Here is a 64,945-nt window from a genome sequence, read left to right as displayed (position 1 = left end):
AAAGGTATCGATGAGAGGCCATGTAGGAGTACATGGTGGGTTGTTTCATTGAGGCTGTCCCTAAGAACTGAGATCTGTATGTGTGATTTAAGATTCATCTACTACCATGCATTGGGATCCTTAATTGACCCTCTCGGCTTCTTAACCACCCTAGTACTCTGTCCAGGAGTTGCAAATAGTTTCTGGTGCTTGTAGGTTATGTGTTGGCGGCCGTGCGTAGCGCTGACCCTCGGGGTGGGCTATGTTACGGTAGACACACCATGGCACGGTGTACCGAGTCACCCGTTTGGTGTCTCGGGAACCCTGTTCACATCGTTCAGGGCCGTATGTGAAAACCTCGGCCAGACTCCCTGCGGATGGAACCTGGATAGGCGATAAACCTGGACTAGAGGCTTAAGTGTTTAGGTAGGCCGTGGCCGACACCCTCGTTGGTCTTCCGCTTGAAGGTTGCCGAGTACATGTCGTGTAAACGGCGGTAAGTGGTGAAAGCGTGTATGACGAAGTACACCCCTGCAGGGTATAAAACTATTCGAATAGCCGCGTCCGCGGTAAAGGACTACTTGGTTGCCTATACAGTTCATAGACAAGTTAATGGATACTACTAAAAGACTCAAGATAAGTGTGAGTATCGAGGATGGCCCTCTCGTAGGATGACGAGGGAGGATCCACGGTGGTGTATTGTGTTGGTGAGTAGTGGACTCGTGTGCGAAAACTATTTTACTGGTGAAGTTCCGTAGGATAGCTTAGCCAAGAGTCAAAGCTGGCTTGCTGCATTAACCCCACCACCTTCTTGAGAATAAGCATGTTTAGTAGGTTCTGATGTAAGACTTGCTGAGTACCTTTGTACTCATGTTTGCTTAATTACTGTTTTCAGACGACAACACCGCCCCCTCCGATGGGTTTTATGTAGACCTTGACGTCGACGAGTGACTAGCCACCCAGGTGGTGATCCTGGCCATGGAGGGCCCTATGTAGATAGACAGGCTTCGAGAAGCCTTCTTTCTTTCTAGAGTCTGTACTCAGACTAGCTGCTTCCGCATGTGCTTGTGTGTTTGTATGACTTGAGTGTCGGGTCATGTGACCCCTATCTGTATGAACATGCTATGTATGGCTCCCTGGAGCCTTTAAATAAAGTACTTGAATTGTAGAGTTTTGTTGTGATGCCATGTTGTATGTACTCATATCGGGCATATTGTGTGTATGATTGAAATGCTTGGTATGAGTGGGATCCGACAATCTAGTTGTTTATCCTTGGCAGTCTTTCTTATGGGGAAATGTAGTCTAGTGCTCCTTGAGCCATAGTAGTCCGCTACAGCCCGGTTCACCGGAGTCCTGCTAGCCCAGCACTACTATTCAGGACACCTGACTGGCGGCATGTGTTTCACTTTTTTCCTATGTCTGTCCCTTCGAGGAAATGTCACGCGGTGATTTCCGGAGTCCTGCCTAGCCTGCTACAGCCCGGGTTCCCCAGAGTCCTGTTAGCCCAGTGCTACATCCCGGAATCACTCGCTGATGAGCGACATGCTCGATGTGATTCATGTATGCCTGTCTCCATAGGTCTGTGCCGCTTTGGGTTCACGACTAGCCATGTTGGCCCGGGTTCTCTGTCATATGGATGCTAGTGACACTATCATATACGTGAGCCAAACGGCGCAAACGGTCCCGGGCCATGGTAAGGCGACACCCGCGGGGTACCGTGCGTGAGGCCGCAAAGTGATATGAGGTGTTACCGGCTAGATCGATGTGACTTGGAATCGGGGTCCTGACAGCATTGGCATCAAAGCCGGACTGCCTGTAGGTTCGTTGAGCCAAACTGGTCGATGTTGAGTCCAGAAATGCTTAGTTATATGTAGGGGAATTGATTGTGGGAGGGAACGTAAGGTTCTTTTACTCCTTTACCTATGCCTCTGATCTGAGTCATTCTCTCCTCATTCAACGTGGGTTAAGGACTAGGCTCTCTTCCTCTATCAGGTTCACGTGTTACTAATCCGTAGTAGCTTATAGGATTGTTGTTACAAGTCCAAGTTCAGTTTCTACTATTCTTAGTATGTTGCTAATTGAATCAGAACCTTGATATGATGTTGTTGAGTGGTATTCCGAAATGTTGTGGATGTCTCAAATCTTTTTCTGAGCATTTACAGTTATGCTGTCCAATTTTCCCTAGGAATTCTGATGTCTTTGCATTGTGGCTGTGCTTTCAGATGGCCAACCATGCTCAAAACCAAGTGGTTCGCCTGACCAGGTGCCTCGACGTGCCCGGTCATACTGCTATGTTAGTCCGGGTCATGATCGAGACGGGCTACCGTTGGTACCCCGAATACACCGTCGAAGAGCAGTTCCGCGATTTTAATCAAAGCCAATATCTCTGCACCGTCAGGATATTTCCTTCTTATCCTGGGTCTACCGAGCCCCTTCACTGTTCCTATGGACTCGGGGTTACTGTTGAGATGGCTGTGCAGGATGCTGCCTATTCCATGATGACCATTTTGCGAGTCCGGACTGGCCTACTACGGAACACCGACTTCCGTTACATGCCAGCTTCACTTCCGGGAGCGCAAGGGTATCTTCAGGCAATCTATGCTGACTCCACTCAGGAGGACTCATTAACTCATACCACTGCCGAGTTGCTCGAAGATAAGGATCGAGAGAATCGGGCCTTGAGGCTGGAGCTTTTCAATACCCGTGCTGATCATTGGGCCACATTGACTCGGTTTGCACCTGCGGTGCAAGCTGGATCTATGGATACAAGGGATCTGTATCCTGTGAGATCAGCTCTGCCAGACATTGTGGATTGGCGCGATGTGGGAGGCATCACCCCACCCCGTGGTCCCCGCAGGCCACCGTTCGTTGGTCCAAGACCTCATCCTAGCCCCTTTGGTCCACAGGATCCTCAGGACTGTCTGTTCCCGGATGGTCATGTTGAACTTCCAGGCTACGGAGGTGACTTCTATGAGAACTACTACGGAGCTGTCTGAGTTAGTAGTAGTACCACTAGTACTGTAGTAGTTGTATCTCCACTGTCCTGCGTGATTTGTGGAATACGACTTAGTGTGTAGTCAATTCCGGAGGTGTAGACAAATAATGTATAGGAGCTTGGAATGCCTCCGATGAGATGTAATGTCTTTCATCATAGTTGTACTGTAGCCTGGGCTTGTACTGAACTATGTATGATGTGTATGACCGTTGGTATATATATGGCAGTTTTATATTACCATGACATACGGATGAACATCTCTGCATTCTGTGTTATCCATTACATTCTGCACTTCCTTGCTAAGTTTGAGCCATCCTTGTCTAAACCGTTGTCTTGTTTTCTCCTAGGATGGTCAACACCCGCAGCAACCCTGCTGCCCCGGAGCAGGGGGAAGCCAGTGCAGCTAGGGGTGAAAATCTGCCTCACCCGCCTTCTCTGGCCGAAGTGATGCTAGAGGCGGAAAGAAACAAGCATGAGACTAACCGCCTGCTGGAGCGGATTGAGCAGAACACCGCACGCCACCCGCGAAATGACTTGGTGTCAATCAATGACTTTATCAAGCTGTACCCACCAAAGTTCAACCATTCCGTCGAGCCCCTCGACGCGGATGACTGGCTTCGCAGCATCACCCACAAGCTACGTTCTGCCAACGTAGCCGAAGCCGACAAGGTTACTTATGCTGCCTATCACCTCGAAGGCCCTGCTAGCCTTTGGTGGGAAAACATCGAAGCTATGCGCCCGGTCGGCCAAATCACTACTTGGGCTGAATTCAGTGAAGCTTTCCGTGAGCATCACATTCCGGAAGGTCTCATGGATCGCAAGAGGGAGGAGTTCTGCAACTTCACCCAAGGAAGACTGACCGTGGATGCTTACAGTCGTGAATTTGGAAATCTGGCACGCTATGCTCCCGAAGAGGTATCTACTGACACTAAGAAGCAAGCAAGGTTCCGCAAGGGACTTAGCCCTGAGCTTCGCCGCGATCTCCGTCTGCACGAGTGCACATCTTTTCAAAAGTTGGTCAACAAAGCCATCAGTGCTGAGACGGGTAAGACTGATTATGACGCTTCACGCAAGCACTCCCGTGATTTTGGCTCTTCATCCGGCTCTGGAACTCAGAAGCGCCGGGTGTGGATTCCGAGCACGGCACTGCTACCCAGGTTCATCCCGAGGCCATCCTTTGAGGTGCCTCGTCCCAACCAACAATTTGCACCGCCCAAGCCCTACGGTGGCCCCGCTGCTAATGCTGCTCCACGCCCCAATGTGGTGACATGCTTCAAGTGTGGAGAGCCGGGTCACTATAGCCGAGAGTGTCCCCAGAACAACAACCCCAATCAAACTGGAAAGTCCGTTGGCCGTGGTAAGCCAGCGGGGAAGACTTTCTACGCCAAGCCGGCCACCACTGCACATGGCCATGGCAACTATGTTTCAGCCGAGGAGGCTCATGAGGATCCCAACGACGTCCTTGGTACGCTCCTTGTTAACTGCCATCCGGCATCTGTTCTTTTCGATACTGGAGCATCTCATTCATTCATATCCGAGAACTATGCTCGATTACATAACACGACATTCTGCGACATGCCCACTTCCATGGTAATTCAAACTCCGGGTTCCAAATGGAAACTTCTAGAGTAAGCCATGGGAACGAAATTCTTGTCGATAGACTTGTCTTCCTTGCATCCTTAATAGCTCTCAAGTCCTCCGACATAAATATCATCTTGGGTATGGACTGGATGTCAGCTCATTATGCTAGGATCGATTGTGCCACTAGAACTGTTCAACTTACTCACCCCTCGGGCAAGACAGTTAATGTCTTAACTCGAGTGGCCAAGCGCCAACTTTACTCCCTAAATGCCAACCCCCTTCTAGACCTTGAGGATGTCCCGGTAGTCCGAGACTTTCCGGATGTCTTTCCAGAAGAACTGCCAGGTGTTCCACCTGATAGGGATGTTGAGTTTGTGATAGACCTTGTTCCAGGAACCGTTCCAATTTCTAGAAGACCCTACAAGATGGCACCCTTAGAACTAGCTGAGCTTAAGAACCAACTCGATGAGTCCTTGAAAAAGGGTTTCATCCGTCCTAGTTCCTCTCCTTGGGCTTGCCCCGTCCTCTTCGTTAAGAAGAAGGATGGAGCGGATCAAATGGTTGTGGACTACCGACCTGTCAATTTGGTCACCATCAAGAACAAATACCCGCTTCCCAGGATTAACGATATGTATGATCAGCTCGCTGGATCCTCAGTCTTCTCCAAGATGGATTTGAGGTTGGGTTACCATTAAATCAAAATCAGAAACGGGGACATACCCAAAACGGCCTTTGTTACTCGTTATGGCCAATACGAGTACACCGTCATGTCCTTTGGTTTAACCAATGCCCCGGCTACCTTCTCTCGGTTAATGAACTCGGTCTTCATGGAGTACTTGGATAAATTCGTCGTAGTATACCTCGATGACATACTCATCTACTCCAAGAATGAAGAGGAACATGCCGAACATCTAAGGCTAGTATTGATGAAACTTCAGAGCATCGCCTTTATGCCAAATTCTCCAAGTGTGAATTTTGGTTGCCAGAAGTGACCTATCTAGGCCATGTAATCTCTGGCAAGGGTATTGCTGTCAATCCCGAGCGAGTTCAAACCGTCCTTGATTGGACTCCACCTGAGACAGTTAAGCAAGTTCGGAGCTTCCTTGGCTTAGCGAGCTATTGCCGCCGCTTCGTCGAAAATTTCTCCAAGGTTGCTAAACCTCTAACTGAACTCCTCAAGAAAGATAAAAAGTTCGAATGGACTCCACAGTGCGAGGTCAGTTTTCAAGAAATGAAAAGACGCCTGACATCTGCCCCCGTACTGGTACCACCAGACTTCTCCAAGGACTTTATTATCTATTGCGACGCCTCGCGACAAGGACTAGGTTGCATACTCATGCAAGATCGTCAGGTAATTGCCTATGCTTCACGGCAATTACACCCACACGAGGAAAATTATCCTACACATGATCTAGAGCTTGCAGCTGTAGTCCATGCACTTAAAACTTGGCGACATTACCTTCTCGGTAATCGTTGCGAGATCTTCACCGACCACCAAAAGTTTGAAATATATCTTCACCCAACCAGATTTGAATCTCAGGCAAAGACGTTGGGTTGAGTTGATCTCGGACTATGACTTAGGAATAACTTACACCCCGGGCAAAGCCAATGTCATGGCTGATGCGCTAAGCCGTAAGTCCTATTGTAACAACCTGATGTTACCACAAAGTCAACCACTTCTCCATGAGGAATTTCGTAAGCTAAATCTTCACATTGTTCCTCAAGGATTCCTATCCACCCTGGTGGCGAAACCTACCCTTACGGATCAAATCATAACCGCCCAGCGGTATGATAAGGGCATATCCCGGATTAAGGAAAACATCGCTAGCGGAGTTGCTAAATGTTTCTCCATGGATGAGCGAGGTGTTGTTTTCTTTGAGAACCGTTTGGTGGTTCCCAAGAAACAACATCTGCGTCAGTTGATCCTTAAGGAAGCTCATGAATCCCCTCTCACCATTCATCCCGGTAGTACTAAAATGTATCAAGACCTACGCCAGAGGTTTTGGTGGACTAGGATGAAGAGAGAAATCGCTCAATACATTGCTAATTGCGACGTATGTCGTCGTGTTAAAGCAGAGCATCAACGGCCTGCTGGCACTCTTCAACCTTTGGCTATTCCCGAATGGAAATGGGATAAAATCAGTATGGATTTCATCACTGGGTTTCCCAGGACCAAGAGAGGTAATAATGCCATCTTTGTCGTGATCGACCGACTTTCCAAAGTAGCCCACTTTCTACCTGTTCGTGAGAGTATCACCGCTAGCCAGCTAGCCGATTTATACATCTCCCGAATAGTGTCTCTTCATGGTGTTCCATTGGAAATTAATTCAGACCGTGGAAGTCTCTTCACCTCTCGATTTTGGGAAAGTTTCCAAAATGCTATGGGAACTCATCTCTCCTTTAGCACGGCCTTCCATCCCCAATCAAGTGGTCAAGTAGAACGAGTCAATCAAATTCTGGAAGATATGCTCCGAGCTTCTGTCATCTCGTTCGGAATGAGTTGGGAGAAATGCCTTCCATTCGCGGAGTTTGCTTATAACAATAGTTATCAAGCCAGCTTAGGCAAGGCTCCTTTCGAAGTTCTCTATGGACGAAAATGTCGAACGCCTCTTAACTGGTCAGAAACCGGGGAAAGACAACTCTTTGGCCCGGATATGATTCAGGAAGCAGAAGAGCAGGTTCGCATTATTCGTGAGAAATTGAAAACCGCCCAATATCGTCAAAAGAGCCAATATGATCATAAACATAAGCCTATGACTTATGAAGTCGACGAGAAGGCTTACCTTCGGGTTACTCCGTTAAAGGGAACCCATCGTTTCGGTATCAAAGGCAAATTGGCTCCTCGTTACATTGGACCCTTTCGCATTCTTGCCAAACGAGGAGAAGTTGCCTACCAATTGGAACTACCTCCGCATCTTTCCAGAGTTCATGATGTCTTCCATGTTTCACAACTCAAGCGTTGCTTCGCGGATCCTGTCCATGGAGTGGACCACGAAACGCTTGATCTACAAGATAACCTCTCTTATCGGGAATATCCCGTTCGTATCCTTGGTCAAGCCGAGCGTACCACACGACGTCGTAATATCAAGTTTCTCAAGGTTCAATGGTCACACCATTCTGAGGAAGAAGCCACTTGGGAAAGGGAGGATCGTCTTCGACTTGAGTACCCCACCTTCTTTCCAGAGGATCCTAAATCTCGGGACGAGATTCTTTTGAGTGGGGGTGAGTTGTCACACCCTAGCTAGTCCAAGCATTAGAATGTACATCATGTTTAAATTCTTATTAAATTTGAATCGGGGAAGACAGAACACCCAACACCCCCCCTGGAAACAACTAGGGTTTACTAAAAATATTTTCAATGAACCTGAAATGCCCTTCTAAAAAGTTCACCCTCTTTGTCTTAGGTTAGAACCTCTGGCAAAATTGGTGCACAATTTTCTAGGTCAACAGAAGGTCATTGAATTAAATCATAAGTATTTGAATTTGGGCATTTAAATGCTATAAAATAATCTAAATGCTCAAATAATTCTGGGAATAAATGTTTCCTGTTGGAAATAATCTAAACAGAGGCCACATTTATTTTCAGGATTTTTGGAAATGTTTTAGTATTTTAAATAAAGCTAAACAGTTGCAGTTTAATACAAAACAGAAACTAAATCAAAAAAAAGAGGAGAAAGAAGCCCACCTGGGCCTTACCTGGCTCGGCCCAGCCTACTGGCTCGGCCAGTCACCCCCTACCTCGCGCCAGGAGGCAGGGGCGCGTGCTCGCCGCGCGCCGGCCACGCGTCGGCCACCTCCTGCTTCTGCCGACGCCGGGAGACGCCCAGAGGACGCCACGCGACCCCCACGTCTCCCTCTCATCCTCTCGCACTCTCCCCCAGGTCATTGAATTAAATCATAAGTATTTGAATTTGGGCATTTAAATGCTATAAAATAATCTAAATGCTCAAATAATTCTGGGAATAAATGTTTCCTGTTGGAAATAATCTAAACAGAGGCCACATTTATTTTCAGGATTTTTGGAAATGTTTTAGTATTTTAATAAAGCTAAACAGTTGCAGGTTAAATAGAAAACAGAAACTAAATCAAAAAAGAGGAGAAAGAAGCCCACCTGGGCCTTCCTACCTGGCTCGGCCCAGCCTACTGGCTCGGCCAGTCACCCCCTACCTCGCGCCAGGAGGCAGGGGCGCGTGCTCGCCGCGCGCCGGCCACGCGCCGGCCACCTCCTGCTTCTGCCGACGCCGGGAGACGCCCAGAGGACGCCACGCGACCCCCACGTCTCCCTCTCATCCTCTCGCACTCTCCCCCTCGTCTCTCTCACTCTCCCCCGCGACGGCCGAGCACGTCCCTCGCCGCCGATCGCCGTAGTTGCCACTACAGCCACTCCCTCGCCCCTCCGACGAGCCCATTAGCTCCGCCACGACTCCCTCGTCCTCCGAGCCACGCTGACGCCCCACGCTTCGCCGGAAGCCCTGCTCGCCGCCTTCGCCCTCGTCTTCAACCTCGGGCACCCGAGCCACCGTCCCGGTCGATTCGCCGCCGCCAGGACCTCCCCGAGCTCGCTGACCCCCTCTCCGACTCCGCTGTGAGCTCCTCTTCCTTTCCCCCTAGCCCCCGTGCTCTTTTGGCCCCTGTAGCCGCCGTTTCCACCGCACCCGAGAGCTCCTCGCCGCCGGCCATGTCGCCGTCGTGGCTACGGCCGTGCAAGCACGCGTCCGAGCGCCTCACCGTGCTCAGCGCAGCACCAGGAACCCGTAGCCACCACCAGCTTCTTCCTCCCGTGCACCGTAGCCTCGAAACCGTCCTCACCCGACTCCGGCGACCGCCAAGCTCGTCGCCGGCGACGTTTCCGAACTACCACCACCAAACGCTGCGGCTCATTCCCAGCTATCCGTAGATAGTCTCCCCCGTCGATTTGGTCGCCTGAGGGCGTTTTCCGAAGCCCTCCCCCGTCCCGGCCTCGCCGGCGACTCAACGCCGGCGGGATTAGCCCTGTTGACCGACGGATTTGACCACTGACGTGGACTGGGTGGGCCCAGTTGACTCCCCTGAGTTAATGACAAGTGGACCCCCCTATGCTAATTATCCACATTAGTTTCTAACTAAAAATTAGTTAGTTTAATTAGTATAGTCACTGACTAGTGGGCCCTGCCCAGTAATTAGGCTAACTAAACGTAGTTAGTGCACTGAGAGGCTGACAGCAGGGGCCCACCAGTCAGGTTTGACCTGGGCTGGCACCTTTGACCTGCTGAGGTCAGCATGACGCAATGTTGACGCAGTAATGCATTTTCTGGAATTATTTTTATACAGGAAATTCCAGAAAATGTTTAAAACTTCTAAAAATCATAGAAATTCAACCGTAACTCCAAATGAAATAATTTATATATGAAAAATTATCAAAAAAATTCAATCTATCCATCTGTAATGGTTTCATGCATGACAAAACAAGTTCACCTTTCTGTTTAAGCAGAATAAGGAAATGCACTATTAAGGCCATGTTTAATGAGCTAATATTTGAATCTTTGATTCAAATGAGTTCATCCCTTTCTATTTTAGCTTGCATTAGGCCAAGACACAATCATATTGCCATGTCATAGCATGCATCATATTGCTGCATATCGTCATGTGTTGATTGTGTTCCGATGTGTTCTCCGTGGTAGGTTCTGCCTCTGAGGATATTCACGAGTATCCAACTGAAGGGCAGTATCCCGCTACCACTCCATCAGGCAAGCAACCATTGATCATTCCGATACAAACCCATGTTCTCGCTTCTGCTCTTGTGTACTGCATTAAGACAACGCGATTCAAACTGCTGTGTGCTACGGTAGTTGAACCCTTATCCTCTGCATGACCTGTCATTGCCACAGTAACTAGATGAAACCCACTAGCATGTGTAGGAGTTGATTGAGCCATGTATGTGATTCCTACCTTGCTATGCCTGCTATGCTTAGAGTTGTGTCAGGTCTGGTTCATCTGGGTGATGGGATAGAGTGAAATGCTTATGTCGGTAATGTGAGGGATGCGTGGAACATGTTTTGGTAAAGGTATCGATGAGAGGCCATGTAGGAGTACATGGTGGGTGTTTCATTGAGGCCGTCTCTAAGAACTAAGATCTGTATGTGTGATTTAAGATTCAGCTACTACCATGCATTGGGATCCTTAATTGACCCTCTCGGCTTCTTAACCACCCTAGTAACTCTGTCCAGGAGTTGCAAATAGTTTCTGGTGTTTGTAGGTTATGTGTTGGCGGCCGTGCGTAGCGCTGACCCTAGGGGTGGGCTATTGCGGTAGATACACCGTGGCACGGTGTACCGGGTCACCCGTTTGGTGTCTCGGGAACCCTGTTCACATCGTTCGGGGCCGTATGTGGAAACCTCGGCCGGACTCCCTGCGGATGGAACCTGGATAGGCGATAAACCTGGACTAGAGACTTGAGTGTTTAGGTAGGCCGTGCGACACCCTCGTTGGGCTTCCGCTTGAAGGTTGCCGAGTACATGTCGTGTAAACGGCGGTAAGTGGTGAAAGCGTGTATGACGAAGTACACCCCTGCAGGGTATAAAACTATTCGAATAGCCGCGTCCGCGGTAAAGGACTACTTGGTTGCCTATACAGTTCATAGACAAGTTAATGGATACTACTAAAAGACTCAAGATAAGTGTGAGTACCGAGGATGGCCCTCTCGTAGGATGACGAGGGAGGATCCACGGTGGAGTATTGTGTTGGTGAGTAGTGGACTCGTGTGCGAAAACTATTTTACTGGTGAAGTTCCGTAGGATAGCTTAGCCAAGAGTCAAAGCTGGCTTGCTGCATTAACCCCACCACCTTCTTGAGAATAAGCATGTTAGTAGGTTCTGATGTAAGACTTGCTGAGTACCTTTGTACTCATGTTTGCTTAATTACTGTTTTCAGACGACAACACCGCCCCCTCCGATGGGTTTTATGTAGACCTTGACGTCGACGAGTGACTAGCCACCCAGGTGGTGATCCTGGCCATGGAGGGCCCTATGTAGATAGACAGGCTTCGAGAAGCCTTCTTTCTTTCTAGAGTCTGTACTCAGACTAGCTGCTTCCGCATGTGCTTGTGTGTTTGTATGACTTGAGTGTCGGGTCATGTGACCCCTATCTGTATGAACATGCTATGTATGGCTCCCTGGAGCCTTTAAATAAAGTACTTGAATTGTAGAGTTTTGTTGTGATGCCATGTTGTATGTACTCATATCGGGCATATTGTGTGTATGATTGAAATGCTTGGTATGTTGGGATCCGACAATCTAGTTGTTTATCCTTGGCAGCCTCTCTTATGGGGAAATGTAGTCTAGTGCTCCATGAGCCATAGTAGTCCGCTACAGCCCGGTTCACCGGAGTCCTGCTAGCCCAGCACTACTGCTCAGGACACTTGACTTGCCGGCATGTGTTTCACTTCGTTCCTATGTCTGTCCCTTCGGGGAAATGTCACGCGGTGATCCGGAGTCCTGCCTAGCCTGCTACAGCCCGGGTTCCCCGGAGTCCTGTTAGCCCAGTGCTACAGCCCGGAATCACTCGCTGATGACCGACATGCTCGATGTGATTCATGTATGCCTGTCTCCATAGGTCTGTGCCGCTTTGGGTTCACGACTAGCCATGTCGGCCCGGGTTCTCTGTCATATGGATGCTAGCGACACTATCATATACGTGAGCCAAAAGGCACAAACGGTCCCGGGCCATGGTAAGCGACACCCATGGGAATACCGTGCGTGAGGCCGCAAAGTGATATGAGGTGTTACCGTCCAGATCGATGTGACTTGGAATCGGGTTCCTGACAAGCTCCGAATCATGTCTCGTTGTTTTGAACAAACGGGCAGCACAACGCAATCGCTGGTTGGTGTTTACCTAAATAATGACAGCATGCACTTTGTACAGTTGTATTAAGATACGTCGCATCAAACTATCACAAAGGTCACGAAAGTCTTGTAAGACCCCGCAGCGGCACATCATCTCATACTGCACAACGCTCCTCATCTAATCTATTTTATTCTCGTAGGAAGTAAGCAATCGTGTCATCCAGTCTGAAAACTGACTTACCCTACGTACTTTGCTACAAGTTACCACATGAGGCAGTATGCAGGTGCTGCTCTACTTGGCTCACTTTTTGCTTGTGAATCATGGAAGGATTGCCACCATTCTCTCCCAGCTTGAGTGCAGTCATGCGCATACTCACGAGACTGTTCATCTTGCGGGTGAACCCACGATGAGTCGCAACTTCAAAGGTACAAAATTTTATCCATGTCACATGGTTGTGTGCCTACATATTTTGGTTACAACCACAAGCCCTCCAAGTTCAGTCTTCATCTTCGTGCAAGGCAGTTTGCTTCCACCATAATCTCGTCGCGTTCCGGGACTGCTGGACCATCACCCCCTTTTTCTGGTTTGTCTCTCCTAGACTTGTGACACCTCATCCCTGATCGGTTGTACTCTCCAGTTTTCTTAAGCATTCTCCGATGATCCGTGTATATAGCAAAGCCATGGTATTTTGCATAACGCTGATAGTACTCCCTTGCATCTTCAAATGTAGCAAATTTCATCCGCTCATATGGTTCTGGCAGCGGCGCCATTGTAGACTGCATCTCGTCCTCAAGCGGCTCTTGTTGATCTTCACCATCAGGTTCGTCCCCTCTCTCTGCATCAGAGTTTCCATCATCAGATCCTGGGTTGCCTACTTCAGTCTCAACAGTGTCATATCCAGTCGTACTTGACGTGCCTGCCATGCTGATAACAAGCGGTCCCTGTTTGCTTGACTGATAGGTATGTTGTTCGTGTGAATGTGAAGTAGTCCTGGCAGTCGCCACCCCTTGGTGCGAAGTACAAGGCCCTGCAATTTACAAGTACACAATTCACATTTCTCATTATTCTTATATTTATGCCCATGACAAGTCGTACGTCCAACACATGGCAACTTCCATTAATGTACTTCATTATATTCTCTTTTTTGGGGAAATGCACTGTAATATAGCTTCTTTTTTTCCACAAAGATGTCAAGTGCATCCACATTCCTATGGCAAGTTAGGTATGTTGTAGACCGTTCACCTACGTACGATGATGCAGGCGTTGCTGTCACCATTGTCCTCCCCACGACATCATCCTCTGTTCCTGCATTTTTCTTAAAACCGTAAGTTTTCTTGCCTACGAACCTACTTTTTTCTTACTTACAACATGCATTGTTATTTAAAATTCCAAGCTCACTACACGGTGCCATTGGGAACTACTGTTGTTGTATTGCTTGTGTGCTTCCACTAGGCATTGCTTGTACGTTTGTCCCGTACCCCATGGTAGATGTGGATGCGTACAAACCACCTGCATTTTATTTATAGCGAATCAGATTTTCGTCCGTGCGGAAGGTCTTTTTCTAAACTCTTTTCTTAATGCATTTTTATGCATATCAAGTACCTTTGTCCATGTACTGTTGTAGCAGTGGTAGCAAAGGTCCATTTGAGTTTAGATCCTCATAATCCTGCACACCCCATGGTGTCATTTGCAGTGAGCCATAGAACCAGGGGTTCCCTCCATTTGTTTTGTCCATCCTCCTATTGAATGCCTTTTTGTTTCTCCCCCTTCAAATATATGCGAAAACATATCGTTAAAACATTTTTCTATATTTTCAGTACAACATGGCAATATTAGCAGCACACACATGGCAACGTGACTAGTTTTACGCATGGCAGTGTCAGTTGTCCACACATGGCAACATTCACTAGATCATGGCAGTGTTAGCAGCACACACATGGCAACGTCAGTAGTCCACACATGGCAACATTCACTTTATCATGGCAATATTAGCAGCACACACATGGCAACGTCAGTAGTCCACACATGGCAACAATCACTTTATCATGGCAATATTAGCACCACACAATATTAGCATCACAAGCATGGCAATGTCCATCAGTGCACACCTGGTTTCAACTGAAACTTTTGCTTCCCCTAACAAGTTCTTCTATCATCATTTATATGCTAACAATCATCATCATACACATGTCCAAAATTTATAATCAGTTTCCTCTGTAGCAACCACAATCATTTGCATGGCAACAATACAGTAAGGCTACTACTTTTTTCTACTATGTGTAGTACATTCTACCTTTTTACTAAACAATTAAGAAGATGACAAGAACACCAAAACAGAATTGGCAACAATTTTGTGTAGCAGTACGAACTTGCTTTTTCATTGTATTCATCATGCATGCTCTTTTTTTTGCAAACAAGGGTAAGTAGTTGATGGCACAAACAGAAGCTCTATGGATGAGTAACATGGCAAGATTTGTATGGTACTAACGGGAGATGGGGCAGATTAGGAGTGAGGGGGCAAGGGAAGGCGCGTCGGCGGCCACAACTAACCTGCAATTACCTTAGATCTGGCCTACTTCTCGTCAGATGTTGCCATGGCAACTTGCACTAGGTAGGGGCAGGGCAACAATGGAGGGGGCGGGGGGAAGGGGATCGATGGAGTGGCAGGCAGGGGAAATAGATCCTTGGATCGAGAGAGGTAGGGGACGGCCAGTTGGATCCAGCGTTTGCCACTTATCGACGTCCTAAATTTATGATCAAATTTGGCACAAAATATGAATATGTTCAATAAACCAGGACGACGGTAGTAAGAGTCAACGTGGTGCCACCATCATCACTCGCTTGTTGGTGGTCGAGGGGTACCAGGGCATGGAAAAGCCTAGGACGGTGAAGGCGGCATTGTAAGCGGCCCCCACCGATGGGTCAGTGGGTAGCTTGAGCAGCAGGACGACAACCAACGGGATGGTTGACGTTATGCTCACCAGCGCCACCTTGACCATACCGTCATTGGGGAATCTCCACGACATGGGATCTCTGCCGCAGGTTAAGGTTGGTGATGATGTTAGTCCCCTAGTGCGTGAACCCCATGAGCTCCAACCAGATGGCGGTGAAAGTGAGCGTCGTCCATGACATTTATGATTGAAGATGAATAGATCGAAAGTATTTCGCAAAACAAAACGAAAAAGTGCAAAATTATGGCGTGGATAACGGACGACGACACCGAGACCATGACACTAGTGGGGGTTAAGTAGAATCGAATTTGAAACGGTAATTATCATATTGTATCATATCTCATTTTTTTATTCGGAAGCGGGATGGATGTGGTGAGGATGCAAACTCAAACATTGGATTATCTCGGATTCAGATGTGGTGTGGTGTAACAGACCCGTTTTCTTTGTATAGTAATTAAAAATTGATTGTGCATCATGATGTTCAATTAACCTTAATTTTGAAATAAGGATAATTCAACCCTCAAGTTCAGAAGTCCAATTTTAAGTACAAAAAACATAGATCTTTGATCTATTTTATAAATTGCGGGATTCTTGGTGATATCCATTGAAAACCTATATCTAGCCATCCATCAATATTAGTAAACTACCAAAATTATTATCCTTGGACTTGAAACAAGCTTCATTCTCGACGACAACCTATGGGTTCTTCAAGATGAACATGGCTATCAAGGCTACATGGAGGTGCTCGGGCTCGAGCTGGTTCATAGCCCTGCGGTGCTCCTTCTCGTCGGTGCAGGAGACAAATCTAACAGGAGGCTCGATGAAGCCGGGGGAGTGGGTTCCCAAGGGGAAGTTAACCTTAGCTTGATTGCCGAAGTAGCGGGCCGCCATCACATAGTATGCATGCGTCGTCACCTCCGCGGTGGTAAATGCGCTGAGACATCTCTTCTCCGCTTGTCCAGGTTTCGGATCTTTGCCGCCCAAGTGCCCGACGGACGCTGCCACTCGCCGCGGTACTTCGGCGGTTGCAGCCATAGCTGCCACATGGACCATGATGGCACAGTGGCGACCCAAATCAAAGGTCTGGAGGCGGTGCAGGTGGTCAGGGTGGCTACACAGACTCGTTATAGAGAAAAAGCGGCTTCGCCGTGGCTCTCCTCGTCGATGAGCTCGCGGCGGCTAGATGCATCGATTCAGGCGACAACTATGGGCGGCGAGCGAATCAAAGTGGGGCAAGGGTTGCGGGTGTCGGCGGGCGTGTATGGTAGCCGTCAAAGGCATGGAGGTGGTGCCGACGCGTGGAGGCGGCCGAGCAGGGCGATGGAATCTTTTGCTAAGAAGTGATTTCGGCTGCTCAAAATTAAGAGGCGGCCGATATTTTTTTCGCGAATACGCAAGATGCGTATCTTTTCATTGATAGAAGGAGAGTACAAGCATGAGGTTACAACGCTTACAAAGCAATGTACGCTCTAGGCATGGTGTACAAGCATGGGAGCAGATTAGAACAGGAGGTATGCTCAGCCCCAATACAGAAATAGGAAACTACGCGCCAGGGATGATGTTTTGTAACCCAATGACGCCCGCCTTGGCCCAGAGGCGCGCCTCGTCCTTGATGGTATTGGAGATGAGGGTGATCGATGGCCTACCTCCGTCAAAGATGCATGCGTTGCAGTGCTTCCAGAGCCACCATGCTGTCAGGATAATGAGGGAGGACAGGCCCTTTCGCATGGAGGCCGGCGCATGGTCAAGGGAGGAGCTCCACCAGGTCTAAAATGGTGTGTCGGGGTTGCGGAGGCTGATCATTGCATGAGCCCAACCGAGGATCTCGTGCCAAACCTGGCAAGAGAATGGGCAGCCTGCGAGGAGGTGATGCATGGTCTCCTCCTCTTGATCACATAGTGCACAAGCGTCCTCGTGTGGTAGGCCGCGGCGTGCTAGCCGCTCCGCGGTCCAACAAAGGTCTTGCATGGCCAGCAATAGGAAGAACTTGACGCGAAGGGGTGCCCAAGGTCGCCACGTGAGGCGCCAATGTGGGTCTTCACAAGCACCGATGAATAGTGCCTTATAGCAGGAGCTTGCCAAGTATGTGGCAGAGGAAGTCCATCGCCATCTAAGCACGTCTGTCTCGGAGGAGAGGTGGGTGTAGCGCACTCTACGCCAGAGCTCGATCGACATATTGCACCATGGCTGCCGGCCCAAGTGCACCACGGATGTCCTGGACCCAAGAATGCAGGTATAGACCGTCGCGCACGTTGCGCTCTTTCCGCAGGCGTCGCGGGACGAGCGCATAGACGAGCGGGGCAATCTCGGCCGCTGATCATCCGTCGATCCAGTGGTCTGTCCAAAACCGGCAGGCGTGTCCTACACCAATCTGCCAAGTCGTGGAGGCTCTGAAGAGGCGGCCGATATTTCTTCTCAAATATTTGAGCAGCTAAGTCTTTTGAGAGTTCCCCATGCAGGATGCAGCCTGACAATCCGAAGGAAAAACAAATGAGAAAAGTATACTTTTCATCCCTCAATTCTTGACGAAGTCTAGATTTGGTCCCTCAACTTTAAAACCGAAACCGGCCAATATTCATCCCCGGTCACGGTTTTGACTGGTTTTGGTGCCGTCCCAACCCGGTTTTGACCGTGCCGACTCAAATTTGCGTACCTTTTCCAAGCCCGCTTAATGTTTTCAAATTCAGGTACTTTTTTCAAATACGTGAACTTTTTAAGAATTTGTGTACTTTTTCCAAATCTGCGTACTTTTTTCAAGTTCACGTACTTTTTTTAAAATCTGGGTACTTCTTTAAAGTTCATGTTGTTTTCTTCAAATTCATGTAATCTTTAAAAATTGACATAATTATTCATATTCATGTATATTTTTTGGATTTGAAAATTTTATGTGAACTTGAAAACATATGCGGAATTGAATATCTTTTACGCGAATTAGAAAACAAATGTGTGGATTTGAAAAATTATGTCAACTTGAAACGAGTATGTAAATTTCATACAAAGTTTATGTATTGAAAAAAGAACACGGATTTGAAAAAAAAATACACGAGCTTTAAAAAGTACATGGATTTGAAAAAAAAGAACGCGGGTTTGAAACAAGTACGTGAATTTCAAAAACAGTTCATGGATTTGAAAAAAGATACCTGGATTCGATAAAATTACACGAACTTGAATACACTGATTTGAGAAAATTACGCAAATTAAAAAAAATCATAGATTTGAATAAAGTACACAAATTTTAAAATAGTTCACGGATTTGAAAAAGGTATGTTTATTTTTGAAAAATTGCACGACCTTGAAAAAACTATGTGGATTTGAAAAGAGTATGTGCATTTCAAAAAGTTCACGGATATGAAAAAATTACGCGAATTTTAGTAAGCACGGGTCAAAACCGGGGTCAGTCAGCACCAAAACCGGTCAAAATCGAGACCAGGGACAAACCTTGTCCGGTTTCGTTAGTTGGGGGTGCAAGTTGTCTGGTTTCAGAGTTAAGAGACCAAATTTAGACTTCACCAAAAGTTGAGGGATGAAAAGTATACTTTTCTCAAAACAAATTGCTGGGAACGGCGAAGCAGCTGCTGGAACGTACGTGGCATCGTTCGAAAGCAAGAGGTAGCTGCTCGATCGAAAATCAATCGGTGGCCTCGTCGCTGAACCCGTAAGTAGGGCTTGAGTTAACTGAATTTCAGTCAGGTGTCGAAATGTTAATGAATGCAGTTCAGGGCCTGACTGACCGGCGAAAACATCCAGTCTGACTGTCCGAGTACTATGGATATGGAATCGCCCTTACGCTCAGCATATACCCTAGTTGGTGTGGCAGCCGGAGATCCTTGATCCTATTCTCCAGCCTCCTTCGCAGCGTTTTGCCAATTGACCTCTTGGTGTGACAGCCGCGGGCGTGGAGCAGCCGGAGTCGTGGCCAGTGGTCGACGAGAGCGGCCAACGAGGCTGGCTCGATCAGGCCACCGGAAAGCACCAGCTGCTCCAGCAGAGGGAGCCTTTTCGCTACCATCGAGATGAAGCTCTCGCTGCGCATGTCGTACCGGCACGTCACGTGGAGGGTCCGCAGCGATGGCGCCCTGCAGTTATCAAGATACGCAGGTCAGGGGAGGTGTACGTGTGACCAGATGGACCGATCGACGCGTCGGATGCATACCACTCGGCGAGGTAGAGCAGGAAATTGCCGTCGACGGGGCCGCGGAAGGACTCGCAGCGGCCGGCGCTGCGCCGCACGGCGGCACATGCCATCGCCTTCCGCCCTGCTGATGGGTCTGAGTCTGAGTCTGAGTCCGCGTCGGAGTCCGAGGCCTCGTCAGCAGCGAGGTCTGCGCAGTCGACGGCCAGCCGCCGCCACGAGGCGCACGCGCCGCGCCGCGGAGGATGCTGCGGGACAGGCTCAGGATGAACCACAGGACGTCGCGGGGCAGCTCCGCCCAGTCCCTCCACTCCGACTCCCAAGGAAGACCATGCACATGCTGCACGTCCTTCCTGCGGCGGCGGGACGGCGGATCGGTCGCTGGGGCTCTGGCTCTCCTCTTCGACCTTACTCCCATCTTCTTTCGTTAGGTTTTGTTCCTGCGTCCAGGACGAGCCGCCAAATAATATAAGGAGCAAAGAAAAGAAATATGGACATCTCACTAGCCCTCAACCCTGACCCTCGATGCTAAACCCGACGGACACGAGTCATAGTTAGAACAGATTTTCTATTCCTCACATCTAAATCCCTTGTCGTTGGATTATTGTCTTTAGAATTCGTGCGCTGTATGATGTCAACACGTCAGCTCTTCCTCTATCTCATTGCAATAAAGTATAGGTCCCACTTGATCCCAATAGCGTTTTTATTTTTCTCTAAAATTATTCGCTTGCTTACTCTTGACAAGTGGGGTCCATACTTATCATTGTGAGTTAGAGAGAATTAGGATGTGGGTATAGGGAAATTTTCGTTATATAACATGGTCAACGAGTTTGATCTGACAGTAACAATGTCTAATGGCATTTCTGAGCAAATATCTAATAAAACGATGACATTTTTTAGATATCTAATGGCATTTTTGAGCAAGCATCTCACGGAACAATGGCATTATTGAGTAGTTGTAATATTTAATGGCAAAACTGAGTAGTGAGACACAATTAGTGGCATAAATGATAAAAATCCTAGATAGAAAAGAGAGTACACAGTAAATTTTGCATCATACAAATGAATTTGTGTAGTTCAGTTATGACCTCGAATTTTTTTGTTTTTAATTTTGTTTTGAGTGTCTTTGTGTTTTCTATACATTTTAATGTGTTTTTGTTTCTAAATAGTATTTGCAACGTATTTTGTTCTTTGTAGTGTTCTTTCTTTTCTCCATTTTTTCTATTGAATTTTTCTTTTGGTGCTTGTTTTTTATTTCTTTCTTCCTCTTTCATTTTGTCCATTATTAATTTTCTTTTCTTTCAAATTCATGAATACAACTTTTTAAATATTTTGTAATTTTTGTAAAAAAATAAAGTTTATGAACACCTTTTGAATTCATGAATAGATTTTTAAAGAAACTATGTCTCATCTATGTTTGTCGCCGTTTGATTAATTTTTTGTAATTTTTGTGCAAGCACTCGATTTCCACCTCACTATTTGTATTTTGTCATGCATCCTTATTGTTGGCATGATTGGCTTCATTGTTGTCGACCCATTATCGTGGCGTGTTGTCGGCCCATATCGCTGCGTTGTTTCTAGATGTAATAGATTTACTATTTTCACATCTAGACGTGAAAGGGTTACCTCATATCTAAATTTCTAACCACATGATTTAAGCATCAAGATTTACATTCTTTGGTCCTTTTTTGTCGTTTGGTTTTGTTCATGTACACGCCGCTAGCTCGCGCGAGGGGGGCCCGTCATGGCATTTAGGCTGTTATTTCTTTTTCCATAACCCTTGTGCGCCGCCTCAACGCGGGCTGCGGCCAAAAGTAAATTTTTTTATTTTATTTTGTTTCTTTTTCCCTTTTCTTCCTTTTTCATTTATTTGCTTGAAATTTGTAAAGTTTCTAAATTCATCAACTTTTTTATTTTACTTTTATCTTTTTTTTATTTCATTAAAAAAATTCCATCGCTATTAGTTGGCTATCCATCACTAAACATGGGCTATCTTTTCAATTGCAATTCCACTCTCAACTTGTAACTAGGGTCTGATCTTCTTTTGTCCCAGTCACAATCTCACCCTTTACTCGCATCTAAGCCCCGACATTTTCTTGTCAGTTGCAAGTCCATCCTTGACTCGCAACTAGGGTCTAATTTTTTTTGTTCTAGCTGCAAGTCCACCCTTGATTCAGAACTGAGGCCCAAATTTTATTTTGTCCCAGTTACAAGTTCACCCTTGACTTGCAACTGGACCCAACCTTTTTTGTCGTTGCAAGTTCACTCTTTACTCCCAACCCTAGCTCGATAATTTTTAGTCCCAATTGCAAGCCCACCCTTGAATAGCAACTGGGGCCGATTTTTTTTGTTCCAATTGCAAGTCCATCATCGACTGCTAACTAGGACCCGACTTTTTCCCTCCAGATAATAGTCCAATATCGACTCACAACTAGGGTCATCATTTTTTTCCTAGTTACAAGTCTACCACGGACTCGCAATTGGGTTCAACCTTTTTTGACCCACTTGCAAGTCCACCATTGACTCGTAACTAAGGCCGAAACTTTTTTTGCCTCAATTACGAGTCCACCCTCGACTCGCAACTTGGGTCCATCACTTTTTTTGTCCTAATTGCAAGTCTATCCTCGACTCGCAACTAGGCGCAACATTTTTTGTCCCAGTTGCAAATCCACCCTTAACTCACAACTGGGCCTTGACCTTTTTTTGTCCTAGTTACAAGTCCACCCTTGACTCGGAACTAGGACCCGACCTTTTCCCTCCAGATAATAGTCCAATCTCGACTCACAACTAGGGTCGACATTTTTGTCCTAGTTGCAAGTCTACCATCGACTCGCAAATGAGTCCAACCTTTTTTGTCCCACTTGCAAGTCCACCCTTGACTCGCAACTAATGCCGAAACTTTTTTTGCCTCAATTGCGAGTCCACCCTCGACTCACAACTCGGACCCAACACTTTTGTTGTCCTAATTGCAAGTCTACCCTCGACTCGCAACTAGGCGCACCATTTTTTTGTTCCAGTTGCAAGTCCACCCTTAACTCACAACTGGGCCTCGCCCTTTTTTGTCCTAGTTACAAGTCCACCCTCGACTCGGAACTAGGACCCGACCTTTTTTCTAGTTGCAAGTCCACACTCGACTCGCAACTCGGGCCCAACACTTTTTTGTCCTACTTGCAAGTCCACCCTCGACTCGCAACTGGGCGCAACTTTTTTTTGCCCGAGTTGCAAATCCGCCCTTAACTCGCAACTGGGCCTCGATATTTTTTGTCCCAGTTGCAAGTCCACCCTCGACTCGCAACAGGGGCCTGACCTTTGTTCCAGTTGCAAGTCCACACTCGACTGCAACCGGGGCCCAATCATTTTTTTGTCTCAGTTCCAAACCCCCTCCCCCCCCCGACTCGCAACTGGGGTTGGACCTTCTTTTTGTCCCGGTTGCAAGTCCATTTTCAACTCGCAACTGGGTCCTGACTTTTTTGTCCCAATTGCAAGTCCAACCACGACTCGTAACTAGGATCCGACCTTTTTGTCCCAGTTGGAATCCTACCCTCAACTCACAACTGCAGCCCGACGTTTTATTATCCCAGTTGCAAGTCCATACTCAACTCGCAACTGGGCCCGTACTTGTCCTTATTCGAGTTGCAAGTTCCCCATCAGCTTGCAACTGGGCTTGTACTTGTCCTTGTCCCAGTTGCTAGTTCCACTCGACTCACAATTGGGCCCATAGTAAGTATTTTCTCACTTGCAAGTCCATCCCTCGACTCGCAATTGGGCCCATAGATGTTGTTGTCTTCCCAGTTGCAAGCACACGCCTCGACTCACAACTTCCCATGTACTCCTTTCCAATCCCATTACAAGACCATCAACTCGCAAATGGGCCCATAGATGTTGTTGTCGTCTCGGTTGCAAGCCCACCCCTCGAATCTCCTATTCTCCACTCATTACGGCAAAATGATGTTGTTTCTCACAAGACGAGAAGCAAGCAAATTGCAGATGGGTCAGCCCAAGTAGCTAGGATCCGTTTTTGTTTTTTCTTCTTTGATTTTCCTTGTTTTTTGCTTTTTTGCTTTTTATTCACTAGCTTTCCTTTCCTTTTTTTCCTTTTTTGTTTTTTCAAAATATTATTATTATTTTGTTTCAAAAAGTGTTTGGAGTTTTAAAAAGTCTACGTTTTCCAAAAATTGTTTGGGGTTTTCAAAAAATGTTCAAAATTAACAAATTAGGTTCACATTTTTCAAAAAATGCTCGATGGTTTATAGAAATGTTTGTGTTTTTTCAAAAATACGCAAATGTTTGAAACAATTTTCCCTTTTTTAAAGTTGTTGACAAATGCTAATCTCTACTCCTAATGTCTGAGTTGGTAGTCTCCGTTCCGGGTTTATTTTCGTCCCACCTCTCCTGGTTTTTTCGTCCTCCCTCCCACCTCCTAATTTCGTTGGTTTTTTTCATCAGTTTTTTACTCGCCCCCCTCCCACCTCCCAATTTCGTTTGGTTTTTCTTCGTCCCACCTCCCACCACCCCCTCGTACTTGTTCTTTTTCTCTCCACTCTTTCCTTGCAAACCAGTAATTTCCTAACATACAAAAGATCACGAATCTATCTTTCCTTACCCGAATCAATCGCTCCCTACATCAGTGCATTTCTTTATTAAGAAAACTAACACATAAATCTTAACGCATTGTAAACAAATCCCGTTATGGACCTAATTAATTTATTATGGAATCTGTACGTGGTCGCATTGGTTCTTTTTCTCTCAACTCTTTCCTTGCAAACCAGTAATTTCCTAACGTACAAAAGATCACGAATCTATCTTTCCTTACCCGAATCAATCGATCTCTACATCCGTGCATTTCTTTATTAAGAAAACTAACACGTAAATCTTAACGCATTGTAAACAAATCCCGTTATGAACCTAATTAATTTATTATGGAATCTGTACGCGGTTGCATCTCTCCCCTTGTGAAAAACTCGCACGCATCTCCCGTTAAAAAGGAAAAGAGAACATGAATGACCAATCCCACACCCTGCATCTCAGTAGCAAAAAATCGCCCCCGCCTCTACTACTGCGCCTCGCTGTGTGCCCGTCTCGACCCATGCCTCGCCTGCATGGCTGGACACCGCTGTCTCCACCGCCACGTACAAGAAAACGGTAGGCAGAACCATCCATTCAAATCGCACTCCCCCACCCTCCTCTGTAATCCCTAGCCCAGCATCATCGCTTTCTCGCCTCTCTTTCCCCTCGATGTAGATGGTGCCGAGCGGCGGCCTCGAGCACCGGCAGCGCCGCCCTCTCTATCTTCGCCGCGTCGAGAGATGGGCCGAGGCTATCATCGGTTCGCCGCCCAAGATTGGGCCGCCTCTGGTTGTCGCGCACCACCGGCTCCGCCTAACATGCCCGACCCTCTCCGCTTTCGACCTTCCGGCGACCACATCCCTCCGCGCCTCCATCCATCATCCACAAGGCCACTCCCTGCACCCACCCTCCTAAATTCTCCATACCGGAGGACAATCATCGAAGATCCAAGTTGGCCCGATATCAATTTTCTTACGTGCTTTCTTTATCAGTTGGTGATGGGAATGGGTTCCAATTTCTCTATTTGACTGTGGATTCGCAGGCAAGAAGCGCTTCTACATGCATCCTCCTATCGGTCCCTAAAGTACCAAGGTAAATGGTTGATACTGCGTTTGTCTAGGATGATATATGTTGGCTCTGTTCCGGTTCATCTAGCAGTTTGGTGACTAATTTATTGATAATTTAATTATATAAATTAAATGAGTCGAGTGTATCGTCGTGCATTTATCTTGCCAGTAATGTTCTGTGATGCTCTGATGCACTTTGGGAATTGTTTATCTTGTCTTCAGTGCAGAACATTTGTTTATTAATGCATTAGAAGAATCCTTGTTACTACCTTGAACCTGTTTTATTACTGAAGTAAGTAACCAACCTCTAAATTGCTACATTACCTTGTAGATTGTATACGCTCATTCTCTTATGATTTTGTGGTTGTATATATAGTGTTTTGAAAACTTTATTTGCTAACATTATGAAATGCCTGCTTTTTGCAAGATATTAACCTGCATTTCGTGAGATTGATAGTGGATGCATCCGGAAATCAATTGACAACCCGATGCATGTTATTTTTACGATTGAGAGATATTAACTTCAAATTTATGAGATTTGAAAGTGCTAGTGATCGACTAGAGGGGGGGGGGTGAATAGGCGATTTTTATGAAAGTCTTCAAAACATGTGAGTTTCGAAGACAAATGATAGAAACAAACCTATTATCATGCAGCGGAAGGTAGACTACACTAGGAAAACCATAGTCATGTATTTAATGAAGTGAAAGCACAATGACAAATAGCAGCTAGGCAGTAAGGATCAGGTAGGAAGATGTTGAGAAGCCAATCAGTACATGTAATCACTTAGTGAAGTCGAATGGTGATGCTATCGTACAATTACTTCACAAGAACCAACAGTAAGTAAAGGGAAGGGAAGGATGAAACCAGTGACTCGTTGAAGACAATGATTTGTTGGACAGTTCCAGTTGCTGTGACAACTGTACGTCTGGTTAGGGAGGCTGAGATTCAACTCAGAAGACCTCGTCTTCACCTTATTCCCTTGAGCTAAGGACACCCAGTCCTCGCCCAATCACTCTGGTAAGTCTTCAAGGTAGACTTCCAAACCTTCACAGACTTCGTTCACCGGCGATCCACAATGACTCTTGGATGCTCAGAACGCGACGCCTAACCGGCTGGAGGATTCACAGTCCTCAGTGTAATAAGTCTTCAGATCACACAGACAAGAAGACTTAAGTGATGCCTAACACTCTTTGGCTCTGGGTGGTTAGGGCTTTATCCTCTCAAGGAATTCTCTCTCAAAGGCTTCGAGGTGGGTTGCTCTCAAACGACAAAAGCCGACTTTAACTCTGAGCAGCCAACCTTTATGGTTGTAGGGGGTGGGCTATTTATAGCCACTAGGCAACCCGACCTGATTTGTCCGAAATGACCCTGGGTCACTAAGGAACTGACACGTGTTCCAACGGTCAGATTTCAAACACACAGGCAACTTTACTTGGGCTACAAGCAAAGCTGACTTGTCCAACTCTGAAAGATTCGCTCTCATAGTCTTCACTCGAAGACATAGGATTTTGGTTAAGCATCACTTCATCATTCTGACTGGTTTCTCTTGGACCCCACTTAACAGTACGGTGGTTCCTATGACTCAACAAAGAAGAAAGAACTACGAAAGATCTAAGTCTTCGAGCTCATCTTCATGCGATGTCTTCTCTTGTCATAGTCTTCAGTGAAATGTCTTCATACCACCTTTGACTTCAATGTCTTCATACATTTTTAGGGGTCATCTCTGGTAGGAAAACCGAATCAATGAGGGACTTCTACCTGTGTTATCCTGCAATTCTCACAAACACATTAGTCCCTCAACTAGGTTTGTCGTCAATACTCCAAAACCAACTAGGGGTGGCACTAGATGCACTTACAATCTCCCCCTTTTTGGTGATTGATGACAAACTAGTTGAAGTTTTCAACGGGGAATATAATATGTGAAATTGTAAAGGATAAGGAATTGTCTTCATAAGTTGCAAGGGCTCCCCCTGAAGATGTGCATATAAGTAATTTGCTTTTGGAATGCAAATGCACATGGCAGGTTGTACTTGTGGAGATCCTCTTCAACTTATGATGACAATTCATCATGCATGAAAAGGTATGTGAAGATAATGACATGCATAATGAAAAATGGACGTCTGCAAAATGATCTAAGTGCGGAATTTATCGTCGCACATGCGGAATTTATCATCGCATCAAAATAGCAAATAAGTAGCAGACGACCATCGAGTTTAAGTGTTACAACTCAAAGAACCAAATGTATCAAAACGAGAGTTGTAAACACTAGGCAAAACATAAAGTAACCGCCCATATGGACCCGCTTGAAGACTATCAAACTCATATGCTTCTCCCCCTTTTGTCAGTGAGGACCAAAAAGGTTTGAAGACATAGAGCATCTACTCGTTCCCATGAAGAGTAGGTGAAGCAGCAAGGTCGTCGGTGGTGTTTGGCGGTGCAGAAGAACTTGGAGCAGTGTCGAGGCGTGCAGAAGTAGGGGACGGTGAAGTGGAATAATCTTCATCCTCGATCACTCTGGCATTCACAGTTGCCGCAGAGGAAGAGAACTCAGAGTCTTCAAGAGATGGAGTTCGTCGCAGCACAGTCCTTCGGGGAGGTGTGGAGTCAAACTTGAAACGTTCAGAGAAGCCATCCTCTTGCAGATCATCCTCAGAACACATAAGCGTCAGCCCTTTCCATGTATGCCGACAGGTTTCATGGGCAACAAAGGCATTCTTGGTGGCAAGATTGCGAATGCGGTTGACATCCACCAAGAGGCTGTGCATTTGGCGCTTCGGCCAGTCATGATGCCTATCCTGTTTCTGATGAAGAGCAACCAGAAGCTCTCGGTCATTGAGAACACAAGATCGCTTCTTGGGTCGTTGGGCAATAGTGCTCTCAGTGGCTTCAGTAAGGGCACGATGAGGTGCACGTGTAGTACCAGCCAGAGGATAAACACGAGTGACTGCTTTAACTCCTTCAATGTTCTGAGTGAAACTTTGATGCTCCGCATTCTGAAGACTAAGAGGTTCCTTGGCAGGCTCTGGATAAATGGCTTCAACGGACATATCCACATCAGGCAGAAAGATCCGATGATTGCGAGCAGATGGCTGATATGAGAGAGCTGAGTGGAGTTTAATCAGCCGCATTATCCATGGAGCGTAGAACTTCAAGACAAAAAGATCAGATCCGGATGCAGCAAGTTGGCGGATGAAGAAGTCTTGTGCATTGAAGCATTTTCCATGAAGAATATAGAAGACCAAAGTCTCCATTGCACCTTCCAGCTTTGCATGTGGAGAATGTCCTTTGATGGCCAGAGAGTTCGCCGTATAATGTGATAGAAAGTCCTTGGCAGCTACTTCAGGTCTTCAACAAAGAACTCCTTAGGATATGCAGCGTCTTGTGGCAAAGGCTTCATCATACTGAGGATCTGACTCATGTTTGGTTCAGGCTTCTGAAAGATGCTCTCCATAGCTTCACTGTGAAGCTGACAGCCAGGTTCATAGAGATCTCCAGGAGTGGGCAGACCAGTGAGCTCAATGATATCAAAGGCTTTGGCTTCGTGATGAACATTTCCTGTCATCCACTCAAGGACCCAAGTCTTCGGATCTCTGTTGTAACCATGTATGTGAAGTGTGGCATAAAATTGGAGAAGCAACTCTTCGTTCCAGTGCTCTTGGTCGGTGACGAAAGGCAACAATCCAACCACTTTGAAGCAATCCAGAGCTTCTTCCAAACAGGGCAGACCAGCTATTGCTTCGGTGTCAAGACACATATGTGGGAAGATGCGACCTTGATTGTACAGAATGCAGGAGTAATAGTTTCGCTGCGGATAGCTCCAGAACCGATCAGAAGATATTCCTTCCCTTGAGTAGGGGTTCTTGGAGCTATTGACGAAGGTGTTGTCTACTTTGAAGCCGTTGACATTGAAGGATCCAGGTGCTGATGCAGGACCTGGAAACCTGGGCAACCTTGGCATTGGCTTCTGTACCTGAGGCCTATGCTCAATATGATAGTCAAACTGAGGACAAGCAGCAGGCGCAGGAACAGAAGCAGTAGCATCATTGGCTTCGCTGACTTCTGGCTCTTGGGTTGGTGTAGGCTCCACATTTGCTTCAGCCATGACAGCGTCAGTGGCTTCATTGGTGTTGGTGGTGGCAGCCTCAAGATTTTCTACCTCCACTTGATGAGCTGGAGGGTCGGGCACAGACACTTTCTCCTCGAGAACAGCTTCTTCAGTAGTTGGAGGAGTAGGGACATGTTCTTCTTCTTGGGTGTCATCGGCTGATGCAGCCGAAATGTCTTCAGCAGTTTTAGCCTCGGACTCGGTGACTTGAGACCTTGGTCCTTTGCGAAGCCTGCGTAACGCTGGCGACGCCTTTGGAGATGGAGTTGGCTGGGTCTCAAAGTCATCTTCTTCTTCTTCTTGCCGAGGTGGTGTGACTCGTTGTTGTGGGTGATCAGCCCATGATGCATCCTGAGCAATTGGCGTCAGAGGACGACCAATGCTGATGAGTTCGCTGTGCGTAAGCACATGCGATGATACATGTTGGTGCTCGATCTAAGGAAGAACTACATCATCTTCAACATGGTCATGGTGACCAATGTCTTCAGCTGTGGTGGGATCAGCTGCTGGAATGTCTTCAGCTTCATGAGCCTCTGTGAAAGCAGGCTCATGGACAGTCAGTTGGCGCTCTTGATGTTCAGCGGCAGGGCGAACCATGGAGATAGGTTCAACAATTAAGGGCTCTGTGGGAGCAGCCCGATCCTTCTTGGTCTTGCGCTTCTTCTTAGAGGGAGCAGCAGCAGAGGCTTCAGGATGTTTCCTCTTTCTGGCTTCAGCCTCAGCAGTCCTCGTCTTCTTCAGTTCTGAAGCGATAGACCTGGCTTTTGGCTTCAAGCCAGTCATGCTGGTTGGGAAGACAATGTGGGATGTGCTTCCTGCCTTGGTGCGTTGGGTTCGGCCATAGCGGGCTTCTTCTTCTTCTTCTTCTTTGCAGCCATCCTGGGGTCGATGCCAGGACGCCCAAGGGCCTTGCGCTTCTCGGCCTCATTGTAGGCTTGCACACACTTGTCAGCCAGGCTCTTCATGCGCTCACGAGAACCTTGAGCTTCTTCACTCTTCTTGAGAAAGGCTTCTTTAAGCTCGTGCAGCATGATCTTGAAGTTCTTAACCTCTTGCACGCTGAGCTTGGCCATATGCTTCTTGAACTGAGCTTTCTCAAAGTCAATCTTTTGCTTTAGTTCGACGATGCGCTGAGCTAGAGCTAGCTCTGAAGCAATGTCGCCATGGAAGGCGACACTGAGGCCAATGGGAAGTTGCAGATCTTCAAAGCTGAGGTTGGGCGTGTCAAACCACTCATCGATGAAGTCGTGGATGATTGCCACGTCAAAGGGAGCCAAATTGTTGAAGATTTCTGCTTCTTCTATGCTCTTGATCAGTTGCTCAAGAGCGTCATCTGCAAGATCTTCATCGCTGGATAGATCAATGGTATCGTTGCGCAGAATAGCAGCAGTAGTCAGTTCTTGGCTGGTGTGTGGCAGAGGCATCTTGACTCTCGGGGGCTTGGAGATACATGACGGATCTTCAGACTGCACACTGTCTTCAGGAGGTGCAGTAGCCAGTGGCTTCGCCCGTGAGATTTTTGGTGCTGAGGCAGGCTTTGAAGCTTTAGGCTGCTTTGGCTTCTACGGCTTTGGAGTAGGAGCTGGGGCTTCATCAGTATCAGCATCATCATCAGAATGGTCCACTTTGGCACCTTGAACTGAGATGTGAGTGATGAGGCCATCCAGGTTGTAGAAGGGCCCAACAAGATTGGGTTCAGCTTTGTGGGTGCCATCGGCACGGGGAGCAGAGGGACCAGGGTTGAAGTCTAGTCCCAATCACTTCTTATTCTGCTTCGCCGAATTCTGGGCAAACTGGAAGTTGCGCTTGAACAGATTGTCGTCACGACACCATAGCAGTGACGATGTGTCAGCATCCGCAGGCTGTGGTCCACGGACCATGCAGGGATAGAAGCCTTGTTCAATGGCTTCATCTCTGGACTTGGGTTGAAGATTTCTGTATAGGATGTCTCCCCATGGTCGCTTGATGGCATTCTTCTCAGCATATTCCTTTGTCACAAACCTGTACTTGAACCACTGTTCTGCCCAATATCGTCGAATCCATTGGATTTGTGTCTTGCGCTGATTGTAATCCTCTTCTGGATCTGGCTTGTACAGTTCTGAGAGGTCATCGGGCAGATCTCTTGATGTTTCACCTCGACGCTTTCTGCCACCCTTCCTTGCTGATTTCTCTGCAGCCATGAACTTTAAACTGAATGGCTTCAATACGTTCAAAGGCTTCATGGGCTTTCGCTTGCTGGACAAATAGGAACTGGCTTCGGGAGAATTTATATGATGCTGTAAGAATTCTTCAAATGAATGCAGACTATGAGAACCAAGGGATTCTCCCACGGACATGTACCTGTGACAGCATTAAGGTGTGAGGGAAGGGGAAGAGGTCATATGCATTCTCAGAAGATTTTGAAGATAAATCAGTTTAGAAGACATTGACCTCATTGTGCGAAGACATTCACTCATAGATAAGGAGTTGGTTCCAGATTTGTACGAATCCACAGATCAGTACAAGTGAGGAATCTTACTACTTTGTGAAGCATAAGTGAACATACTAGGCATAATATGAGATGCAGTATGAAGTGGATCCAACTTGTGTGAACAGAAACTGCTTGTGGTAGAAAGTGACGAATCTATAGGATCAAAGGGCCGTAAAAAGCAAGTTTTATTTACCACACAAGGAACTGCTAGACGGAGTGGAAGAGGAGGCCGAGCAGTTCGATCGTCCGTTCCCTAACTTGGCGACGGAGGACACCTACGGCGATGGCGGAGAAGACGATGTCCGCGGCCAGCGTGAAGACGGCATCGGAGAGGTCGCGGCAGCTAAGCGCTTCGTCACCGGCATCGTCGAGGGCTAGCGGTGGCGCTAGGGTTCGTGCGAGAGTGGAAGAAAGGATAATGACTGTGGTGAGGTGTGTATTTATAAGGACAAGGACGGCACAGCGTTATTCCACAGGTGCCCCTGGCGATTCACATCTGAAGAACACGTGGCCATCATGCAACATATCGGAGGTTGTTCCACATTCCCACGCACGCCTGGATTGTCGGGTGGTCGTTCCCACTTCTCCGGGTTTCAGGTGAAGGAATTAGCATTGAAAATGGACTTAATGTTTGTCTCTGTATCTTCTGCTAACAAGGACACAGATAACACATTCGACAGTTTCAATACAATGCATATGATTTGGAGAGATAGAGTTTGAGATAGAAAGCATAGAGAGGTTAGGGTCCGATCACATTCACTTAGTTCAAAAGATTCAACAAGAAGACATAGCTATAAGTGAATGCTGTAGAGGACAGAACACTAGTATATATATACGATCAACATAATGAAGATAATCATGAAGACATGTTGAGATTGAAGCCAAACCAAATGTGAAGACACAGCAAATGTAACACCATGGGTAAAACACTTCAAACAGACGAATTTTGTGGTGGCGTTACCCACCGTATAGGAAGTATTAGACCCAGACACGGGCGCACAATTATCGTGGCGCTCCGAAGTCAAATTCCACATTAATGTATTCACACTTAGAATGTATGTCTTCATTGATTGAAGATATACTTTACTTCGTGTGTTGCACATTAAGTCATCAAATGCATAAGTGTTAGGATGTGTGCCTGATCACAGGACATTTGAGGATTCCAAGATATTTAGCTCACACCGTAACTTGCAAAATCTCTTCTCATCCAAGGGCTTGGTGAAGATATCTGCAATTGCTCTTCAGTGTTGACGTGTATGATATCAATATCTTCCTTCACAACATGATCTCTGAAGTGATGACGAATTTCAATGTGCTTTGTCTTCGAGTGCTGAACTGGGTTGTTGGCAATCTTGATGGCGCTTTCGTTTTCGCGTAGAGTGGCACTTGCTTCAATGAATGCCATAGTCTTTGAGTGTTGCTTCATCCACAGAAGCTGAGCGCAGCAAGATCCAGCAGCAATGTATTCAGATTCAGCAGTGGAGAGAGATACACAGTTCTGCTTCTTTGAAGACCAACATACAAGTGATCCTCCCAGAAAATGACATGTGCCTGATGTAGACTTGCGATCCACCTTGTCACCAGCATAATCAGCATCCGAGAATCAACCAGATCAAACTCTGAGCCCTTTGGATACCATAATCCTAGAGTTGGGGTGTAAGCCAAATATCGAAGAATTCGCTTCACAGCTAAGTGATGCGATTCCTTTGGTGCCGCTTGGAATCGAGCACACATGCAAACACTAAGCATAATATCTGGCCTAGATGCACATAGATAAAGTAAAGAACCAATCATGGAGCGGTATACCTTTTGATCGAACTCTTTACCATTGTCGTCGGGACCCAGATGATGTTTGGCTGGCATTGGCGTCGTGAAGCCTTTGCAGTCTTGCATACCAAACTTCTTCAGGCAATCTTTGAGATACTTCTCTTGAGATATAAAGATGTCGTTGCGTTGCTGACGTATTTGAAGACCAAGGAAGAACTTCAGCTCACCCATCATGGACATCTGATATTGCTCTTGCATCATATATCCAAACTCTTCACTGTATTTCTGATTGGTGCAGCCGAAGATAATGTCATCCACATATATTTGGCACACAAACAGTTCACCATCATATGTCTTCGTGAAGAGAGTGGGGTCGAGGGAACCAGATTTGAAGCCTTTGCTCTTCAGGAAGTCTTTGAGTGTGTCATACCAAGCCGAGGGGCTTGTTTGAGGCATACAGTGCTGGTTGAGCTTGTACCCATGTCAGGAATGTTTGGATTCAAAGCCAGGCGGTTGCAACATACACTTCTTCTTCAATCCTTCCATTGAGGAAGTTCTTCACATCCATTGATGATAGTATGTTGTGATGATTTGCATAGGCCAGCAGTATGCGTATGCTTCAAGTCTAGCCACAGGAGAAAATGTTTCATCGAAGTCAATTCCTTCAACTTGAGTTGTATCTTGAGCAACGAGACGAGCTTTGTTTCTGACAATTGACCATGCTCATCTTGCTTGTTGCGATATATCCATTTGGTGCCTATTATATTGTGCTTCCGAGGATCAGGACACTTAACCAGTTCCCATACATTATTCAACTCAAACTGTTGAAGCTCTTCTTGCATAGCTTGAATCCATTCAGGTTCCATGAAGGCTTCTTCAACTTTCTTGGGTTCTGTTATTGAGACGAATACGAAGTGCCCACAGAAATTTGCTAGCTGAGTTGCCCTTGAACGAGTGAGTGGACCTGGTGCATTGATGCTATCGATTATTCTCTCAATCTGCACTTCATTTGCAACACGAGGATGTACAGGACGAAGATTTTGCTCTTGCTGATCATTGTCATTGTTAGAGGGATTGTCTTCAGGCTGAGCATTATCTTCAGGTTGATCAGGTGCGGAGATGATAAGTTCTTCTTCGGGTTGAGCTTTAGAAGGTATGATTTCTCCAGTTCCCATAAGTTTGATTGATTCACTGGATGGAACTTCATCTAGCACATTTGGCAAGTGCTCTCTTTGTGCCCGTTAGTTTCATCGAACCGCACATCCACTGTTTCAACCACTTTGTAATGAAAGAGATTGAAGACTCTGTAGGAGTGCGAATCCTTTCCATATCCAAGCATAAAACCCTCATGTGCTTTTGGTGCAAATTTTGAAGTGTGATGTGGATCCTTGATCCAGCACTTGGCGCCAAATACTCTGAAGTAACTGACATTTGGCTTCTTGCCAGTAAGGAGCTCATAGGATGTCTTGTTCAGAAGCTTGTGAAGATAAACACGGTTGATGATATGGCATGCAGTGTCAATGGCTTCAGGCCAGAATTTTCTTGGAGTCTTGTATTCATCAAGCATCGTCCGAGCCATCTTAATAAGTGTTCTGTTCTTGCGTTCGACGACGCCATTCTGCTGTGGCGTGTACGGAGCTGAGAATTCGTGTGTGATGCCCAAGGTATCAAGATATGTATCAAGGCTAGTGTTCTTGAATTCAGTGCCATTGTCACTTCTGATGTGCTTTATCTTGGCGCCATAGTTGTTCATTGCTCGATTGGCGAAGCGTCTGAAGACATCCTGCACTTCAGCCTTGTAAAGGATTATATGCACCCAAGTATATCTTGAATAATCATCAACAATGACAAAGCCATAGAGACAAGCAGTAGTAGTAAGAGTTGAGTAATGAGTGGGACCGAAAAGATCCATGTGTAGCAGTTCGAAGGGTTGAGTTGTTGTCATAATTGTCTTCGAGGGATGCTTGGCCCTCGTCATCTTTCCTGCTTCACAAGCACCGCATAAGTGATCCTTCTTGAACTTGACGCCCTCGATGCCTATGACATGCTTCTTCCTTGCAAGGGTGTGGAGGTTCCTCATGCCAGCATGCCCTAGCCTTTGATGCTAGAGCCAGCATTCATAAGCTTTTGCTAGAAGACATACTGCAAGTTGTGGCCCTGCTGAGAAATCTACAACATACAAATCATCTTTTCGATACCCTTCAAACACTAGAGACTTGTCAGATTCCATTAGTACAAGGCAACGATATTTTCCAAACATCACAATCATGTTTAAGTCACAAAGCATTGAGACAGACATTAAGTTGAAACCAAGGGATTCAACAAGCATGACTTTATCCATGTGTTCACTACTAGGGAAAAGGCTAGCAGCAGTGCGGGTTTTAGACCTATCAGTAGCGCGGGGTGGTGCGCTACTGATAAGGCGCTACAGCTAACGAATAGCAGTAGCGTGCCTCCACCCACGCTATGGCTAAATCGACTTAGTAGCAGCGAGTTCCAGGAGGAGCGCTGCTGGTAATTAGTATAGCGCTTCTCTCTGCCAGCGCTGCTACTATTATTTCGTATTTTATTTCTTTTTTATTTCATGTTGTATTCGTACACCTTTACACAAATTTTCATACAACAGGAATTTACAAATTGTTTTTACATCATAATGAGTTATTACATCACGGGGTGAAAGAACCGTGTGGACTAGTTTCAAGTGGACGGACATCCACTTGAAACTAATCCGCGGTTCTCTCACCCAATGATATAATAAATATCATCATCATCATCATCATCATATCATTAACAACTTATCATCATCATCATCATCATCATCATCATCATATCATTGGTCACTAGTCATAATCACAAGTACTCCTGACATCTTCAACTCTAACACATTGTATCACATAATAAACATATTGTACCTCATAGGACCTACTACATTCTCTTAGGACCTACTATATTCTCTAAGGTAAAATAGCAAAAAACAAGATAGCCCCTCGCTCTCCATTATGGAGAATGCAGATTATCCTGTCTCCAATTCTTGCCTTTCGCTTAATGTTGCTTCCAAGAACCTCCTTACGAATGTCCAAACATTTTTTCCACTCTTTGATTAGCATGTGTTCACCGGTTTCAGAAATTCGATATGCACAGGTGAGATCCGTAGGATGACCTGGCTGTAGGTTCAGAACTTCAAGGCGACCATTGTAATACATCAGATGAGGCACACAATCCATCGGGATTTTCTGTTGAAAAACATAGTAATAACTTCGTAGTTAGCAATGATGTACTAGTTTTAGAAGTATGCAAAAGATGCACGGATGTCGTAATAGTAAAATATCTTACCAGGGTATCTCCATAGAAGTTATCGTGGTTCAACACGTGCACTAGTGGCACGTATTCACCATAATTTGGAGGAGTTCGATAATAGGTATTGTAATTCTCAAAAAAGTACAATAAGCAATCAGATGATTTTTCACCTTATAAGTTAATTCGGAGCCATCAGTGTAGTGGGTTTTTTCTACCATCTTCTGCACATTCTTTGAAGATTCAAAATAAGCTGTCAATGGAAATAAGCTGTCAACTATTTTGAAATAAACAATATAAATTAGTTAATAACTATTTTTGAGAAACTTAGATTGCGGTAGAATTGGAAGCGTATCAACAAGGACCCAAATGTCCACATTGTCTTGCTCGATGTCAGGATGACCAAGATCCATGGTGACAATCATACCCTCATAAAAACCATACATTTTGCAAAGTGCTTCCCAATTTTGACAACCAAAATGGGTTATGCTCTAAGAATTATACAGATTTACTTCAAAATCGATATCATGATGGGTCCTTAGGTGTATTTTCTTTGTTTGAAAATTTTCATGGTCTTCAAAACCCATCCTCTCCAAGACATAGCGTCTTGCATGGCATGGGATAAGCTAGTCGAATTGTAAAAGATGAAAATTAGACGTTGAAATAGTTGAAGTCATGCTTAATTATGAAAAAAAACACTTGTCGTTGTTGCGTACCATTTCAACATCGAAGGTCTCCTCGAGCTTAATGCTGAAGCGCCGATCTTCGTCCAGCTCAACGAACCTGTCACACATACCTCGATCGCCGTGGCACCAGCTGCACTACCCCAGGAGACTGTCATCGTCCGAGTACGACATTTCCTACGTTCATAATTCAAAGATTAAACTTGTACAATTAAATATATGTACTAAAAAACCTAAATTAGATCATTATTTTTCAAAGAAAATCCAGGCCACTCGATATTTCCCACATATTCTAGCACAAGTCATGCCAGAATTCACGGAAAAATCCGGCATGACCTTTGCTAAAAAAGGACATATCGAGCGCCTGAAATTTGCCGGAACGGAAATTAATCAACACTTCGGCAAAACATAGGCCACTCGGAGGTGTAACCAAAACATGAAATAATTGCTTAAACTAAAAAATAACACCAAATATGGCATGTTCAACTAGTTCTATTAATTCAACTAGTTCTTACTAAATATAAACTTAGTATAAAAAGAAAAAAAAACTAGTTCTTTCTAAAAATGAAGTAGTTCAACTAGTTATTAATTTACTTACTATACTAGTTCAACTAAAACTAAACTAGTTCTATTAATTCAACTAGTTCTATGAACCCTAAATTAACATCTACTACTACTAAAATCATCTACTAAGTAAGCAAAGAGAGAGGGGGTTGGGGAGGGGTGGGGGGCTTACCGAGGGAGAGACGGTGGCGGGGAGGTGCTCGGCGACGGAGGGGCGGCAGGGGCGGGCTTGGGATCGGGAGGGCGGCGGTCCTGGGCGGCGGGCTCGGTCGAGGGCGGCGGCGGTGAGGTCGAGGGTGGCGACAGTGTGGTCGAGAGCGGCGGCGGTGAGGTTGAGGGCGGGCGGCTGCGGCGACGGTGAGGGCGCAGGCGCGCTCGGGCTCGGGCGACGACGACAGGGAGTAGGGGAACAGGCCAGTGGGGGGGGAGGAGGACTTAGCGAAATTTTGATGCGGGGGCTGGTTAACTCGAACTAGCAGTAGCGCACGTACAGAAAACGCGCTATAGCTAACTTATCTACAACGCGTTTTGGGAAAAACTGCTACTGCTAATGGAAGCAGTTATTTCTTTTGTTTAGTAAAAACATCAAAAATATACATTGGTCATCATTGATCTTTTTGTGTATAATCTAAATAGTCAACATGAATCCTCACTGTACCTGTATAGGTACAGGCGAGGATTCATATTGCAACCACAAATCATACACATATAGTTCAATGAAGACCAAGTGCTCGAGATAGGTTGAGAAGCAACATATTTAAGGTGGTAAACACCTTGTTCGCTTAGCAGTATGGGACTATACTTAATTAGTTGCTGCTACTATGTTCTTTAGCAGTAGCGCGTCCACGGGAAGGGCGCTACTACTATATCTATCCTGGAGGCAACACCGTGGCAATTATAGTAGTAGCGCTTTTTTCACCTAGAGCGCTACTGCTACTCAGTCATTAGCAGCGCTCTTTTCTAAAGCTCGTTGCTGCTAATTAGCAGTAGCGTCTGTTTTTATACCGCGCTGCTGCTAAGACTCTATGTATAAGGTTTTCCCTAGTAGTGGTTGATCCTTTGAGATTGCCACTCTACCTAGACCCAATACCTTGCCCACTCAGATTTTGTTGCTTCCGCTGACTTGTCTATGATCGAGCTCTTGTATTCGAGCCCTCGAGGCCCCTGGCTTGTAATATGATGCTTGTATGACTTATTTTTATTTGTAGAGTTGTGTTGTGATATCTTCCCGTGAGTCCCTGATCTTGATCGTACATGTTTGCGTGTATGATTAGTGTACGGTCAAATCGGGGGCGTCACATTCTTACTAAATATAAACTTAGTATAAAAAGAAAAAAAACTAGTTCTTTCTAAAAATGAAGTAGTTCAACTAGTTATTAATTTACTTACTATACTAGTTCAACTAAAACTAAACTAGTTCTATTAATTCAACTAGTTCTATGAACCCTAAATTAACATCTACTACTACTAAAATCATCTACTAAGTAAGCAAAGAGAGAGGGGGTTGGGGAGGGGTGGGGGGCTTACCGAGGGAGAGACGGTGGCGGGGAGGTGCCGCGACGGAGGGGCGGCGGGGGCGGGCTCGGGATCGGGATTGTGATGCCCGGTTAATCAAGCTACAGTAACCCTCTGGTAATGATGCCATGTCACCACAATTACTGTTTCTAATCTCGTGTTAGTTCAGATCCGAGCCAAATTCAAATTTCAATTAAAGTCAAACATTAAAAGTTTCCAATAGTCAAATCAAAAATATTCAAATTGTAGCAAATAAATCATAATCAATTATGGTGGAGGAACCACACTTTTATGAAATGATTAAATACTCTAAAGTGAATAAAACCATAGCAAAACAATTATTCAAATGATTTTAAATAATAAACAAATGTTAAACTAGTTTAATTGACCACCAAACTTTTTATGGTAGAGGGATGTTCTGAAACCTTATTTTAGGAGCTATGGTCATATTTTATAAAAACTAAAATAAAGTGTGACTAAACTAAAACAGAAAAGAATAAATAAAAAGAAAAGACAAAAGGTAAAACAAAAAAAAGAGAGGGAGAGAACCCCCTGGCCATCTAGGCCTCGGCCCAGGAAGCCGACGGGCCGCCAGGCCAGCCCACCCCGCCCCTGCCTTATCCCCCCACCCCCAGGCAAACCCTAACCCACCCGATCCCCACTCCCCCCCCACTCGCCCCACCCCGCTGCCCCCCCTCGCTCCCTCCCCCGATCTGGATCGGGGCGAACCCCCCGATCCCATCGGCCCGACGCCGCCGTCGATCCCCGTCGCCCCGCCGCCGTTCACCATCGCCACCGCCGCCCAGCTCCCTCCTCCTCAACCCTCCTTCCCAGCGCCCCCCCCCGCTCGGCTGGATCTGGATCGGGGAGGGGCCCGACCCCGTCGCCCCGGATCCCGTCGGCCGGAACGCCGCCTCGCCGCCCTCCTCCTCGACGGACCTCCTTCGCCGGCCTGCCTCCCCGTCGAACCGTCGTCTCCGTCCTCCTCCCCAAGCCCAGTTGCCTAGACCCCACCATCCCGCGGTGAGCTCCTGTGCCGAGCGCACCATCCCTCCGTCCCGTGTCCGCCACGCCCGACCCCCCTGGTCACCGCACCTCGCCGCGGCCGCGCCCCCCCTCGCTGGTCATGGCTCGGGTCCGTCCCGCTCGGCCTCCGCCCCCTTTGCACGCGCCCGGCTACCACTTCGCCCGCGCGTGCGCGGCCTCGCCTCACCGGCGATGCAGCCCCGCCGCCCGCGCCCGCTGCCGCACGGCCATGCCCTTGGCCGCGGCTTCCACCCCGCGCGCGCTCCGGCCCCGCGCTCACCGCTGCCGCGCCGCGCCTTGGCCGCGCACCGGCGCCCGTGCCCCGGCCTCCTGACGCTGGCCGCGGCCCCCTTCCCCTCTGCGCCCGCCGTGGCCGTGACCCGGCTCCCTCCGCATCCCTACCATTGCCGGCCCCGCCCCAAGCTGCCGTGCCTGCCACTGCCATGCTGGCCGCCTCCGCCGGGGCCCCCTTAATGGCTGCCGCGCCGCGGTCGTCCGCCGGTGGCACCCGGTGGCCTCGCCCCGTTTTTCCCCTGTCGGGCTCGCCCCCCCCCCCACTCGGGCCATCGCCCGTTCGGGTGAAGCCCGTAACCCGCACGCCCGCATAGACCCCAGTGGCCCTATGACAATGGGGCCCCACGACCAGAACGTTTTAATTAAAAAAAAGAGAATTTTAAAAAAATAAATAAATAAAATAAATAATATAAAATAATAATAATAATAAAAATAATTAATTAATTAATTAATTAAGGAATTGATTAAGTTAATTAATTATAATTAGATTAACCTAATCACTAATTAACCTAATTAACTGTTAGTTAATTAAAATAGAGTATGACGATCGGGACCCACATGTCAGTTGACTGCTGACGTCATGCTGACGTCATGCTGATGTCAGCGGGCACTATTCTGGATAATGTTGGTTAAATTAAATAAATAAATCCAAAAAAAAATGATTTAAATCTTTTAAAATTAATATAAAATAAACCGTAGCTCGGATGGAAAAACTTTGTACATGAAAGTTGCTCAGAACGACGAGACGAATTCGGATACGCAGCCCGTTTATCCGCCACGCATCCATAGCAGAGCGAACACGCAACTTTCCCCCTCTATTACACCGGTCCGAAAACGCGAAACACCGGGGATATTTTCCCGGATGTTATCCCCCTTCACCGGTATCACCTACTACCGTGTTGGGGCACCTCTAACGCCGTAACTTGACATGTCATGCATCGCTATGCATCTGTTTGCTTAAATATTTATTGTTTCTTCCCCCTCTTCTCTCCGGTAGACCACGAGACCGACGTCGCTGCTGGGGCCCCGACCGACTACGCTGTTGTCGACCCCTCTCTCTTGCCAGAGCAACCAGGCAAGCCACCCCTTTGATCACCAGATATCGCCTACTCTTCTCTATACTGCTTGCATTAGAGTAGTGTAGCATGTTACTGCTTTCCGTTATTCCTATCCTGATGCATAGCCTGTCCTTGCTACAACTGTTGTTACCTTTACCTGAAATCCTAATGCTTAGTATAGGATGCTAGTATTTCCATCAATGGCCCTACATCCTTGTCCGTCTGCCATGCTATACTATCGGGCCGTGATCACTCGGGAGTTGATCACGGGTATATACTATATACTTTATACATGATACATGTGGTTACTAAAGACGGGTCGGCTTGAGGAGCACCCGCGAGTGGAGTTTTGAGGCGGAGCGGCAGGGCAGGTTCCGACCACCTAGGAGAGAGGTGGGCCTGGTCCTGGTCGGCGTTCGCGGATACTTAACACGCTTAACGAGATCTGGGTATTTGATCTAAGTCTGGCCATTTGGTCTATACGCACTAACCATCTACGCGGGAGTAGTTATGGGTATCCCGGCGTCGTGGTATCAGCCGAAGCCTTCGTGACGTCAGCGACTGAGTGGCGCGCGCCGGATTGGACTGGAAGGCCACTAGGCTAGGTCTGCTTTCGGCCGCGTTCGCAACGTGCAGGTGTGCTAAGGGCGATGGGCCCAGACCCCTGGGCGCTTAGGTTTAGACCGGCGTGCTGACCTCTCTGTTGGTCTAGGTGGGGCTGTGACGTGTTGATCTTCCGAGGCCGGGCATGACCCAGGAAAGTGTGTCCGGCCAAATGGGATCGAGCGTGTTGGGGTATGTGGTGCACCCCTGCAGGGAAGTTAATCTATTCGAATAGCCGTGATCTTCGGTAACAGGACGATTTGGAGTTGTACCTTGACCTTATGACAACTAGAACCGGATACTTAATAAAACACACCCTTCCAAGTGCCAGATACAACCGGTGATCGCTCTCTCACAGGGCGACGAGGGGAGGATCATCGGTTAGGGTTATGCTATGCGATGCTACTTGGAGGACTTCAGTCTACTCTCTTCTACATGCTGCAAGACGGAGGCTGCCAGAAGCGTAGTCATCGAAAGGACTAGATATCCCCCTCTTATTCCGGCATTCTGCAGTTCAGTCCACCTATGATAGCCTTATTCCAGTTGATACCAATGCATACATATGTAGTGTGGCTCCTTGCTTGCGAGTACTTTGGATGAGTACTCACGGTTGCTTTCTCCCTCCTTTCCCCCTTTCCTTCTTCCTGGTTGTCGCAACCAGATGTTGGAGCCCAGGATCCAGATGCCACCGTCGACGACGACTCCTACTACACCGGAGGTGCCTACTACTACGTGGTGCCCGCTGACGACGACCAGGAGTAGTTAGTAGGATCCCAGGCAGGAGGCCTGCGCCTCTTTCGATCTGTATCCCAGTTTGTGCTAGCCTTCTTAAGGCAAACTTGTTTAACTTATGTCTGTACTCAGATTTTGTTGCTTCCGCTGACTCGTCTATGATCAAGCTCTTGTATTCGAGCCCTCGAGGCCCCTGGCTTGTAATATGATGCTTGTATGACTTATTTTTATTTGTAGAGTTGTGTTGTGATATCTTCCCATGAGTCCCTGATCTTGATCGTACACATTTGCGTGTATGATTAGTGTACGGTCAAATCGGGGGCGTCACAAGCGGAGTCCCGCTCGGGTACGGCCCATATATAGTAGGTTTCGTTTTTTTAATAATTCCGCTCGGAAGAAAAATAAAAAGAAATACTAAACGGTTTCTAAAAATCACGAAATAAATTTTCCGGGTTTCTAAAATCAAGCCCGATAAAGTGAACATTTATCTGGGCCCAAACTACAACTTTGAAAAACGCGCATTTTTCCTAAATTCAAATAAAAATACCAAAAACTCCAAAATAAATCTTATTTGATATTTTTATTAAATCCTCAATATTTCTATATTTTGGGAAAGTCATTTTATTCCCCCTCTCATATTTTTGGTAATAGAAATAATTGATGATAAAATAAATAAAATCAAATGATCCTGTTTGCATAATTTGAGAAAACTCAAATACATAAATAACGAAATCCCCAACTCTCTCTGTGGGTCCTTGAGTTGCTTAGGATTTTTCTAGGATCAAAACCAAAGGCAAAATAAAATATTATATGCATGATGACTAATGTGTTACAAGTAGCATGTCTTCACCACTAGTTTGTGTAAGCGTGATCAGAAGCTCCATAAAAGGGCAGTAAACTCTGTTGGTCTAGGTTTAGCATGGTGACTCCCACCTCCACCCCCACGCCCCATGACGACTCCCACCTCCACCCCGTCGCCTCCACTATCGGTGCACTTCCATGGAAACACCTTCATCACAATTATGCACGCACTGCTTAGTGGTGGCAACAAGTCAACATCTATGACTCATCACATAATGCGGTAGCAATATGAACATATGACTTGCCGAAATATGGGCAAGCTGCCTGAAAAGTGATGTATGCAATTCCATACGGAGATGGCAAAGCTAGTCATAATCTCTTGTCATGGGGCATTTGCGCCAGTCAGGCTCAAGTGGAAGGATACAGAGGACTTGCCAGAACAAATTACAGAGCTTGCGCCAGCGCTTCTACGAACAATGGATCATCGAGTGAAGACACTCCTAATGTCTAGAAACAGTAGACATTATGCTCCGGGAAACCCGAGAGTGAAGCATCTACACATTTACATTGTAGATTAAATATTTTCTATACACTCAATCTGAGAGCTTATCCGATGGTCACTTTCTCCATCCTTTTTAGCTAACAGAGATATCGAGCTTTGAGAGAGCTCGGTAGACTTAGGTAGGTTGCAGTCTGCACAGAATAGTAGGAGCTGGATCTGAACAGACGTGACAGTTCCGCGAAAGTGTCAGGATTGACGAGGATGGAGCGCGTATGGTAATAGGGCTAAGGGCTATTGAGGAGCGATAGGATAAGATCTCATCTGTTTTGGAGTAGAGGGAGAGAGCTGGAGCTCACCGGTTTGCGATAATAGATTATAAGTCAAAGATTGAGGTCTTCACTGAACTGATCAGATAAAGATTCTATATCGCGGACTTAGTTATGAGCAATTTCGACCTCTGAGAGAGCTAAAATAAAGTCATATCGAGGTGGTGATCGGAGCTGTGTAATTCGCGCATACCGCACCTCCCAGATGAGTATATCGGCTGGAGGAGCGAGCGAGGTGCACTGCATATAGTATCTGACGATGTGAGGCAGAGAGGTGGATCGTGGAGATTGACAGCAAAGTCTCGTAGTCGATGTGCGAATGCTCGATACTCGACGAGGAAAGCTTAAGCGTTAGCGAGAGAGAGAGTATGATCTAGATCTGTGCGTGAGCGCGACGTGATCGCGTCGGAGCTAACGCTAGAGACTCTCGCGCCAGTCGCCGTGGCCAACCAGGCCACGCGCGAGCACGCGGCGTTGGGTCACAGATAGGAGAGCGCTCGTGCGAGGAGCAACAAAGCTATACGAGCGTGCGAAAGAAGCGCGTCCTCCACTGACGAAGATGTTGGTGAGCACCGAGAGAGCGGGACCGAGCGGTCGTAGCCACGATGACGCCGCGTCAGTCACCGAGGGCGGCGGCGGCGGGTCGCGCGCTGCGCAAGGACTCCGAGGCACGGGCTCCGGGAGGAGCCGTCTCGGGGCCTCGAGTCACGGTACCCACAAAATACGAGTAGGTCGCTCGTAATGGCAACCAACGCTGCTTAGGGGTTGTCAATCCCTTCACGGTCACTTACGAAAGTGAGATCTGATACAGATGATAAATAATATTTTTTGGTATTTTTGGTATACAGATGCAAAGTAAATAAAGTAAAATCAAAGTAAAGAAAAGCCATAATAAAGTGATGGAGATTGATATGATGAGAAAGAGACCCGGGGGCCATAGGTTTCACTAGTGGCTTCTCTCAAGAGCATAAGTATTCTACGGTGGGTGAACAAATTACTGTTGAGCAATTGACAGAATTGAGCATAGTTATGAGAATATCTAGGTATGATCATGTATATAGGCATCACTTTCGAGACAAGTAGACCGAAACGATTCTGCATCTACTACTATCACTCCACTCATCGACCGCTATCCAGCATGCATCTAGAGTATTAAGTTAAAAACAGAGTAACGCCTTAAGCAAGATGACATGATGTAGAGGGATAGTTTCATGCAATATGATAAAAACCCCATCTTGTTATCCTCGATGGCAACGATACAATACGTGCCTTGCTGCCCCTTCTGTCACTAGGAAAGGACACCGCAAGATCGAACCCAAAGCTAAGCACTTCTCCCATGGCAAGAACAACCAATCTAGTAGGCGAAACCAAACTGATAATTCGAAGAGACTTGCAAAGATAACCAATCATACATAAAAGAATTCAGAGAAGATTCAAATATTATTCATAGATAGACTTGATCATAAACCCACAATTCATCGGTCTCAACAAACACACCGCAAAAAGAAGATTACATCGAATAGATCTCCACGAGAGAGGGGGAGAACATTGTATTGAGATCCAAAAAGAGAGAAGAAGCCATCTAGCTACTAGCTATGGATCCGTAGGTCTGAAGTAAACTACTCACACTTCATCGGAGGGGCTTGGATGATGATGTAGAAGCCCTCCGTGATCGATGCCTCCTCCGGCGGAGCTTCGGAACAGGCCCCAAGATGGGATCTCGTGGATATAGAAAGTTGCGGCGGTGGAATTAGGTTTTTGGCTCCGTCCCCGATCGTTTGCAGGTACGTGGATATATATAGGAGGAAGAAGTACGTCGGTGGAGCTTCGAGGGGCCCACGAGGCAGGGGGCGCGCCCTAGGGGGGGGGCGCCCCCTACCCTCGTGACCACCTCGTGGCTTTCTTAACGGAGGGTCCAAGTCTCCTGGATCTTATCTGATGGGAAAATCACGTTTCCAAAGGTTTCATTCCGTTTGAACTCCGTTTGATATTCCTTTTCTTCGAAACCCTAAATCAGGCAAAAAACAACAATTCTGGGCTGGGCCTCCGGTTAATAGGTTAGTCGCAAAAATAATATAAAAGTGGATAATAAAGCCCAATAATGTCTAAAACAGTAGATTATATAGCATGGAACAATCAAAAATTATAGATACATTGGAGACGTATCAAGCATCCCCAAGCTTAATTCCTGCTCGTCCTCGAGTAGGTAAATGATAAAAACAGAATTTTTGATGCGGAGTGCTACTTGGAATAATTTCAATGTAAATCTTCTTAATTGTGGTCTGAATATTCATATTCAAAAGATTCAAGACAAAAGTTCATATTGATATAAAAATAATAATACTTCAAGCATACTAACAACGCAACTATGTCTTCTCAAAATATCATGGCCAAAGAAAGCAATCCCTACATAATCATATAGTCTGGCTATGCTCTTTTTTCACCACACAAAGTATTTAAATCATGCACAACCCCGATGACAAGCCAAGCAATTGTTTCATACTTTTGACATTTTCAAAACTTTTTCGATCTTCACGCAATACATTAGCGTGAGCCATGGATATAGCACTATAGGTGGAATAGAATGGTGGTTGTGGAGAAGACAAAAAGGGAGAAGATAGTCTCACATCAACTAGGCGTATTAACGGGGTATGGAGATGCCCATCAATAGATATCAATGTGAGTGAGTAGGGATTGCCATGCAACGGATGCACTAGAGCTATAAGTATATGAAAGCTCAAAAGAAACTAAGTGGGTGTGCATCAAACTCGCTTGCTCACGAAGGCCTAGGGCATTTTGAGGAAGCCCATCATTGGAATATCCAAGCCAAGTTCTATAATGAAAAATTCCCACTAGTATATGAAAGTGACATAATGAGAGACTCTCTATCATGAAGATCATGGTGCTACTTTGAAGCACAACTGTGGTAAAAGGATAGTAACATTGTCCCTTCTCTCTTTTTCTCTCATATTTTTTTATTTGGTCCTTTCTCTTTTTTTATGGCCTCTTTTTTTCGTCCGGAGTCTCATCCCGACTTGTGGGGGAATCATAGTCTCCATCATCCTTTCCTCACTGGGACAATGCTCTAATAATGATGATCATCACACTTTTATTTACTTACAACTCATGATTTACAACTCGATTCTTAGAACAAAATATGACTCTATATGAATGCCTACGGTGGTGTACCGGGATGTGCAATGACTCATAAGTGACATGTATGAAAGAATTGTGAACGGTGGCTTTGCCATAAATACAATGTCAACTACATGATCATGCATAGAAATATGACAATGATGGAGCATGTCATAATGAAAGGAACGATGGAAAGTTGCATGGAAATATATCTCAGAATGGCTATGGAAATGCCATGATAGGTAGGTATGGTGGCTGTTTTGAGGAAGGTATTTGGTGGGTGTATGATACCGGCGAAAAGTGCGCGGTATTAGAGAGGCTAGCAATGGTGGAAGGAAGGAAAGTGCGCAGAATCCATGGACTCAACATTAGTCGTAAGGAACTCATATACTTATTGCAAAAATCTAGAAGTTATCAAAGAAAAGTATTACGCGCATGCTCCTAGGGGGATAGATTGGTAGGAAAAGACCATCGCTCGTCCCCGACCGCCACTCATAAGGAATACAATCAATAAATAAATCATGCTCCGACTTCATCACATAACGGTTCACCATACGTGCATGCTACGGGAATCACAAACTTTAACACAAGAATTTCTCAAATTCACAACTACTCAACTAGCATGACTCTAATATCACCATCCTCATATCTCAAAACAATTATCAATCATCAATTTCTTCTTAGTATTCAACACACTCATATGAAATTTTTATTATTAATCTTGCATACCAAGCATAATAGGATTTTAAGAAAATTACGATGCTATTAAGACTCTCAAAATAATCTAAGTGAAGCATGAGAGATCAATAGTTTCTATAAAACGAATCCACCACCGTGCTCTAAAAGATATAAGTGAAGCACTAGAGCAAAACTATAAAGCTCAAAAGATATAAGTGAAGTACATAGAGTATTCTATCAAATTCCAAATCATGTATGGCTCTCTCAAAAGGTGTGTACAGCAAGGATTATTGTGGTAAACAAATAAGAAAAGACTCAAATCATAAAAGACGCTCCAAGCAAAACACATATCATGTGGTGAATAAAAATATAGCTCCAAGTAAAGTTACCGATAGAAGTAGATGAAAGAGGGGATGCCTTCCGGGGCATCCCCAAGCTTTGGCTTTTAGGTGTCCTTATATTATCTTGGGGGTGCCATGGGCATCCCCAAGATTAGGCTCTTGCCACTCCTTGTTCCATAATCCATCAAATCTTTACCCAAAACTTGAAAACTTTACAACACAAAACTTAAAATAGAAAACTCGTGAGCTCCGTTAGTGAAAAAAAACAAAAGACCTCTTCAAGGTACTGTAATGAACTCATTCTTTATTTATATGGGTGTTAAAACTACTGTATTCCAACTTCTCTATGGATTATAAACTATTTTACTAGCCATAGATTCATCAAAATAAGCAAACAACACACGCAAAACAGAATATGTCAAAAACAGAACAGTCTGTAGTAATCTGTAGCTAGCGCAAGATCTGGAACTCCAAAAATTCTAAGATAAATTTCTGGACATGAGTAATTTATCTATTAATAATATTCAAAAATAATTAACTAAATAGCCACTTTCCAAATAAAAATTACAGCAGTTCTCGTGAGCGCTAAAGTTTCTGTTTTTTACAGCAAGTTCAACAAGACTTTCCCCAAGTCTTCCCAACGGTTCTACTTGGCACAAACACTAATTAAAACACAAAAACACAACCAAAACAGAGGATAAATAATTTATTTATTACTAAACAGGAGCAAAAAGCAAGGAATAAAAATAAAATTGGGTTGCCTCCCAACAAGCGCTATCGTTTAACGCCCCTAGCTAGGCATAACAAGCAAGAATAGATCTAGGTATTGCCATCTTTGGTAGGCAATCCATAAGTGGCTCTCATGATAGATTCATATGGAAAATTTATTTTCTTTCTAGGTAACTGTTACATGCCTTTTTTTAATGGAAATTGAAATCTAATATTTCCTTCCTTCATATCAATAATTGCACCAACCGTTCTAAGGAAAGGTCTACCGCGAATAATAGGGCAAGAAGCATTGCAATCTATATCAAGAACAATAAAATCTATGGGCACATAATTCCTATTAGAAACAATAAGAACATCATTAATTCTTCCCATAGGTTTCTTAATAGTGGAATCCGCAAGATGCAAGTTTAGAGAGCAATCATCAAAATCACGGAAATCTAGAAATCACACAAAGTTTTGGGAATAGTAGAGACACTAGCACCCAAATCACACAAAGCATAAAACTCATAATTTTAATTTTAATTTTAATAGTTGGTTCCCACTCATCATAAAGTTTTCTAGGGATAGAAACTTCCAATTCAAGTTTTTCTTCATAAGATTGCATCAAGGCATCAACGATATGTTTAGTAAACGCTTTATTTTGACTATAAGCGTGAGGAGATTTTAGCACGGATTGCAACAAGGAAATACAATCAATCAAAGAGCAATTTTCATAGTTAAATTCCTTGAAATCCATAATAGTGGGTTTAGCAACATCTAGGGTTTTAATTTCTTCAATCCCACTTTTATTCAAATTTAGCATCAAGATCAACAAATTCCGAATTCTTAGAACGCCTTCTAGGTAAAGGTGGATCATATTCAGTCCCATCATTACCAAGATTCTTATTGAAAAACAAAGATTTTATAGGGGACACATCAATAACTTTTAGATCTTCATCATTATTTTCATAGGAACTAGAAGAACACGCTTTTATAAAGGCATCTTTCTTAGCACGCATCCTAGCGGTTCTTTCTTTGCACTCGTCAATGGAAATTCTCATGGCTTTGAGAGACTCATTGATATAATGCTTAGGTGGAATAGATCTAAGTTTCAAAGAATCAACATCAAGAGCAATTCTATCAACGTTCCTAGCCAAATCATCAATCTTAAGCAATTTTTCTTCAATCATAGCATTAAAATTCTTTTGTGAAGAAATAAATTCTTTAATATTAGATTCAAAATCAGAGGGCATCTTATTATAATTTCCATAAGAATTGTTGTAGGAATTACCATAATTATTAGAGGGATTACTAGGATAAGGCCTATGATTGAAATTTCCTCTATACGCGTTGTTACCAAAATTGTTCCTACCAACAAAATTCACATCCATGGATTCGTTATTATTCTCAATCAAAGTAGACAAGGGCACATCATTAGGATCAGAGGAAACACTCTTATTAGAAAATAATTTCATAAGTTCATCCATCTTTCCACTCAAAACATTAATTTCTTCTATCGCATGCACCTTTTTAGTAGATCTTTCAGTATGCCATTGAGAATAATTGACCATAATATTATCTAGGAGTTTAGTAGCTTCTCCTAAAGTGATTTCCATAAAAGTGCCTCCCGCGGCCGAATCTAAAAGATTTCTAGAAGCAAAATTCAATCCGGCATAAATTTTTTGTATAATCATCCACAAATTCAAACCATGAGTAGGGCAATTACGTATCATTAATTTCATTCTCTCCCAAGCTTGTGCAACATGTTCATGATCAAGTTGTTTAAAATTCATAATATCGTTTCTAAGAGAGATGATCTTAGAGGGAGGAAAATACTTAGAGATAAAAGCATCTTTGCACTTGTTCCATGAATCAATACTATTTTTAGGCAAAGACGGAAACCAAGCTTTAGCACGATCTCTAAGAGAAAAAGGAAATAGCTTCAATTTAACAATATCATTATCGACATCTTTTTTCTTATGCATGTCACACAAATCAACGAAGCTATTAAGATGTGTAGTGGCATCTTCACTAGTAAGGCCGGAGAATGGATCTTTCATGACAAGATTCAACAAAGCAGTATTAATTTCACAAGATTCAGCATCGGTAAGAGGAGCAATTGGAGTGCTAAGGAAATCATTATTGTTGGTATTGGTGAAGTCACACAATTTAGTATTATCTTGAGCCATCGCGACAAACAAGCAATCCAACACACGAGCAAACAAAAAGCAAACGACAAAAGAGGCAAATAGAGAGGGAGGATAGAGAGAGAGGGCGAATAAAACGGCAAGGGTGAAGTGGGGGAGAGGAAAACAAGAGGAAAATGGCAAATAATGTAATGCGGGAGATAGGGATTGTGATGGGTACTTGGTATGTTGACTTTTGCGTAGACTCCCCGGCAACGGCGCCATAAATTCTTCTTACTACCTCTTGAGTACTGCGTTGGATTTCCCCGAAGAGGAAGGGATGATGCAGCAAAGTAGCGTAAGTATTTCCCTTAGTTTTTGATAACCAAGGTATCAATCCAGTAGGAGGCTACGCTCGAGTCCCTCGTACCTACACAAAAACAATAGCTCAACGCAACCAACGCGCTTAGGGGTTTTCAATCCCTTCACGGTCACTTACGAAAGTGAGATCTGATAGAGATGATAAATAATATTTTTTTGGTATTTTTGGTATAGAGATGTAATGTAAATAAAGTAAAAGCAAAGTAAAGCAAAGCAATAATAAAGTGATGGAGATTGATATGATGAGAAAGAGACCCGGGGGCCATAGGTTTCACTAGTGGCTTCTCTCAAGAGTATAAGTATTTTACGATGGGTGAACAAATTACTGTTGAGCAATTGACAGAATTTAGCATAGTTATGAGAATATCTAGGTATGATCATGTATATAGGCATCACATCCGAGACAAGTAGACCGAAACGATTCTGCATCTACTACTATCACTCCACTCATCGACCGCTATCCAGCATGCATCTAGAGTATTAAGTTAAAAACAGAGTAATGCCTTAAGCAGGATGACATGATGTAGAGGGATAGTTTCATGCAATATGATAAAAAACCCATCTTGTTATCCTCGATGGCAACGATACAATACGTGCCTTGCTGCCCCTTCTGTCACTGGGAAAGGACACCGCAAGATCGAACCCAAAGCTAAGCACTTCTCCCATTGCAAGAACAACCAATCTAGTAGGCCAAACCAAACTGATAATTCGAACAGACTTGCAAAGATAACCAATCATACATAACAGAATTCAGAGAAGATTCAAATATTATTCATAGATAGACTTGATCATAAACCCACAATTCATCAGTCTCAACAAACACACCGCAAAAAGAAGATTACATCGAATAGATCTCCACGAGAGAGGGGGAGAACATTGTATTGAGATCCAAAAAGAGAGAACAATCCATCTAGCTACTAGCTATGGACCCGTAGGTCTGAAGTAAACTACTCACACTTCATCGGAGGGGCTTGGATGATGATGTACAAGCCCTCCGTGATCGATGCCTCCTCCAGCGGAGCTCCGGAATAGGCCCCAAGATGGGATCTCGTGGATACAGAAAGTTGCGGCGGTGGAATTAGGTTTTTGGCTCCGTCCCCGATCGTTTGGGGGTACGTGGATATATATAGGAGGAAGAAGCACGTCGGTGGAGCTTTGAGGGGCCCACGAGGCAGGGGGCGTGCCCTAGGGGGGGCGCCTCCTAACCTCGTGACCACCTCATGGCTTTCTTGACGGAGGGTCCAAGTCTCCTGGATCTTATCTGATGAGAAAATCACGTTTCCGAAGGTTTCACTCCGTTTGGACTCCATTTGATATTCCTTTTCTTCGAAACCCTAAAATAGGCAAAAAAAACAGCAATTCTGGGCTAGGCCTCCGGTTAATAGGTTAGTCCCAAAAATAATATAAAAGTTGATAATAAAGCCCAATAATGTCTAAAACAGTAGTTAATATAGCATGGAGGAATCAAAAATTATAGATACGTTGGAGACGTATCAGGGTTCACTACTTCCATTGGTGCCTCTCTGATGATGAGTGAGTAGTTCTTTGTAGATCTTCGGGTCCGTAGTTAGTAGCTAGATGGCTTCCTCTCTCTCGTTTGATTCTCAATACAATGGTCTCTTCGAAATCCATATGATGTAACTCTTTTTGCAGTGTGTTTGTTGGGATCGGATGAACTTTGAGTTTATGATCATATCTATCTTTTTTATCCATGAAAGTTATTTGAATCTTCTTTGATATCTTATATGCATGATTGCTTATAGCCTCGTATTTCTTCTCTGATATTTGGGTTGTTTGGCCAACTTGATCTATTTATGTTATAATGGGAAGAGGTGCTTTGTAGTGGGTTCGATCTTACGGTGCTTGATCCCAGTGATAGAAGGGGAACCGACACGTATGTATCATTGCTACTAAGGATAAAACGATGGGGTCTATCTCTAGATAGATCTTGTCTACATCATGCCATAGTTCTTATTGCATCACTCTGTTTCCCCATGAACTTAATACACTAGATACATGCTTGATAGCGGTCGATGTGTGAAGTAATAGTAGTAGAAGCAGGCAGGAGTCGGTCTACTAATCTTGGACGTGATGCCTATATAATGATCATTGCCTGGATATCGTCATGATTATTTGAAGTTCTATCAATTTCCCAACAGTAAGTTGTTTACCCACCGTTTGCTATTTTTCTCGAGAAAATCCTATAGTGAAACCTATGAGCCCCGGGTCTCTTCTTCATATTATTTGCGTTTGCGATCTATTTTCGTTTGCTTTTATTTTCATATCTATTAAACCAAAAATACAAAAATACCTTGCTGCAATTTATTCTTATTTATTTTATTTGGCGTTCGATCTATCAATCTACAACAATTTATTCACGTCCATTTTGCCAATTTCTGGCACTGTTACCTGAAAGGGATTGACAACCCCTTTAATACGTCAGGTTGAGAGTAGTTGTTATTTGTGTGCAGGCGCCACTTACTTGTTGTTGCTTGGTTCTCCTACTGGTTCGATAACCTTGGTCTCATCACTGATGGAAATACCTACCGTCGTTGTGCCGCATCATCCCGTCCTCTTTGGAGAAATACCGACGTAGCTTCAAGCCGCATCATACATCAACACCATTGCATCTCCGATGAAGCGTGAGTAATTTATCTCAAACCTATGGGTCTATAGCTAGTAGCTAGATGGCTTCTTCTCTCTCTTTGATTCTCAATACCATGTTCTCCTCGATGTTCTTGGAGATCTATTCGATGTAATAACTTTTTGCGATGTGTTTGCCGAGATCCAATGAATTGTGGATTTATGATCAACTTATCTATGAATATTATTTGATTCTCCTCTAAATTCTTTTATTGATGATTTGATATCTTTGCAAGTCTCTTCGAACTATCGATTTGGTTTGGCCAACTAGATTGGTTTTTCTTGCAATGGGAGCAGTGCTTAGCTTTGGTTTAATCTTGGGGTGCTCGATCCTAGTGATAGAAGGGGAACCGACACATATTGTATTGTTGCCACCGAGGATAACAAGATGGGATTTTCATCATATTGCTTGAGTTAATTCCTCTACATCATGTCATCTTACTTAAAGTGTTACTCTATTCTTATGAACTTAATACTCTAGATGCATGCATGTTGGATAGCGGTCGATGTGTGGAGTAATAGTAGTAGATGCAGGAAGGAGTCGGTCTACTTGACACGGACGTGATGCCTATATTCATGATCATTGCCTTAGATATCATCATAACTTTGCGCTTTTCTATCAATTGCTCGGCAGTAATTATTTCACCCACCATAATATTTTCTATCTTGAGAGAAGCCTCTAGTGAAACATATGGCCCCCGGGTCTATTTTCCATCATATAACTTTCCAATGTACAATTTTAGTTTCCTTTCACTTCCTTTGCAATCTTTTACTTTTTGATCTATAAACCAAAAATATTACTTTACCACTTATCCATCTCTATCAGATCTCGCTTTGCAAATAACCGTGAAGGGGTTGACCAACCCTTTATCGCGTTGGGTGCAAGTTGGTGTTTGTTTGTGCAGGTATTCGGTGACTTGTTCGTTGTCTCCTACTAGATTGATACCTTGGTTCTCAAAACTGAGGGAAATACTTACTCTACTTTGCTGCATCACCCTTTCCTCTTCAAGGGAAAAACCAATGCAAGCTCAAGAAGCAGCAGGAAGAATTTCTGGCGCCGTTGCCAGGGAGATCTATGCCATGTCAAGACATACCAAGTACCCATCATAAACTCTCATCTCTCACATTACATTATTTGCCATTCGCCTCTCATTTTCCTCTCCCCCACTTCTACAATGATTTCCGAAAAGATTTGCCTTTTCTTCGCCCCTCTTCCATTCACCTTCTTAGTTTGCCTTTTGGTTGCTTGTCTGCTAGATTTGTTTGCAGCCACCATGTCCGAAATTCAGGAGGTTATCACTGAAAAAGATAGTAGTAACGATGAGGGAAACTTTGATGCTTTTTACAACACTAATCCTCATGAAGAATCTACTATTTTACACACTAAAACACTTTGCATAGGTAGTGGGAATATCATTGGAAAAGGGGTTATTCAAGATTTCTTTACTTGCGCTGGTGCGCTTCCCACTTTGGGTGGATCTATTCCCCACAAACTAGTAGCCTTGCGGATGCTATATCTTTGCTCATAGTTGAACTTGAAAGACAATTTTTTCATTTGCATTGTTCCATACAAAGGATTTTTCTAGAGTTTTCTAATATTGAGCATTCTTATGTTAAGCGTGCCGCCACTATATTTCTAGCACATGAGTTTAGATTTATTATGAAAGAAGCTAGTGAAATTTTTGCTCATTATAAAGTAGATGGTGGTCGTCCTCCCATAGAGGGAATTCTTTTTAATCAAGAGGACATAATGCGTTTACGATCTCTAGATCATGTTGCTTACAATGAAAATTTAAGAAAGGGAACCCCTACCAATATTTTAGTTGATAAGATTTCTAAGCTTAATGATAATTTTGCTATTCAAAACAACAGATTGGGTTTCTCTCTTCGACATAAGCTCATGACTTTTTTCCAAAAGAATGCTTATAATGATGAATTAGTCATACAGTATGAAGGGCCAAAGGAGGAACCAATCCCTCCCGAGATCGATCTTAGGGATTCTTATCCTATTAAGTTTAGCCCTTTCGATTAATTTTGCTTGTCACAAAGAAAACTTGCTACAGAACGTAGGGAGTATGAGATGAGTTTTAAAGATTTGCCTTATCATTATTATGATTATACTTAGATCTATTATGATTATACTAGGGCGTTAAACAATAGCGCTTGTTGGGAGGCAAAAACAATAGCATTAAACAATTTTATTTTAGTTTTTGCTTTTTAGGTTCTGTTTTGAATTAAAAAATTCATCTAGCCTCTGGTTAGATGTGGTTTTGTGTTTTAGTTAGTGTTTGTTCCAAGTAAGACATTTGGGATAGCTTACGGTGATAGTCGATTTGATCTTGCTGAAAAACAGAAACTCTTGCGCTCAGGTAAAAAATTCTCATTTTTAACAAGAGCATGATAAAATATTGATTATTTTTGAATAATATAAATAAACAAATTGGTTAGGTCTTCCTAATTATTCAGAATTTTTGGAGGTACAGAAGTATTCAAAATATCCAGATTGCTACAGATTATTCTGTTTTTGACAGATTATGTTTTCTATGTGTTGTTTGCTTATTTTGATGAATCTATGACTATTATCGGGGGGTATGAACCATGGAAAAGTTGGAATACAGTAGATATTACACCAATATAAATAAAGAATGAGTTCACAACAGTACCAAAAGTGGTGATTTATTTTCTTATACTAACGGAGCTTATGAGATTTTCTGTTGAGTTTTGTGTTGTGAAGTTTTCAAGTTTAGGGTAAGGATTTGATGGACTATGGACTAAGGAGTGGCAAGAGCCTAAGCTTGGGGATTCCCAAACCACACCAAGGTAATATTCAAGGATAACCAAGAGCCTAAGCTTGGGGATGCCCCGGAAGGCATTCCCTCTTTCGTCTTCGTCTATCGGTAACTGAGGGAGTCCTGGATTAGGGGGTGTCCGGATGGCCGGACTATACCTTCAGCCGGACTCCTGGACTATGAAGATACAAGATTGAAGACTTCGTCCCGTGTCCGGAAGGGACTTTCCTTGGCGTGGAAGGCAAGCTTGGCGATACGGATATATAGATCTCCTACCATTGTAACCGACTTTGTGTAACCCTAACGCTCTCCGGTGTCTATATAAACCGGAGGGTTTTAGTCCGTAGGACAACATACAGAACAACAATCATACCATAGGCTAGCTTCTAGGGTTTAGCCTCTCTGATCTCGTGGTAGATCTACTCTTGTACTACCCATATCATCAATATTAATCAAGCAGGACGTAGGGTTTTACCTCCATCAAGAGGGACCGAACGTGGCTAAAACTTCGTGCCCCTTGCCTCCGGTTACCATCCGGCCTAGACGCACAGTTCGGGACCCCCTACCCAAGATCCGCCGGTTTTGACACGGACATTGGTGCTTTCATTGAGAGTTCCTCTATGTCGTCGCCGTCAGGCTCGATGGCTCCTACGATCATCAATAGCGATGCAGTCCAGGGTGAGACCTTCCTCCCTGGACAGATCTTCGTCTTCGGCGGCTTTGCACTGCGGGCCAATTCACTTGGCCATCTGGAGCAGATCGAAAGCTATGCCCCTAGCCGTCATGTCAGATTTGGATGTTTAAACTACACGGCTGACATCCACGGGGACTTGATCCTCGACGGATTCGAGCCACTGCCGAGCGCACCGCACTGTCACGACGAGCACGATCTAGCTCTGCCGCCGAATAGTGCCCTGGAGGCCGCACCCTCATCGGCTTCGACCCTTAATTCAGAGCCAGCTGTGCCGATCGAGGATGGGTGGTTGGACGCCGCCTCGGGGGCTGCGAACCCAACGGCGATTAAACCGAACACCAGCCCCGCACTCCGGTAGAAAAATCTCTTGTTTCATGGCTCATTATTAGAATAAATTCTCACAATGTTGCTACTAAGAAGCATTTCTGGTATAATGATAGATGCATATTATATGGGTTGCTATAGTTAACTGATCAAAATTGTACACAAATGGGCTACTAGAGTGATCTGTGCTCTATTATAAATGTCAGAATGTTTGTATTGCAGGTGAGTATGAGCTTATCATGATAAATAATCACAGGGTATTCTACACACGTTGTTTTAGGCAGTAGATGTTGCCGGAATGGATATGTCTGTTTTGCACGCAGATTTGTTGTCTTGTGTTCTCATTATGTTGTTTGTCGCTATATTTGATATGGATAAGTTTTAGATTAGGCTATGTCGGCGGGGTATGAGACCATAGTGAAAAGTGCGAATTACAGTAGTAATCAGTAGTGCCACCATTATTATTATGAGGGCGCACCGGTTATCATAGAGAGGGACATGAGAGTGGCTCGTGTTATGGGTCTTTTAGTGATATTCGTAGCAGCGCAGCTTATATGACGCATATATTAATAAGGTTTTTTTCTTTGATGCTCTGTAGAGATATATTCATAGTTCTAGAGGTCAGAGTAGTTTAGTGACTTAAGACTGATTGTCATGGAGTCGCGCGGAGAAGCTGCTATAGCATTGTGGATTCGTCAAACACAACATGGTAGAGATCATTCTTAGGTTGGACCGCACCAAGAGCGCCTAGCTGGTGTCTGTAGCAGTGTCGAGTTCTCGTCCTCCTGTGTCATTACGGCGTGGTTGACTCAGGTAACTGAAGGTCTTCTGGATATAAGTGCTGTCTCGGATGGCACGAGACTCTACTATACCTTCAGCCGGACCGCTGCGTCGAGAGGACTATGAAGGCATTCACACCTCACTACGACTCTCGCGCGAACTTCGTATACCGATGTCGGCCTGATAGGGGTACTTTCCTCTGCGCGTGGAGTAGAAAGGCTCAGCTGACGCCGCAGTAACGCAGTGGATCACTCTGTAATAGCTTATGCATCCTGGCGGCGACTTCACATTGCTGTCTTACACCGCGCACTTTGTTCACCCGTAAGCTCGTCCCTTCCTAGGCGTCTCTCGGTGTCGTCAGTACAGCACTGGACGCGGTTTTAGTGCGCTCGCTTTGAGAAGCGAGCGTGAGGTACAGTGCAAGTTCAGACGACCATTACGCATCGACGTAGCTTTAGAGTAGGTGTTTAGTACCGCTTGTGCTAGGAGGTCGTCGAATGCTGGGTGCAGGTCCAAGTCTACTCTTGCGCTACTTCACAAGCGAGCTGCTCTTCTATTACTACACACGTATTATAGTAATATATTTTGCAATGACCAGCGTTAGAAGGGAGATCAGGCACGGGTACGTCTCATAACTTTCTCTTCAAGAAAAGAGAGGCTCTTCTGTACGTCGCTGAGGTTCTTGCCTCGTCGGACATCGCCCCGATCGGCGGCTCCGCCGGTGATTTACACAGTGTACACGGCCTAAGAACGGCTCATCGCACGTTGTCAGTCTAGGACGAACCGCGCATGATCGCGCCATACGATTTATTACGCGCACGAGTATAACTTGAATGCACGGACATGCTGGGGTGCTTCTCTATTGAGCCGGCATTGGTTGTGGTAGGGAGGACTTGTGTGGGTCCTAACGCGACGCTTGTGTGTGCTAGGGGAGCTTTGTGAGGCCTTATGAAGTAATGGCTATAGATACTCTTGTATAGATTAGCTCTATTCATGTTGACGTGAGTACGTGCATGTCATCATGAGGCTCGAGAATCGGCTTCGTCACGTCCTCGTGTGGAAGTATCTTCTACCGTCTTCCTTCTCGGTGGGTCTTTTTTCTTTGCAGCTTGCGAGCCGCAACATATCACTTGGCCATAGCGAGGCTCTGGGTGGCAGGGTATCGAGCCGACGCAGTCTCTATGGCCCTAGCCGTTCAGTGGTCGGTGTGCTGCGACTTTGGGAGGATGTGCTATCACTTTTGAACTTTAGAGCATATCTGGCCTGATTAGGACACGCTGGAGAAGCTTCGTGATCGCGACTGTGCGACGCGAGTTCTCGACGCCGAGCTGCCGACACCGACTGTCGCATAGAGAGCCCACGACTGCTAGATGCTCTAGCTCCTGCGGATATACGAGCCGCTGGAGCGTGTCCCTCGTCATGCGTTTCTGTACCCTGTAACTTCAGTAGAGCCGCCTGTCGCTCTCTGAGTGCCGTAGGGATGGCTCGGCACTCGTGGACCCCTGCGTGTCGCTCGCGCGGCAGTGGTCAAGGGGGGTCAAGCGCGTATTTAGGCCTCGGGTGCGACGATTAACCGAACACCAGCCCCGCACTCAGCGAGACTCGTGACTCCAAGGAGCGGACTCCTCTCCGGACTCCGAACCCTCGCGCCCCTGCCGATCGAATCCGATTGGGCGCCGATCATGGAGTTTACTGCCGCGGACATCTTTCAGTACTCGCCTCTTGGCGATATTCTGAAGACACTAAAGTCCCTCTCTTTATCAGGAGAGCCCTAGCCGGACTACGGTCAGCAAGGTTGGGATACGGACGATGAAGAAATTCAAAGCCCACCCTCCACCCACTTTGTAGGCACTGTCGACGATTTAACTGACATGCTCAACTTCGACTCTGAAGACATCGATGGTATGGACAACGATGCGGGAGGCGAAGAAGAACCACGGCCCACCTCACCATATGACGTATACATGGTGGACGCACCAAAAGATGACAATGAAGAGCGGAAGGACGCACCGAAGGCTTGTTCCCTCGAGAAGCAGTCAAAGCGGTGACGCAAGCGCCGCCCCAAATCCCGCCTCGACAGAAATAACGATCACACAGACCCAGCGCTGGAGCAGGGCGAACCACTGCTGGACAACGGCAATCCGGATAATCAAACCGAACAAACAAGTTCTATCAAGGATAATAGTCCGGACGACATAACGCCGGACAGGCACCCGGAGCAGCAGAATGCCCGTAAAAGGCTTGTTGCCACTGCAAGAAGTCTTAAAAAGCAGAAGCAAAGGCTCAAGGCTGCGCAAGACACACTCCAAATCAGATGGAGTAAAATACTCAACACAGCAGCGAGGTACGGCGACAATCGCCCCTCCAAGAGCTACCCAAAGCGGAAGCTGCTACCTGAATTCGACGAGGAGGCCTCAGACCCCCCACAACCAAATATCAAAGCAGCCACCTAGCCGGATAGACGACACCTCTACCAACACAGAGCGGCATACAACGCCACTCACAATACAACACGCGACCCATGCGAGGGATCGCACCCAAAGGACGGTGCAACAAGATCCATCTATGGACCACGCAAGCGCGCCCCAGCATACAATGCAACACAACAAACATCCGAACAACGCAGTACACCCATCTACAGGGGTGCCACACACCCCCTATGTTTCACCGATGAGGTGCTGGACCATGAATTTCCAGAGGGATTCAAACCCGTAAACATAGAGGCATACGACGGAACAACAGACCCTGGGGTCTGGATTGAGGACTACATCCTTCATATCCATATGGCTCAAGGAGATGATCTCCACGCCATCAAGTACTTACCCCTCAAGCTCAAAGGGCCAGCTCGCCACTGGCTTAAAGGCCTCCCCGAAAGCTCCATTGGAAGTTGGGAAGATCTCGAAGACGCCTTTCGGGCAAATTTTCGACGGACTTATGTCCGACCCCCGGATGCGGACGATTTGAGTCATATAACTCAACAGCCCGGAGAGTCAGCCCGAAAGCTTTGGAATAGGTTTCTTACTAAAAAGAACCAGATTGTCGACTGTCCGGACGCCGAAGCCTTGGCAGCTTTTAAGCTTAGCGTCCGTGATGAATGGCTCGCCAGACAACTCGGCCAAAATAAGCCGAGAACGATGGCCGCATTAACAAACCTCATGACCCGCTTTTGCGCGGGTGAGGACAGATGGCTAGCCAGATGCAGCACCAGCGACCCCAGTACATCTGAAGTTAGAGATGGAAACGGGAAATCTCGGCGCAATAGCAATAACAAATGCCGGAATAAAGAAGACAACACGAAGGGCACGGCAGTAAACTCCGGATTCAAAAGCTCTCGGCCAGGTCAGCAAAAGCCGCCCTCTAAAGGCACCAGGGATGAACTGTCTAGCCTCAACAAAATTCTGGACTAAGTATGTTAGATCCATAGTACCCCTGGTAAACCTGCTAATCATACCCACAGAGAATGTTGGGTCTTCAAGCAGTCCGGCAAGCTCAACGCTGTACACAAAGGGGAGGATACATCAAGTGAAGACGAGGACGAGCCTCCCAAGCAAGACACTGGGGATCAAAAGAAATTTCCACCAGAAGTCAAAACAGTAAACGTGTTACACGTGATCAAGGGAAAAAACAACGCGGCACTCCCAGTAAAATATACCCCAGTGCCTGTCACCGCCAAGTCCTGCCACTGGTCGTCTCAATCGATCACTTTCGACCATCGCGATTACTCAGCAAGTATCCAACACACAGGATGGGCTGCCCTGGTATTAGACCCAGTAATTGGCGGATATCACTTCACACGAGTCTTGATGGACGGTGGCAGCAGTCTAAACCTAATATATCAGGATACAATCCGCGGGATGGTAGACCCAAGAAAAATTCGCCATAGCAATACTACCTTTAAAGGAGTAATGCCAGGCCCAGGGGCTCGTTGTACGGGCTCCCTCCTACTACAAGTTATATTTGGCTCCCCCGATAACTTCCGTCGCAAGCATTTAACCTTCCACATCGCTCTGTTCCAAAGTGGCTATCAAGCACTGCTCGGACGCGAAGCTTTCGCTCGCTTTAATGCAATACCACACTACGCCTCCCTCACACTCAAGATGCCCGGTCCACGTGGCATCATTTCAGTGAAAGGAAATATCAAGCGATCTCTGCGCGCCGAAGAGAGTGCGGCTGCCTTGGCAGCCGCACACTAAAGGCGCCCGGACCAGCGAAAGCATCCGATAGGTCGTCAAGACCTCAGACACAACTAATCAAGTCCGGCGCCGCTATTTATACCGAATAAATGGTCACACCCCTATTTGTCAATACAAGGGGCTCAACGCGCGCAGACAAGTGGCAATTTCTTCTCATCTTGAATTATACATGGTTTCTTTAAAAACTATCATTTTTGCACGACAACTTTTTCACCTAAATTCCTCTCTTTTACAGACGATCATCGTGCTACACCCGTCCAGGATATGGCACAACGGAGACACAGGCGCAGACATGCAGCAAGGACCTGCCCCAAGGATTCTTTTTAGATTAAGACCCTGCGTAAACCTTTTTAACTGTCTCTTGTTGATACATATCCACCGTTGAGAAGGATGCTGACGTCTTGGCATGTGGCCATGCCAGAACAATGCACGTACCTGGACACAAGGGGCTTCTTACAAAGGCCATTATTTAGGCCCGGTTTATACCACAAAGACCGAATACCTTAGGGAGTGTTCGACGTCGCGAGTTTGGCCCTATATGCATCAGCTCCGAATCATTGTCTTTGGTCAAATGTTGGGTTTGCCCGGCTCCTGTGTTTTGGTGCCTTACGTTCCGCTTTACCGGCTAAGGTAGCACCAGGAGAACTACTGCGATTGTGCCCTAGTTCATCCGGACGAGCACCTCAGTAGAGAAAGCCAAAAACTGACTGTCATGATATAGCATGAGACTGGTCAACCACTCGATGACCTGTTGGAATGTTAGAATTCCTCCGCCTTAACGAAGGGCCGTTTTCTGGCCAGGCATGTACGCACCCCGGGATCGAGAGAGTGCGGAGCCACCAGGGGCTATCTAGTAGCCCCACTGTCAAACTCCTATGGCTAAGTGAAAGTGCTAAAGCATTATAGTCCGGTTGCCTCGCTCGCTCCGCTATCACCTCCTTAATAGGACCAAGACGTTGGGTTAAGTGTGAACGCATGTTTTTTGCGAGCACCTCCGCATTATATGCGTGGGGGTTGAAGCCGACAGCTGCAATCTTTAAGGTTATACACATGTATACATAAACGGCCGCCCAGGAGGCATCATATTACTTTCAGGCAAAAGTATAAAAATAGCCTCATAAAAATTTATAAAAGCATTTCGCTTACAATGAGATTACATATCACTCAAACATAATATTTTTGAGCACTTGGTATCTATCAAACGAGCACCCTCAAGAACTTCTTCAAAGTAGTGCTCTGCAGCTATTCGACCTATGGCCGAATCCCGCGCTACAACAGTGGTAGCATCCATCTCCGCCCAGTATGCTTTAACACGGGCAA

At 45.6% G+C, this 64,945-nt stretch overlaps 1 pseudogene; it reads right to left on the bottom strand.

Moving 5' to 3' along the window:
* Window positions 1–18,955: 18,955 nt before the first annotated feature.
* On the bottom strand, window positions 18,956–19,877 carry LOC125518510 (annotated as a pseudogene).
* Window positions 19,878–64,945: the final 45,068 nt, after the last annotated feature.

The sequence above is a fragment of the Triticum urartu genome, chromosome 7 (assembly GCF_003073215.2).
Source record: "Triticum urartu cultivar G1812 chromosome 7, Tu2.1, whole genome shotgun sequence".
NCBI lineage: Eukaryota > Viridiplantae > Streptophyta > Magnoliopsida > Poales > Poaceae > Triticum > Triticum urartu.
This window is presented reverse-complemented; position numbering and strand designations above follow the sequence as displayed.